This window comes from Phodopus roborovskii, unplaced genomic scaffold (genome assembly GCF_943737965.1).
Source record: "Phodopus roborovskii unplaced genomic scaffold, PHOROB, whole genome shotgun sequence".
NCBI classification, from domain to species: Eukaryota; Metazoa; Chordata; class Mammalia; order Rodentia; family Cricetidae; genus Phodopus; species Phodopus roborovskii.
In genome coordinates, this window is record NW_026126622.1 from 2,865,563 (window position 1) to 2,937,651 (window position 72,089).

At 42.2% G+C, this 72,089-nt stretch overlaps 2 protein-coding genes across 3 annotated transcripts; both read left to right on the forward strand.

Annotated features, from left to right (window-relative positions):
• Positions 1-2,810: 2,810 nt before the first annotated feature.
• On the forward strand, positions 2,811-47,286 carry Tars3 (threonyl-tRNA synthetase 3). Its single transcript, XM_051206451.1, has 19 exons — positions 2,811-3,160; positions 4,204-4,272; positions 5,110-5,300; positions 11,506-11,629; positions 13,757-13,878; positions 15,876-15,993; positions 19,519-19,583; positions 20,546-20,624; positions 22,012-22,158; positions 23,296-23,394; positions 30,493-30,659; positions 31,415-31,577; positions 36,216-36,353; positions 38,925-39,002; positions 39,105-39,205; positions 40,755-40,859; positions 44,501-44,573; positions 45,720-45,834; positions 47,051-47,286. Exons 1-19 carry the CDS (start codon positions 2,891-2,893, stop codon positions 47,197-47,199), a joined length of 2,373 nt encoding a protein of 790 aa, XP_051062408.1. The 5' UTR covers positions 2,811-2,890; the 3' UTR covers positions 47,200-47,286.
• A 1,541-nt stretch (positions 47,287-48,827) lies between these two features.
• Positions 48,828-58,250, forward strand: Tm2d3 (TM2 domain containing 3). Of its 2 annotated transcripts, XM_051206472.1 has the most exons (6): positions 48,828-48,950; positions 49,236-49,328; positions 50,464-50,648; positions 53,842-54,016; positions 55,174-55,249; positions 57,927-58,250. In XM_051206472.1, exons 1-6 carry the CDS (start codon positions 48,860-48,862, stop codon positions 58,090-58,092), a joined length of 786 nt encoding a protein of 261 aa, XP_051062429.1. In that variant the 5' UTR covers positions 48,828-48,859; the 3' UTR covers positions 58,093-58,250. The 2 variants fall into 2 exon arrangements, with proteins under 2 accessions (XP_051062429.1, XP_051062430.1); XM_051206473.1 differs by lacking the exon at positions 49,236-49,328 and having other exon boundaries at positions 48,859-48,950.
• The last annotated feature ends 13,839 nt before the right edge of the window (positions 58,251-72,089 follow it).

The following is a 72,089-nucleotide window of genomic DNA, read 5'->3' on the forward strand; positions in this document are numbered from 1 at the left end:
TTACATTGTGACTAGATATAATTCCTCAGCCCTTTCCCCGCCTCATCAAGCTGTCTTAGCTCACCCTCTATTGCTGACCAAAGGCAACTTTGGGAGGAAAGTGTTTATTTCATCTTACAGCCTATAGTCCATCCTGAGGGTAAGTCGGGGACTCAGCACTGGGACCTGGAGGCAGAGACAGAAGCATAGCCATGGGGTAATTTTCCCTATTGGCTTGCCCAGTTAACCATTTACACAGATTAGAACCATCTGGTAAGGGATGGCACCACCCACAGTTTTTACCCCACCCAGGATCTGTCTAGGATTAGATATTGCCTTTGATTGTCATGACAACGGTTCTCTTTAATTTGGAACTTTTCTGTCTTTTATGATATTTATGTTTTAAAATTAAAATGTTTATTTTTATTTCATGAGGTTGTTTTTCTTGCTGATTTTCCATTTAGTCTTTGACATTGATCTGTGAGCTAAGCTCTGCTTCTCTTTTGGCTTCAAAGAACTATTTGTATGGATATATGAGTAATTCTATTTTTCAGTGGCTTATAATTCATTGTGGTACTTATTTTTATCTTCAGATGGCCCCACTTTGGTTAATCGAAGCACTGTGAGCTGGTTCCTGTCTTCTTGTGACATACTGTTGACAGGTAGTGAGGGGCCCTTCCTTAATCTCCATCAAGGCATGTTCTTTCAGTCTTATCTTTTGTCTACATGACCCAACCTCAACAGAACCCTTCCCCCAGGAACTCTGCTCCTCTACTGTGGAGACATGTAAGAGAGGTCAAGATCTTGATACCAGATGTCCTAACTGCCACTGGGTATCTACTTCTTCACTCGTCTCCTTCTATAGTATCTTTCTTCTACAGTGAGAATGGCAGATCCCCAAGTCAATATGTTCAGTCTTAGTCGGTTGAGCTCATTTGTCCTAAAATAATGCCAGTGTTTCTTCATGGTTCCTCTACTTTTTTCTCTGCCAGGACTGTTTAAAGTCACTCATTCTCTCTTCCTCTCTACTGTCTTCAGTTTGGATAGTGGTAATTGAATTTTGCTTCAATTTGCTCTCAATGTATCTAATGCTTTTTCAGTTTGAAATACATAGACTATTTATAGGCCTTCAAAAGTCAAGACTGCAAAGGACACAGCCAGAGAAGTATGGTTCTCTGGTGTCACTCCCACCCATTTCTTCTCTCTTGGTTCTTTGTAGATAGCCAATTTCATGACTTGCTAGTCCACCCCCCAGTTTCTCTCTACTGTAGATATAGACATGCCCTATTATCTCTTCTTTCTTGTGCAACATGTAACTTGTCACATAAGCTCTTTTGAGCTTAGCTTTTTTTCTTTTTTTCATGTCACAGTACCTCCAGGAAGAGACTCTGTGCCAATTTACAGAGCTCTCCCTAATGCTTTTTGAATAGCTACCCAGTATTCCATCAAGTCTGTGTGTTATAGCTGATGATGCCCTTATAGAATTTTATGACCACAAATAACCCGGAAATGAATTTTTTGTGCAAATGCATTTTTGTGTTCTTAGAAATGTGTCTTCAGAGAAAATTTCCAGCATCGAGATTGCCGGGTTGGAAGACATGTATATAATAGGTCCTCCATTTCTACCCACTCTGCTCTGTAAACCAACAGAGCACAGACTGAAAGTATTTGCACAGAATGGAAGCCGTGCGTCATGCACACTCGACTCTTCTCACTCCTTCCTACACAACACTACAATTTACACCACAGCTACACTGTATTAGCCTGTGTGTGGCTAGCAACGATTTAAGGCATACACGATTGTGTGTATCAGTTAGATGCAAATATTTGGACATTTTATGTAAAAGACTTAAGTATCTATGGGATATCTTTGGGGAGAGGCTCTTCTCCATAAATCAATTACCCATGGACATTGGGGAACAACTAACTATGTGTAGTTTTCTTTGATATTATCATTTTTTAAAATTTTGTTGGCTAGAACTTTTAGTTGATAACTTCCATCATTTTGTTTTTGTCTATGTAGATGTTTGTTATTATATGTTCTCACATCCATGTACTCTTTCTGCTTGTAGTATTTTATTATTCTCATTTTAAATAGTGTGTTGTGCCTAGTCTTGAGTATGCATATGTGTGCACGTGTACATGGAGGCCAAAGGACAAGATTGGTGTGATTCCTCAGGAGTTCACTGTCTCTTGTTGTTTTCGACCCCCCCCCCAACATGGCCGTTTTTTTTTTTTTTTTTTAAACCTGTTTGCACACTGTGGTGATTGCAAGAATTAAAGAGGGGCATAAGAGAACCTCATCAGGCTTTGACAACACTTTGGATGATTTGGTCAAGAGACATCCCTCCTCTGTGCTTCAATTTCTCCAACTCCAGTTTCAACAGAATGAGCACACTTCTAGTAGCACCTGGACACACCTCTGAACGCTTAGAGAAACCTCCAGTGGGCCCACTCCAACTACCTACCTAGGCCAAGGGGTAGTTCTCAAACCTGCATGTCGATGCCTGTGGGCCCCTTCCCCTGCCCATTCTCCTTGCTTCATGAAGTATTGCCCAGCCATCCCATTGCTCTCAGCCGGCCACACCACTTCGCCATTGTAATGTTGCCCTGCCCCGTCACCTCCCACCTCCCCGCCCTTTCACGATGCCGGGCTCAGGCCCCACCCCCACCACCTTATAGGCCCCTCTTCAGAAACCATCGCTCCGCCCCCTGAGTCTTGCAGACATGGCTCCGCCCCATGCAGTGATACCCAGCCTCAGGCCCGCCCCTCTTCCTCCATCGCCCCGCCCCGTGCAGTGATGCTTTCCCATAGACCCCGCCTCCCGAGGCCCATCGGCTCCGCCCCGCCCCGCCGCCGGGTCACGCTAGCTGTGCCCGCTGCGGGCGCGGGTGACTTAGGGAGGCAGCCATGGCGGCCCAGGCCCTGGCGGTTCAGGCCGTGGCCTCGCGCCTGCAGCGACAGGAGGAGGACATCCGCTGGCTGTGCGCGGAGGTGCAGCGCCTGAGGGACGAGCAGCTGCGAGGGCCGGAGCGGGGACAAGCCGAGGGCCCGCGCCTGACGCGCGAGGTGGCACAGCTCCGGGCAGAGAACCGCGACCTGCACCAGCGCCTGTCTGGCCTGCGGCTGCGCCTGGCGGAGCAGCGCGGCCCCGGGGCAAGGCGGGTGGCGACGCAGGAGGTAACCTGGGCGGGCAGGCTTCTGGGGACGCCGCCCAGGAGCACTCAGCGGGTCTCCAACTCTGCACCCCGGTGCAGGCAGGGCTACAACAGGGTGTGCCCCGCCAGTGCCCTGACCGCTGCCTAGGGCCCAGGGAAGCGCTAGGTTTTCACCAACCTCCTAACTCACCGTCCAGCTGGGGTAATTTCTCAGCTCTTGGTTGGATAGACTTGCAACACTTTCCCCTCTAGTGGCAGAAACCACTGAGGTGCACGCCTCGAATCCAGAACTCTGGAGACTGAGGCAGGAGAATGAGAGTTTGAGGCCAGCCTGGGTAAATAGCCAGTACCACCAGATCAGCCAGGGCTATGTGACAAGACACTGTCTCAAATAAAACTTTTTAAAATTTGAAATTCACGGTCTCCTTGGGGGAAGAAGACCAACAATTTCTGTTATCCGCTGGCTGGTTCTGTGCTATTTTTACTGTCTTGTTTTGGTAGTCTACTTTGAAGGCTTATATGTGTTAGCAGGGTTATTTGTTTACAGTATTTTCATGTTTTATAAGATTATTAAATAACACATTATAAGAGAACTTTTCTAAGTTCTGAAGGCTTTCTAAAACTGAGATTTTTTTTTTTTCTTTGCCAAGTGCACTGACAACATCTAATGAATGGTGGACTCTGAAAGTCTGGTGGCAGCCACACATTTCCCAGGGATGTTATTTGTTTAAAGTTTAGAGGGGACAGAGAGGCACGGAGACAGAGAGTATGTAGTCCAGGGTGTGGAAGCCAGGGCTCCTGCATACTGGGCAAGTCTCTACTTCTGTGCTATATCCCAAGCTCTTGATCTGAAGCATTTTAAAGTCAAAATCTGTTTAATGTCCCTGGACAGAAAGTGGTGAACCCTGAAACTTGATCCTTGAGGGTTATAAGTAGGTCTTGGTTCCCAGCAAGGACTCTCAAACCAACCATGGGGATCCTGCCCTGAGCTGCCTGGGTTCCTTCTGTCCTTGGGCTAATGTATTATTGCTGTTACCTATCATTGATGTGCGGTTTGTCTTTCAGCCTCCTGCTCAAAACCAAGAAAGGGACACCAAAAAGAAGAGACCAAAAGAGAGTGAGCCTGACAAGGAGGTAAGTTGTTGCTATAGAAACAACTCAAAATGTTTGCTGTCATTTTAAACATGGGTCTCCAGGACTTGGAGCAAGAATGTAATTACTAATGAAGTTATTGTTTGGGCCACATCAGTAACCTCTTGATGTAGAGTCAAGCTAGCCAGTGGCTGGATTTAAAGTGCCCTCCATTCTTCTTAAGGTGAAATTACAGTTCTGATTTCAAATTACCTACTGACAAAAAAAAAAAAAAAAAAAAAAAAAAAGTTATTAAAACAACCAGCAAGGGTTTATAGAGACTCGCACTTGTTAGGGACAAAGGAGGAGCTCCTACCCTCAAAGGTAGTGGTCTAGCTATGTAGATCAGACAGATGCAGGACAAACAACTAGAGGTGGATTGAGAGGACACAGCCAGTCCCCTGTATGCATGTACATGTTCCCCATTTGTGGATTTGTAGATACAAAAATACTTGGGGAGAATGCTTCTGCACTGACTTTGTTGGACAATACCCCCCAAACAGTACAGTGTAACACCTATTTTCCAAGTGCTGTATTTTGTTTTTTAGTAATCTAGAGGACTAAAGTATATGGGAGGATGTAAGAAGATGTTCCAGTACTATGCGACTATAGTAAGGACTTGAGCATCCATGGAGATCTAAGAATCCAATCGTGAGGGACAAAGGGTTGGATAATAAGAAGTGCTACACTGTATAGCCTTGCCTAAATATACTGTAAATAGTGAGAAAGGGAGATGCCTATGTAGTTGTGAAAGGAGTTAGGTAAGAGGGGAGGGTCTGCTGTAGGGGATGTGGACAGAGGGCTGAGTCATTCACCTTGCTGTATGCTAATGAGTTTCAGGCGAAGCAACCGAATTTTATAAAAGAAAGATTGAAGCTTTTTGAAACATTGAAGATAGATCATCAGCTCTTACCTGCGACTCTGGGAAAAAAGAGCACAAGCAGCGTGATTACAGTAAGAGTGGCTGGTGGGAAAACAGTGCAAGGGGAAAGGTGGAGAACGACACCTTATCAAGTGGCAGCCACGATTAGGTAAGAACCCTCCCAAACACAGACATACATGCATGGCTTGTGTGCACTCACATGCATACACACATACACACACATACACACACACATACCTACATACACACACACACACATATACCCAAACACACACACACATACCTACACACACATACACCCAAACACACACATACCTACATACACACATATCCCAAACACACACACTTACATACCTACACATACACACATATACACCCAAACACACACATACCTACACACACACATATACCCAAACACACACACACATACACACACACACATATACATATACCCCCACATATATATATCCACACACACACCCATACATATACATATATGCACACACATGTATTAAACCCCCACACACATATACCTACATGAAAAGCACACATACACACATACACTCACACCCACATACACACACATACAGCCATGAACACGCACTCCTTGTATATCTATCTGCCTCCCTCCCTATCTGTTGTGAATGTATTTCGGGAGGATATACTATAGCCCACTGAAATATTTTCTTAGACACCACTAAAAATTTTTTTTTCTGCTAGAGTCCAGTTCTGGATGAGGGCAGGGTCTGAAGCAGGGGGATGAAAGGGTGGAGATGGAGAAATCAGGCACGGGACACTTCTTAGTTTCATTTTATGGGAGGTGGATAGAGAGGAAGCACATCTCCGTATGGCTTGACCTACTCTGACAACCTGCATCTCTTACCAACTTTATTTATACACAAAATCATTTCCTCATAGACTTTAGTCATTGATTACAATGTATTTTCATGCCACATACTTTTTCTAAATTCTTCCTTGACTACATAAACATGACAAGGTAAAAGAAGCAAAATGAGCAAACAGCAAATTTCATGAGAACTAAAATCTAACACTATGCTAAAATCAGTTATTTTTAACTCAGTGCCTTTTTCCTTAAAATCAGTGTTGTGAAGCTGTGTGGTAACAAAAGGACTAGACAGGATGTCGCTAACTTTATCTAAGTTAATAGATTAGAAGGTATTTCCCACTCTGTTATACCAAGCTTCTCCTGTGTTATCCTATTAATCAACTGTAATGAATATCTGATCTTTCTATGGAAACCTAATCACTCAGTCCCTTGTTTAATTTTTTTTCCTTCCTTTTTTCTGTTTTATATCTGACATAAGAGCACCATCCTTCCCTTTGGCTTTTGAATACCCTGTTCTGCTCTTTGTTCTTTCTGACAAGGCTGCTCAGGAAGCCAGTAGCTCACTGAGCGTGAACATTCCCTTTAGTTTCTTTGTCATAAACCCTTGTTTCACCATGGTCTCTATCTTTATTACAATCCTGCAGAGTGAAAGAACATTAAGATTCCTAAAACTGCTTCCTTTGCCTTCAGGGGGGTACCAAGGCTTGTCATTAGTTTTATAATCAGAATCTCTTCCTATCCGTGCAGTTCCCATGTTTCTGAGGCAGTACATGAAAACCTAATGATTCACTTATGGTTTGTCGGCTTCTAAGATTTCTCTATGTTTTCTTTAGTGATTTGCTCGAGATCCTCTGTCTCATGCTTCCTAACACCACCTAGGTAATGGGTTGTATAGAAGACTCAACTTCATGCATAGCTGATTCTCCTAGGGAACTACCATAAGTTTTATTCTTGTTAACATCGACTTCTATAAGAATTGTTACATTGTCCCAACTGTAGCCTTGGGCAAGGGGCTCTTAACAGCAAGGAATTCAAACATTAAACATGACAAAGGAACAGGCAAGAGTGTGCAGCCAGTTCCACCAAGGGCAGTGAAGGGCCCATCCAAGTTGTCCATCAGTAGAGCTTTGTCAGGCAGCACCTTTAAGATGCTTGGCATGGCCATTTTTCTTACTTGGCTAGCTAACTAAATTAAGTATGATGGCTATTTCCCTCTGACTCCTAAAAAGACCATGTAATTGAATACAGGATTATGGTCTCTTCCTATGTAAAAGGTCCACATTTTAAAAGTTCTAATTTTATATATATGTATATATACATATATATAAAATTTCTCATATATATGTGTGTGTGTATGTATATATATATATATATATATATATATATATGAAAAAATTTGTACCCTTGACATATCATCCACCCTGATTTTATTCACACATCAAGGAATTTTCATAAATTTTATAGTTTTTCAAGTTGTAACTTAAAGAAACAAGTTGACACTCCTGTCAGTCATAGAACAGTAATCGTCCTTCCTACCAACTGGATACATTATGAAATCTTGATTAATGGAAATTCCTGCTCATTTTATTTGCTTCTTGTTGCCATGAAGAATATGGTTACCAGAAGCAAAAGAAAGAAGCAAGGGTTTATTTGACTTACAGGTTACAGTCCATTGTGAAGGGAAGCCAACCCAGGAACTTGAGGCAGGAACTAATGCAGAGACCATGGAGAAGGTTCTGCTCTTCCTTGGCTTGCTGGCCACCTTTGTTACACAGCCCAGGTCCACCTGCCCACAGTGGACTGGACCCTCCTACAGACATACCACAGGTCAATCTGATGGAGGCAGTACCTCAACTGAGGTCCCCTCTTCTGGGTGTATCAATGTGACAACCAAGATGAGCCACCACACTGGTGTTATTGGAAAGTATTGGAGCCTGATGGACACCTGCCACATTTCCAGATTCTTTTGTCCAAGAGCAAAGCACTGGACCATGACACACATGTTTACTAACAAATAGTACACTTCCAAGGAGGGAGACATGGACAGAGCTGAGAGAAAGGTTAGACACCCAGTGGCAAACACAGTATGGAAACAAGAATAAAACTTTTAAATCCCTGTCACACATAGGCTTTTGGATCATCGAGTCAATGGCCTTTCTCCACTGTCCTTGGTGGTAGTTACTCAGCAGGTTTCCACATGCTAATTCATAGCCTGGCCTTCAGACACCTCACACTCCACCCTACACTCCTGCCTCAGTCACCACCTGAGAGCTGTGGTCCCAGAGATCCCTTTGGGGAAGCTGAAAGAGAATGATTCATTTTCTGTAACTGCTTACACAGTGATTAGGGGCATAGCCCCTGCCTGGAAGAACAGGGAAACTCTCACCCTATTCTAATTTTGCAGAGAATCTAGGATGTAGTGGGGATTTACTGGAACCCCTGCATCCCAAGGAGTCGGGTCTGAAACTGATGTAACCCAGAAGACACACATTTTACAAGGGTGCTACAAACACCTGGCCAAAGAAGAATAACATAGTTGTGCCAAACAATGGTCCCCAAAGGGTAAGAATCACAAAACCATGGCCACAATTGGCCCTAGAGAGCAATCTTGTTCCCAAGGGTGAGATCCCTTGGTTATATATCAACAATGTGGCAACACACACACACACACACACACACACACACACACACACACACACACACAATTTTAAGAGGGAATCCAGTAAAAGAGTAGTGTATCCAGAATGCAGTAAAAGGAAAGTGATGTGAGGGTGTAAGCACTGAGTATGTATTTTCTACTAACAATGGCAAAAGAAGAATGAAAACTACACAAAAGGCTGGTTACAGCTACTGATAGATTTGTACATGGGACTTACCTTTGTATTTAAAAAGGTAAGGCATCCTTGTTTATTTCTCAGAGAATTTCTGTGTTATTCAGGAGTTTGCAGGTAGAAGGTGTTCAAGGTTATCTCGAAGCTGCAGGAACTTGGAAGTTTTATTCTAGAGAATAAATTTGTTTTACTCTGCATGGGGTAGATTTTGTTCCCCTAGAGAAGGTGTCCGGACGTGTCGGAAGATATTTACGTCTTTGAGAAGGTTCACCTACCTGCATTGCTTTGGGTGCTATAAGCTGCAGGCATCTTCAATGACCACATGTTACAGAGTAGCTGGAGAGGCTGGTCATGTTCATGCCATGCTGCATTATCAGACCACATATAGAGTGAGCCTGAGACCCCAATGACAGAAATAAGTCCTTTAGCTTTTGAGTATTTCCATCTATAACTGCATATTGTGCAAGTTCATTTAGTAGGATGTCATGATGATTGTCTGGGGTGTTTTGAGTGCAGCCTTTTACCAAGTCACCTTGGAAAGAAAGCATCAGTCTTCAAGAGCCACCATCCGCATTGATGATAGAGAACCATCCTTCCTTTATAGCAGTGGTTTCTCAACCTTCCTAATGCTGTGACCTTTTAATACAGTTCTTCATGTTGTAGTGAATCCCCCACCATGAAATTATTTTTTGCTATCTCATAATTGTAATGTTGCTACTGTTAGGAGTCATAATGTAAATATCTATGTTTTCCAGTAATCTTAGGTGACCCCTGTGAAAGGGTCATTCTACCCCCAAAGGTGGGTTGCTGTTTTAGAGGGTATAACATTCTCCCCTAAAATGGTTTCCCTATCTTTAGAGGGGCAATGCTCTGTTTCTTAGAACCTTATTGAAGGCCAATACAATTTCCTAGCACCTAGATTGAGAGCAGTGGCAAGGGTCTCTGCTGCCTTGGCTGTTAGGAAAGTTTGGCATTGTAGTCTGACATAAACCATTAACAGTTCATTGCCCTTGACATCACAGTTTTACTTTGAATTTTTTTTCCTGAGAAAAGAATTGGCTACTAGCATATGTGTTCAAGAATGTTCATTACAGCAACAACAAACCAAAACCCACAAAATATAACCAAGATGCCCAGCAACAAGTTCTGGTTCTCATGTAATGATTGGATAATTTGCTTTGGAAGTCTGTCTACAGATGAAGACGGTGCCATGATTTACTGTTAACTATATGAAGTGGGTTACAAAGTAATATAGGTAAAAGGGTAGTATTAAAATTTTACATTGGTGTATGTATAAAAGATTATAGAAGGCTATATATTAATAGTATTTTTAAGAGATATGATTGCAACTATCTCACACTCCCATCCCATGCTTCCCTATCTAGGTTTCTTCTTATAACTTTATTACTCAGTAGTTTTCAAACTATAAATGCTATTTTTTAAAATGGAAGGAAGGAAGGAAAGATGGTCTCTGTGGAAAATAGGTAAAGACATAAACAATTCATTAAAAGTAAAGTTAATCACCAGAGAAATAAAGTACCAGTTCTCAATATCACACTGACAAAGACTTGAAAAATCACTTAGGGTAAGTGTAAGTGTACTCGGCTATATTTATGAGAAATCTTGGGAAGGCGCCTGCCCCAACCCTGGAATTCTATTTCTGTGCACTTATGGGGGCATGAGGAGGTGTGTACTTAGATGGCTGCATGAGTTCCATAAGAGAGCAAAACTGAAAGAAACCAAAGTGTAAGAGCCAGGCGTTCCTCAGTAAACAGAACACTTCAGGATTGCCTGAGAAAATTGTGTTCATAACTAGTTTCTTTTTTAACATGGATGAGAAGCTGATACAGAAAAAGACTAGAGGGATGTATCAAAGTGTTATAAACAGTTACTTCTAGGAATAAGGAGTAAGATTTTAATTTTATTACTTGTGCTTTATTTTTCAAGTTTTAAAAATAGCAAACATATATGTGTAGTTGGTTGTTCTTTTACTCTTTGCTCTTTTGGCTCTTTGGAGGGGGCACCACCCAACTCCCCAACTAATATACAGAGTCTTAGTCTTGCTTACGAATGCCTGGTCTTAGCTTGGCTTGTGTCTAGCCTGCTTTGCTTAAATTATCCGCTTTACCTTTTGTCTCTGGACTTTTACCTTTCTCTATTTCTGCATTTCTTTCTTTACTTCTTATTTGGTGGCTTGCCCCTGAGGTCCTCCTCTCCTTCTCCTTCTTCTCCTTCTCTGCTCTTTGATCTTTTCTTGCCAGATTTCTCCTACTATTTATTCTCTCTGCCCACCAGCCCCACCTATCCTTTTCTCCTGTCTAGCTATTGACCGATCAGCTCTTTATTAGACCAATCAGGTATTTTAGACAGGCAAAGGCACACAGCTTCAAAAAGTTAAACAAATGAAACATGAAAGAATGCAACACATCTTTGCATCACTAAACAATTATTCCTCAGCATAAACAAATGAAACACATCTTAAAATAATATATTCCACAGCATATATGACTTGTATACATAAAATAATTGTTACAAAATAAAAGATCTCTGTCCTGTTAATTCATGTTTATACTTTCTGGCTATTTTTTTTTAAGTCCTGAAAATTATTTTAAGCTTTTCCTATAATGAATCATAATGTAATAAATGTTGACCTCAAATGGCTTTTCTCCTACTAGTCAAGAACTGGCTGAAAATACAGTGATTGCCAAAGTGAATGGTGAATTATGGGACCTGGACCGCCCGTTGGAAGGGGATTCTACTATAGAGCTACTGATGTTTGACAATGAGGAAGCTCAGGCTGTGAGTATTTAAAAATCAATCAGCCAGAGGGGGTCTTTATAAAGTTATGGGGAAAGCCACACATTGAAATCAAAGGTGATGAAACTTTCAGCCTATCAACATTTAAAATCACAACATGACATTTATTGATAGCTAATGAATATTTGTAGAATGTATGCTCAAATAAGTATCCCGTGTTTGTAATCTCTTAAAATAATCACTTCCTTAGGTTAAATGTCTTAGCTGTTAAATCAGTATATATTCAAAATGAATTTCTTGTCAACCCTCAAATGTATGCACCTGTAATTTAATATCCATGGGAGAGTTTAGGGAAATCCTTTAAATACTTGAAAATGAACTTTTTTCATACATTAAGTGCCACATTTTTACATGTCTCTGATATGCATAACACCTTAACTTGTAACCTCCTTTCAACTGGCTTATTGCCTCTGTAAAACGCAGCTATGTTTAACTGAGGCTATATTATTATGCTTTCTGGATGATGAGAATTGTATAATTTCTGATTAAAGTATGCCAAGGTTATTAGTTGTTTTTTGCTACCATGTTAAAACACCTTGACCCAGTGCAGCTTCTGGAAGAGTTTATTTTTAAATAAACTTAGGGATCTAGAGGGGCAGTCCGTTGTGACTGGGAGGCATGACAGCAGGTGGCTGGGACAAGAAGCTGGCCGATTACATTTCCATCCACATGCTGGAAGCAGAGAGAGCAAACTAGAAATTGGGCAAGGCTATAGGCTCTCAAAGTTTGCCCCAGGGATGTACTTCTTCCAGCAAAGCTTCACCTTCTAAAGGTTCGGAAAGCTCCCAAACAGTACTATCAACTGGAGGGATAGTTCTCTCTCAAACTACTACACCAAATATAACCATAAAATTGTTAAGCTGTGTAATATTAATAAAACCGTGTTCAAAAGTGACTCTGAAAAATGCGGTTTGTGTTATGGCTAAGTGGCATCTCCTTGTAAGTGCATTCTTCATTCTAACCACCAAGCTTACACCTTTGCTGTTTGTCCTTCTCAGTGTACTCCACCATGTGCCCAGCTCTCTTGGTTATACATGCTTATTTTCTGTCCCCAGTTCTCGTCTAGTTACTATATCCCTGTATCTATCTCATTGTTTGGCTTAACAAATATCTAGATAAGGGCAGTGCCCCAGAGACAATGCAGGTGATCAGCCAGCTATTTCAGCAGCACATGAGTCCAGGTGCTCTGCTGCAAGGATGGCCCTGTGGCTCTGTCCACAGAGCATGACCAGCCTGTTGCAGTAGACTAGGATTACACATCTCTGCATCTACCTCTTTCTGCTCTGACTTATCGAATGGTAGTTAATGTACTCTTTCCCCTTTATTTAATAAAGGTGAAAGTTCTGACCTGGGCCTCAGTTATCATTCACTTTTGGCATCTATATTTAATTTGGTGATTTGGTTAATTTTAATTCACAAGTAAACTAAAATTAATTCTTTATAAACTAAGCTAATTTGTTTGTCTTAGTTACATTTAAAATAATACTATTTCTTTGGAAATTTGAAACCTAGTCAGCTTTCTGAATTTGTGGGGCTGATAACCTGCCCTTGGACTATGGTAATTTAGCCCAACCTATACTCCTCGGGGGTCTCCAGCTCCCAGCAACATTCCCTGGCTTTATCTTTTCCTTCTTGAGCCATCTTTCCAACTTTCTCAAACTTCCATAGTCGTGTGCTATGGAAACTCTCTGCATGGCAGGAGACTGCTATGCAGATGTGAAATCTCACTGACTCTGGTAATATCCCCAAGTAGCCGCTCTCTGTCTGTGTTGTGTCCAGACGGCTGTCTTGGAGAAACTGAACTGGTACCCTCCCACCCCAAGCCTGCACCATGAGAGGATGGGCTGGTTCTGAACAGTCAAGGGCACAGGAGGAAAGTGGGGAGTAGCTGCACCATGGCTGCAGTGCTCAGCAAAGCAACTCTGAGATAGACCAAGTTCTCCAGGAGTACTGCCAGGATGCAGGGGACATTCCCATCCAAGCAGGCAGTGGAGACTCTATTCTTGGTATTTATCCCCTCAACATCCATCCCTTGCTCCACATGTTATCCTACTCCTGATGTCCCATGAGAGTTTTGGTAGCTAACAGCTTTCCTGTCCACACCTTCAGGTGTACTGGCACTCCAGTGCCCACATACTAGGGGAGGCCATGGAACTTTACTATGGAGGTCATCTGTGCTACGGCCCACCCATTGAGAATGGCTTTTATTACGACATGTTCATTGAAGACAGGTAAGGCTGCCCAGTGCTGGGTTCTGCTTGCATGTGTACATGCCATTGTTTTATGGTTACATGTTATAGCTCAGTCACAGTATATTGTGTAATTATCAAACAAAATTATTTTTCAAATGAGCCTAGATTGGAGAGCAACTTTCAACATACCTACTAGAGCATGACACCAATTCAAACCCAAAACATGTGCTCCATGCCAGAGAGCAGTTGTCTGCTTCTGCTAACAATGGTCGAGGCACTGTCAACTTTGCCGAACATCTTGCACACTTGAGTGCCAGGTGGTGGTGGCTCACAGGGTCTCACACTCAGTAGGTCTGTGTGTAGAATCACAGCATGATGGCCCTGCCCTCGTCCACCACTGCTCTGTATCCCTCACGGTTCCTAGGGACACCACTAGTGAACAAACCAAAACCTTATGTCCTTCTAATTCGTCCGTTCCCCCTAATACCTCCATCTAGTATCCCAGCCCGGTTCAAACTCCCCTATGCTCCTCACTACTCCATCTAGCAGCCCTGTCTAGTTTTCCATTTTTATCTCCTAAACATTTCTACCGTTCTTTCCCCTCTACGCAGACTCACAGCATCTCCTACTTGGGCAAATGAAGAACATCTTGCCTTTGCCTGTCACTCTCATTCTGTGTAATGACGTCTCTCACAGCATATCTGGCATTATGTAGTGGGGGCTTTTGTTTTTAGTTTTTGTTTGTTTATTTGTTTTTGAGATACAGTCTCACTATATAACCCTGACTGGCCTGAAACTTACTATGTAGACCAGGCTTGCTTCCACATGCTGGGATTAAAGGCATGTGTCATCACACCTGGCTTATGTCACTATTTCTCATAGTCATTTCCAGTCTGAACTGTTTTTACCTGTAAGTTTAGAGGGTACTCAGCCTATGGGTTGCATCAAACTGTGGGATGCAATCCCTTTGGGGGTCACATATCAGATATTTACAATACAATTCATAACAATAGCAAAATTACAGTTATGAAGTATCAGTGAAATAATTTTATGGTTGGGGGTCACCACAATGTGAGGAACTTTATTAAAGGGTGGAACCATTAGGAAGGTTTAGAGTATGTTTATTTATAATGCTTGAACCCTAAATATATGAGGTTTTTGTTTATCTTGGTTGTTTTGTTTGGTTTCCTCACATAACAACTGATTCTCTAGCCTTCTGGATACCAACTAGGTGTTAACCCAGACCTTCAGCTCAAGTCTCAGTCCTGTAAGGCTGCCACATTGCTGATGCCAGTCACAAGTGGAAGCTTTCTGTATGTCCGACCCACAACCCACTACTTGGGTTCAGGAGTTGGTAGACTAGCTGATAGAAAACTATTGATTTATTATGGCCATTCCAAGGGGTACAAATGAGCTGCCAGGAAGAATATGGTGTCTCCCATGTCTCTTGGGCTGTACTACCTGCTTGGCAGCTTTTGGAGCCTTGTTGTTCAGTGATTTTTCATGGATGTTTTTGTAACATACACATATTCAGTGAAATCACTGGCCATTGATGATAGACTCTTTCTCCATCCCTTCTTGCTTTCTAGAGTGGGGTTTGGGGCTAACGCCCCCCACCTCTAGTAATCCCTTAGTCTCTGGAGGTCTCCTTCATGCTATTAGTACAGTGAAGGCGTGGTTGCTGATCAAGACACTCTTATCGAAGTAGTATATATAGTGCCCTCTCTTGTTATCATACCCCCAGTTTCATGCAGGCAACAAGAGTTTTCTGGATGTTTACCTGACAGTGACTCTCAACCTTCCTAATGCTGCTCACACATACCTTCCTCTGAGGCTAGCTCCTACCAGCCACACTGAGGGTAAGGATATGGGGAGCCCATCATACAGCTCTCTGAACAAAAGTATGTGCCTAAAGCACTAACACAGTTGAGCAGGTGTGTCGATTAGCAGTGACGGGCACAGGACCAAGGTAGAGGAGGTGGATGGCATCTGGAAGATCATACTTAAGCTCAGGTCTCTTCTTCTTTGGTATTTAGAGTGGTGTCCAGCAGTGAGTTGTCTGCCCTGGAGAACATATGTAAAACTATCATCAAAGAGAAGCAACCCTTTGAAAGAATGGAAGCCAGAAAGGACTCACTCCTGGAAATGTTTAAGGTACTGGGGAGAACAGCATAAAATTCTCTCACTAAGAAGGAATAGTAAAAGCTATTAACATAGACTAGCCTTTTCTTCCCTGTTGATTTTCTGTTGGCTTAGAGGCTGCACCTGAATCTATTGACATTTTAACACTGTCTATGCCCTATAGTCACCCTGCTCAGACTATAGCCTGGCTGGATTTCTGATCCTACTGGCACCACTTTGCAACTAGTCTCTATTATTCTGTTTACCAATAAAGACTTGGCAGCTGTTTGTTGGGGTGAAAACCTGATAGATCAGAGAAACTAAGAAGCAACTAGCTGATCTTTTTTGGCCAGAGACCCAGCAAGAGAAGCATCTCTTCACTCATCCTAAAATCTCTAAGTCCCTCCCTCCCTACTCCTTCCTGTGTCTCTCTATCCATATTCCTGACTCCTCCATCCTCTCCATGGCTAATTCTTATCAACTGTTCTTTGGATCCACCCCCTGATAATTTTATTAACACAGTATCAGAGTTTCACGGTTCGATCAAATATCTCAAAACACTTGACCAGTTGCTGGTTGTACAGTCTGAAGAGCTGTTGTGAGGGTATCAGTAGTCACATGTATGGCCCGCAGAGCTGTTGTGAGAGTGTCAGTGGTCCATGTACAGTCTGCAGAGCTGTTATGAGGGTGTCAGCAGTCACACGTGCAGTCTGCAGAGCTGTTGGAAGTGTGTCAATGTTCACTTGCTCTGCCATTTCCCTCTTGTTTCCTGAGACATTTCAGGCAGGTAAAGACCAGGTGAGTAATTTTCATGTATGTTTATAGGTCTGATCATATTGGAGTATGCCTACTATTGCAATGCTGGAATTACTGATCTTCTTGGAGAATGAAGTGTTGCTTAATTCTAAAGCAGAAAGTATGGCTAATTAACACATGAACTAAAAAATGTGACCACTGCTCTCAAAAATATATATTTATAATCCTCAAAATATATACACAAAATCCTCTTTGTCTTCTTTCACTCCCTCCCTTTGAATTGTTTGTTTATGTGTGTACATGTTGCCTGTGTGTATGTCTGTGTACCATGTGCATGCTATGGCTGTGGCAGCCAGAAGAGGGATTTGGATCCCCTGGAACTGGAGTTACAGACAGTTGTTAGTCTCCATGTGAGCACTGGGAATCAGACCTGGGTCTTCTGCAAGAGCAGAATGCTAAGCTAATATTCCAGAAGCCCCTCTCTGAGCTCTTAATTAACCTTCTTGTTTGTTTTAAATATTTAACGTGGAGTGGCTTGCATAAGACTTTATGGGTGCCTTTTTTATTTTTTTTTTTAACCAATGTACTTTAATAAATTAGATTTTTTTTTTCTTTTTAAATAATACAATATCAAAGAAAATGCATACTTTGAAAATACAGCAATGTCAGTTTAGGGGACTGAATTTAAGAGCTAGGTGGTTTGGGTTAAAGATACAATTATTACTTTTTGTATGGTAAAATATGTGAAAGTAACAGTATTAGGGTTTCTATTGCTGCGAAGAGACACCATGACCATGGCAACTCTTACAAAGGAAAAAATTTAATTGGGGTGGCTTATAGTTTCAGTTGTTTAGTCCATTATCATCATAGTGTGTGACATGATGTCATGCAGTGTCATCTGCAGTCAACAGAAAGTGGTCTAAACTATGTGTAGTTTAGCATGGGAGGCCTTATGGCCAGCCCTCACAGTGACACACCTCCTAATAATGCCACTCCCTATGAGCTTATAGGAGCCACTTACATTCACATTACCACAGTAACATTACAATTTTAACTATTTTTGAATACACAGTTCTGTGTCATTAAGTATATATGAAAACATCAGCTCTATCAACTCACAGGATGATTTCGTCTTCCAGAGTGACAACTCTACCATTGAGGGCCAACTCTCCTTTTCCTCCACAGCCCACCCTGGCATGCAGCCCTCTGCTTACTATTCTGTGAATTTGATAAGAACCTCAGTTCAATGAATCACTTGCTATTTACTTTTGTGACTGGCTTGTTTCACTCACTGTAAGGCCCTCAGGAGTCACTAGTATTGCAGAGTGTGTCAGAATTTTCTTCTTTTTTTCTTAAGGCTAAATAATAACCTCTTCCGTGTGTGTGTGTGTGTGTGTGTGTGTGTGTGTGTGTCTTTGTGTTTGTCATTTCATCTGCCCATAGATACTGGAATTGTTTATATTCTAACAATTGTGTACACACTGATATGAATGTGAACATAAAGATTTGTTTGAAATGCTGATTATGTATAATATTTATATAATATACATATCAGAAATGGAATTGCTGCATCATGGGGTACTTCAGTTTTAATTTTTCAGGACCTTCCACAGCATTTTCCAGGGCAGTCTCACCATTTATAGTCTACCCAGTTTTTCCACATTCTCTCCCATACTAGTTTTCTGGCTTTTGTTTTTAAGGCACCCATTCATTGGGTGTGAAGTAGTGTCTCATTGCACTTTCCTTAGGACATAATGAAGCCGAGCTTCTTATAGTGCACATACTGTGTACCTTCCTTGGAGTCTGCTAAGGCCTGTTAGCTGTCTTTGAATGAGAGTGGACTTAGTTGTGGTTTGGTTTGCTTTATAACAACTTACATGTTCCTGGTGTCAGTCTGTAACCATCAGTCTATTACAGATGTTACTTCCGTTCTGCTAGCTGCCTTGACTTTTCAGCTGCTCCTAAAACTAACCATACCAGCTTTTGTGAAGGAGAATGCCTTGACTTGAACATACTGGGATGAAACAGTTACATTGTACAAATGTGTTTTTTTTTTCTCCCGATAGCTGTTTTTAGTTATTTAATATGAATTAATACTTGATACTGCAATTATTACAATGAAAGCAGAGAAAATTACCCTAGTTTGCTAACTGTAATGATACCATGGCTTTTTAGCAAATGAAGTGATGTGGTATAAACTTTGTAATAATGGAAATGTGCCTTAAGAATTGGATTTACTTTATGTAGTTAAAATGGGATCTTCTAGAAGAATGCTGTCCAATAGAATCTGTGCCAAGTGTATAACCTTGAATCACATGACAGCTACACTTTAAGAGTAAAACAAAGATGGAATTAATTTTAAACACATAGTTGATATAAAAAAAAAATCTGTGGTTCTGTGTGTTTATACTCATGGCATGGTCATATGTGAGAGCTTACCAATCATGTGACTCTAGGGTCTCGTACTGGACTGTGTGCCTCTTTGCTGTGAGCACAGCATGTCCATAGTGTCCAACACCTCAAACAGAGTAGAGTGTCTCTCAGAGCTTCTTAAAAAGAATAGTTTCCAAGGCATTGGTGGTGCACACCTTTAGCCCAAGCACTCAGGAGACAGAGGCAAGTGGATCTCTGTGAGTTCCAGTCCAGCCTGGTCTAAAGAGCTAGTTCCAGGACAGGCTCTAAAGCAATACAGAGAAACCCTGTCTGCAAAAACCACAAGAAAAAAAAAAAAAAAAAAAAAAAAAAAGAATAGTTTCCCCATTAGAAAAATTTTGTAATAATATGTGAACGTTTTCTTTGTAGTACAATAAATTTAAATGCCGGATTCTGAAGGAGAAAGTCAACACTCCAACAACCACTGTCTACAGGTTTGTGTGTACCAGTTTTAAGAGGCTCAGTGGGGTCTTGGAGCTTAGCAGGAACTGCCCTGAACCCTGGTTGGGAACAGAGTGTGACTTTCTGGCTTTATCACAGTGATGGGACAGTTTACAAGGATGTCTCTACATACATAGTGTCTTCAGAAGTTCGTGAGGTGTTTGGATTTGCACAGAGAGAGCGATTTGAGGCTTGATGGGTCCCTCCTCTCACTGACCCTGAGTTAAAGTGTGCCCCACACATGTAAAGAGTAAGTCTTTCCCTAAAACCTGTGTCCTGGCTGCCTTCCTGTGCTGTAATAAAACAGGCCGAGCAAAAGCAGGTGAGTGGAGGAGGTGCTTTATTTGGCTTATCCCTGGTTCAGTGGGTCCCTGAAGAATGTCAAGGCAAGAACCCAAGCAGGCACTTGAAACAGAAACCACGAAGAAGGAAGGCAGAGACAGGCAGAGCTCCATCTTCAAGGCCCATCTGATCTACATAGAGTTCCAGGACACCCAGGACTACATAAAGAGACCTTGTTTCAAAAAACAAACTAACCAACAAAAATGAAAACAAAGGGAGAGGGAAGAAAGGAAAGAAAGGAGAGAGAGAGGGAGGGAAGAAAGAAAGGAGGGAGAGAGATGGGGAAGGGAGGGAGAGAATGAGCAAGGGAGAGACTGAGAGACCCTGCTTCCTGACTTGTTCTTTGCTAGCTTCTTACATGGCTGGTGACCACCTGCCCAGGAAGGTGCTTTCCATGCTGGGCTGGGCCCTGCTGTGTCAATTAAGACAATCAAGACAAGTCCACAGACCAACCTGATAAAAACAATTAGTCAATTGAGACACTGCTTCAGGTGATTCTAGGCTGTGTCAAATTGACAGTTAATGCTAACTGGGACAATATGATAATGTGGTCTATAATGAACAGTCCAAAAATCTTTAACATTCTGGGTATGTCTTAAATCTCTCATTATAGGTGTGGTCCATTAATTGACCTTTGTAAAGGCCCCCATGTAAGACACACTGGAAAAATTAAAGCCATAAAAATTTTCAAGGTAAGGATTTTTTTAAAATTTGTAAATATAACAAACAAGGTAAACTACATAAGGGATTTCACTATGTCTGCTTTAGTCTGAACATGATAGTATTTTAAATTCTTCATTCTTATTTCACTAAAGGAAATGTTTTATAATCTTGATAATTAAAACACTATGTAGCTTTTGATTATTTAATCTTATTCTAAATGTTATAATGCATATCTTTTTATATGGCTGTTTCTTAAAGATTTATCTTTGTTGTGAGTCTGTGTGTGTGTGTGTGTGTGTGTGTGTGTGTGTGTGTGTGTGTGTCTGTGTCCCTGCAGAGACCAGAATTGTCAGATCGCTGAAGTTACTGCCTGATGTCAGGAACTGAACTCAGATCTTCTGTAAGAGCAGCAAATGCTCTTACCTACTGAGCCATCCCTCTAATCCTCTATATAGTTTTTAAATATACTGTTCCTTATTTAGATGTCCTTGTGTTCACAGGTTTCACATTCATGGATTTAATCAACTGACAGATGGAAATATTTGAAAAACAAATTGTGCCTATGTTGAGCATGTATAGACGACTATGCACATGGGGGTTGGGGATGGTGGGGGTGGGGTGGTAGTGATGCCATCATTTCCTAAACAGCACATCAAAATGGATGTATACATAGCATTTATTTTGCATTTGGTACTTTAGAGGTGGCTTAAAGTATACAGCACTTTGCACAGGTTATGTGCAAATGCATCATTTATTTAAGATACTCGTTTGCAGATTGAGGTGTCTGTAGAGGAGGTAGAACTAACCTCTGCAGACACCAAGGACAACTGTGCAGTAGAGTTTCTAGATTGCCCAATGAAGAGAAAATAAGAGCATCTTTCTGCATGTGAGAATAATGCACCACAGGCAGAAAAGAAAGGCAGAAGGGGTGGAACCCTGCCCTAGCAATCATAAGCAGCAGAGCTGACTTTGAGGTCCCAGCCTTTCTGGACCTTGGTTTTCTTTCTGGACCTGGGTCTTAATTATCCACCACCCACTGATGCTTTTCACTTCAAGCCATAGACCAGAGCGGCTGACACTTCATGAACCTCTGGCCTTTTCTGGTTCCAGCTTGGTGATCACAGCTGCTCCCTAGTCGTCCCTCCTTCCTGTTCTCTGTCACTTTCATTCCTAGAAGCCACAGGGGACTTTATGAAATTTGATGATTAGTGCTATAATTTGGATGTAAAATTTTTTTTTATTAGACTCAATTTAAGACTCTTCTGAGCACTACAAAATCTGTATCTGAGGATTGTGTATGCCATAATAGAAAACTGCATTCACATTGTAGAGTGGTGTTACTGTCAAATGTTTGATTAAAAAACAAAACAAACAAACAACAACAAAAATAAAACACAGTATCTTGCTGATGTTTAGAATTCCTCAACATATTGGGAAGGCAATCCTGAGATGGAAACATTGCAGAGGATCTATGGAATATCCTTTCCTGATAGCAAAATGATGAAGGGCTGGGAGAAGTTCCAAGAGGAAGCCAAGAGCCGGGACCACAGGAAAATCGGGAAGGTATACCCACACCATCGTCACCCAGACACGCCTTTGTTGCCCATGACTGTCCCTCACAAACCAAAATCTTAAGAGTAATATTTCTTCTTCTCTCTTTATGGTCTGTTCTGTTGATATTTGTTGCCTGCAGCTGAGTTCTACCATATCCACACTCCAAAAGTCTGCTAACCAGTTCCCATTCTTGTAAGGAGTCAGGTTTTTCCGCCCACCGCCTGGTCTTGTCCCACCGCCGCGCCAACCCCAATTAACACACTGAGACTCTGTATTAGATATAATTCTGTTGGTCCGTTACTTGTTTCGGATAGCTATGTCTTAAGTATTAACCCATTTCTGTTAATCTAATATTTCCACATGGTCTTCTTACCAGGGAAAGGGGCCAGTGTCTCGTCTCCCCAGTCTCTCCATCTTGACTCCTCCTTCCTACTTCCTCTTTCCTCCTTGTCTCCTAGTCCCACCTATCTTGCTTTTCTATTGGCCAACAGTGCTTTATTCATTAACCAGTATGAGAAACATATATACATAATGGCATTTCCCATCACGTCCTCTTATCTTTTGTTAGCATTTTAAAAGCTCTTGTGAGAGTTTATTTTTTCATGATATAAAAATAAAGTAGGGATTTTCATCTCCATCCTTCAAGGATTGAGCTATGTCATGTGATGGGCAAATATTCATTTATGAAGCTATCCACATTTGTTGTGAGGAGTAGTTGACAGGGCTGCTAGGAGACACTCCATGCACAGCGCAGACTCTCAGGGGTTGGCACCATAGGAAGGGTCACATCACTTGAAACCCACCTTCTGCAATGGACCTTTTATCTTATGTTATCCCTACATGAGACCTATGTATAAATGTTGGATGAAAACTTAGTCAATTAGCTACTGATTTATACTAAAAAAAAAAAATGAGTAGTAAATAACAAAAGATAACAGAAAAGCAAATTGAAGCTAAGTAAATATAAGTGATCATTTTACATGTGCTGTTTTATATACATTATATATCTGGATAGATACTGAGGAACTTTGGGATGCCTAGTAATAGATGATGGGAGGGTAAAATGACATTTTATGACTGTCACATCAGGTATGGTAAACATTAAGAAGAGATGAAATTTGAAATGCAATTATTGTTTCAATCTAGGAACAAGAACTTTTCTTCTTCCATGACCTGAGCCCTGGAAGCTGCTTCTTTCTCCCAAGAGGGGCCTTCATTTATAATACACTTACAGATTTCATACGAGTAAGTTAGTTTTGGGAAATATTCTTATTTATCTGCATTCTATATGTTATTATCTTCTCTCATAATTAAGTGTTTCCATTAAATTTTAGTACTATAAGAATTTGTATTACTATCATATATTACTATAAAATGTCAGATTCTGACATGGAGATGGGTTACTTTCTAGAATTTCATAAAATACAGGCGTTGCCCTAGGTCTGTAAGGGTGTGGAACATTAGCGGTCTACTGAGTGTACATCTCCTGTGGCCGAGAATGCTCTGAGGGGCACTGCTTCTCAAAGGTGGCTAATGGGCCTCAATGCATCTGCTCACTACAGTGTGACCACCAGGTGACCAGACATCTCCAGGAGGAGATGAAGTTGTATTGACACCCTGAGGTTGAGCATGCTCTGTGTTGCAGGCTTAGGACTTCGAAGATACTGTTCAGAGATGGGCCATTTGGACTGCTGGAAGTAATTTTCCAGCCTTCCCCTGTTTAGTCTTTTGTGTAACAATTATAGCCTTGTACTGCGGCTTGCTCTTGACATATCTGTGGTGATCCCTTAAGAGTGTTTTGTTTAGAATATAGTGGGCCTTATGGTTGGTTCCTGTTGTTACCTTAGTTTGTGTGAAGGGATTCAGATGTTTCCACAGTCGAACTGTCCTTCAGTGCATTTCTCAGAACATACTGAGCAGTGAGCAGTGAGTGAGGCATGCTCTTCCTAGTTTTACTACCTGATTTCTGTGATTACTGATCACTCTCGGACACCCCCCCCCAAAGACTGCCGTGCTGCCTACAGTTCATTTGCAGAGGCTGCAGTTGACTCAGTAAATTTGTCTTCAGATCTGTTATGAAGACAATACTCCAGTCTTACCTTCATGCTCCATTCTGTGACCTCATGTCCACCTTAGCACCTCCTTCTGTTCTTCTCCATGCTGGCTGCTGTCTTCATGTCTGGGATTCTGAACTCCTGTTCTGAGCATGTCTTCCTCCTGCTTGTTTCTCATTAACTCTCATCCAAGGGATCACTTTCTTCAGGGCCTTTCTGGGGAAAGGTGCATTCATCACATGTGCTGGGCCTCTTCCTTCTCTTCCTTCCCTTCTGGCACTGTGCCTATGGAGACTGAGGTTGACTCTCTGGGGTAGCACTTAGCCTGTGTTCCTTCCAATAAGGACAGTCACTATAAGGCAGTAGATCAGGGGCAAGGGAGTGAGGCCTGAAGGGTTGTTGAGGCGTCTGGAGATTTTGGTGGGTGGCAATGACTACCCACTGCTCCTGTCTTGTGTTCTTTGCTTAGATGTCAGCACAGCCCTGGTACCTGAAGCTCTGGGTTGAGTGTGGACCATGGAGAATAAACACAAAGCCTTTATAGTGGTCTTAAAGGGCTCTCTTATCTTTTATAGATGCAAGACAGACATGGCTGATGATCAGGCCCAAGTCTGATTGTGTGGGTTGCTGCATTGGAAAGCATTTAAATACACAACCCCAGGGGTCTCTAATGTCAAGGTAAGGGCTGAGCCCCTTAAATTCTGATACCCTTGTGTGAAGTAATTGGTCTCAGCATGTATAAAAGAACTTCCAATGAACTCAGCTAATTTTTTATGTTGTTTTTTTTTTTTAACTCTTTTTTTTTTTTTTTTTTAAATGGGATTCATATAGTTCAGGCTAGCCTTGAACTTGCTATATATCCAAGGATGGCTGAATTCCTGATTTTTCCTGCCCCCCTGCCCAAGTGTTGAGGTTACAGGAAGTGCCACTATACCTAGCAACTTCAGATAGTTGTAGCCCTAATTTTCAGTCGTGTGATTTTGATTCTTTCCTCTTCTAATAATTTTTCAATTATGTGTCTTATATAATATATAGAATAACTAGAGAGAATGATGCTGTCTTCCAGTGGGATTTTTCACCCTTTTCCAAGATGGAAAACCACAACTCAATGTCCTGGTTAATTTTGTTCATTTGTTTGTTTGTTTTGACACAAGCTGGATGGAACCTTAATAGAGAAAATGCATCCATCAGATTGGCCTGTAGGCAAGTCTGTGGTTATTTTCTTGATTGATGATTGATGTAGGAAGAAGGTCCAGCTCTCTGTGGGTGATACCATTCCTAGGCAGGTGGTCCTGGGTTGTATAAGAAAGGTAGCTGAGCAAGCTATGGGGAGCAAACATGCAACACCCCTTCATAGCCTCTGCATCAGTTTATGCCTCCAAGTTCCTGCCTTTAGTTCCTGCCCTGACTTCCCTAGGTGATGGAATATGACCTGAGAGTTTTAAGCTGAAATAAAGCCTTTCCTCCCCAAGCTGCTTTTGGCATGAGACCCATGTGGTTTACTTTCATTCTGTTGGAAGGACATGGTTCAATGTGTCTCTATTTGACATGCTAACAGGCTCCAAATGTCAGCTCTGCCCCTCTCCTGTGTTCTGCTACTGAGGAACAAACTATTCCAGTCTCATCTGGTTGATACACCACTGAATGTCCAATAAGATCTGGTTTGAGTACAGATGAGGTTCTTTAGTAGCAAGTACCTTCCCTCTCTATCTTTAGACCTTTGAATGGGAGATATAAGGCACCTCTTGGCTACCTCCCTCCATCCTCACATTATATAAAGATGCTGGAGGGAAAGGATACAGTAGACAGTTCACTTCAGAGATGGCTGGATGGCTGGGGAGGGGAGGATGGTAACAAGGCTGTAGAAATTCTAATGTCTACCAGTTGTCCCTGGGCCCACCTGGTCTTCCCTGTGCTGACATCTGTCAACACAGATTAGCTTTGTCTGGTCTTAAACTTCATGCAAGTGGGATCACACAGTACTTGTTTTATCTTGATGCTTCTTTTGTTCAACTTTGTTTCTGAGAGTCAACCAAGAGGTGGTAGTATGATAGGGGTTGGCAGCGTTATTCAGGTATCCCATTTTGTGGGTGCAATACATGATATTCCACTATCCTGTAGGTATTTAGTTCCCCTCCAGTTTAGAGCTACTATACCCAGTCTACTGTGAACATTATTTTCTTCCAGTGCATACAACTGCTCACTTCTGGTAATTGAAATCACAGGACAGTTGTTTGGACCAAGCTTCTATGCTGGACTAACAAGGCAAAATGGAGTCAACCATGCTAAGGTTTATCACCAAGCAAAGGGCCTGCTGCTTACCTCACCTTCAGAGAGACCTGGGTCAGAGAGGGACTAGCCATACTCCTTCAACAGGCCGTTTTCTGTTGGCATGAGAGTGACATTTCCCTCTGTGTTCATTCTTAAATGAAGTAATGTAGAATATCCAAAGCTACCACATCAGCTTTTTTCTTGTTTTCTGTCTCCTGTTCCCTTCTGACAAGGAAAATAACTTTGAGATGAGTGGTTCACTTTTGGCTTTTATTTCCTTCTTAAGTCTTCCTCTGTCCTTGAAACCAGATGCCTTTCTTGAGTTTTCAGAGCATTTGCCCTTCTTTAAGGAATGAAATGTAGCTCAGTTCTAGAGCAGAGAGTAGAGCCATTTAAGATACTAAATTGTAATTTTGTCCTTTAGTGTTCTCTTTAAAAGGATTGCTAGGTCATGGGGTATTTTTATTTTATTGTAGACTGATTTTGAGTCACAGTCTTATTATATCCACATTAGCCTCCTCTTGCAATCCTCTTGCCTCCGCCTCCCATTTCTAGATATTAAAGATGCATACCACCACATCCAAGCAAAACTTGCTTTTCTTCCATATTTTCCTCTTTTATGTGCTGGGGTGGATAGTAGAGATTGAATACAGTACTCAATTTTATTTTGAGACAAGGTCCATTTAGGTTGACTTTGGATTTGTAATGAAAAAATCTCCATGTTCATGTATTGATAGAGTTAATATTGTGAACATGACTGTCTTACCAAAATGAATCTGTACATTCAGTTCAATCCCAGTCAAAACCTCATTCTTCACAGAAATAGAAAAAAAATTAATTCACATGGATACACAAAATATACCAGATAGCCAGATCAGTCCTGAGCAAAAAGAATAATGATGCTAAGGTACTTCCATACCTGATTTCAATTTATACTACAAAGCCACAGTAATGATAATAAGAAAAGCATTGGTCACTAAGTATGATGGCACTTGCCTTTAATCTCAGCACTTGGGAAGCAGAGGCAGGTAGATCCCTGTGAATTCCATGTCATCCTGGTCTACATTGAGACCCTGTCTCAGACAAACAAAACAGAATACCTAGCATGGTACTGTCATAAACATAGATACAAAGATCACAGAATAGAAAAAAAAAGTCCATGTGAAGATGCCATCAAGATTCTGTAGGAGACCAGATGGAGGGGCATGCTGCTGGTTTGTGGGCAAGGCTGGTGTGGTGGCTAGTTTTATGTCAACTTGACATTCAGGCTGTCTTCTGAGAGGAGGGGACCTCTAAATTAAGAAAATGCTTCCATAAGAAGGGGCTGTAGGCAAGCCTGTAAGGCATTTTCTTAATGCTTGATGGGGGAGGAGAACCCCATTGTGGGTGGTGCCATCCCTGAGCATGTGGACCTGAGTTCTATAAGAAAGCAGGTTGAGCAAGTCATGGGAAGTGAGCCATCTTGAACAAACCAGTGGGCAGCACCCCTCCATGGACTCTGCATCAGCTCCTGCCTCCAGGATCCTGTGCTGTTTGAGTTCCTGTTCTGACTTCCTTCAATGATGGACTATGATATGGAAGAGTAACCAAATAAACCTTTTCCCTCCCAAGTACTGTTGGTGCTGTTGTCACAGCAATAAAAACTCCAACTTAGACAGCTGGGTCATGGGCACTGCTAGGTCCAGAAGCTTGCTCTTTCTCATGATTGCCTTTCTTTGCTCTTGAAAAATTGACAGCACAGTGTCAGACAATAGTTTCACTCAACTTTTTCTGTTGAAAAGTTCAAATCTGTAGAAAAAGGTGCAATGAGCATGCATTGATTTCATTGGGATGTATCAGTTGGTAGCATTTTGCATTCATGCTATCCTATATGTGATTACATATTATATGTGTGTTATAGAGAGATACATATTACCTATGTGTGTATATTTTATATTAAAAATGAAGTATCTCTTGACTTCCAGACATGATGGGATATGCCTGAGAGGCCAAGGCAAGGAAGCTTATAAGTGTGAGGGCCAACCTGGGCTAATGGTGAAACTCTGTCTAAACAACAACAAAAGATTCATCTGTAAATAAACATGGTATCTACTGATACTTTGCTTCATAGAAAACTGTCTTATTTGGTTCTGTATGCCATAGCAAATTTCTAGAGATTTAGTGGCATATATATATATATATATATATATATATATATATATATATATATATATAATAAAAAGTTATTTTTTTACAGTCGAAGGATTAGAACTCAAGTCGGGGTCCCAACAAAGTGAGGTAAGTCTGTTGAGGGCCTGCTCTGGGTTACAGACAGCTGCCTTTTTGGTAGTTTCATGAGATGCCCAGGGGTCCCTTTGATAGGGGTACTAATCCTTCATTACCTTTATGGCCCAATCAGCTGCCTGAGGTCTCACCTGCTATTGTCATCTTTTAGGGTTAAGTTTTCAACAAATGGATTTGAGGAGAGAATACAAAACTTTATTCAAGAATAGTTTGGCATGATTTTTAAACACCTTGATAAAACATTGATATCTAATGTGGGTAATTTTTTTTGAACATCTCCTTAGTTCTGCCTTAGAAGAGGTCTCTAATAAACACAATATACACTTACATGTGCACATACACATAGACCCTTGGTTTCCAAGATTATCTTTATTTGAATGTATAGAAGTATCTGTTATAATTACCAAATAATTGCCACTATTCATGTAACATATAACTTTGTTGAGGGTTTCTAAACTAGACAAACATGCAGGGTAGTTAAGTGTCCTGCTAGGTAGCTGAGGACCAGTATGTCTGCCATTGTACTGTGAGTTGTGCTTTGCTGGAAAACACCAGGGATAGCTCTTTCCACCATAAAAGTATGCTTTTTTTTTTTTTATATGTGAGAAATATATTTTAAATTGTTTGAAGTATGGTGATCTAAATTTGTGTTATGTGTTTATTAAGTTATTTACAAATGACTTAAGTGTTTCTAAGAAAATATCAACCAAATTAATATGTTGAATTAAAGATAGAAATAAAATTTTAAAACTTCTCAGGGGGGGTGGGTATTTCTCCTTTCTTAGTCTCATGGAGTTAATGAAGGTGCTAATAGGTGGGAGAAGCTGCTGTGGCTTCATAGACACCAACTACTCAGTTTTTTTGTACTTAAAACTGGATGGGCCAGTACTATAACATGGAACATGCCATCCAGACTTACAAATTATAAAATTATTAGGTCTTCTAAATCATAGGGTAAAGGTGTTATCGTTTACTAAGAACACAGGACTTTGAAGTTTTTAGTTATAGTTAAATAAGATACTATGCATGTAGAATTTCATTTACTAAGTTTGAAAGGACTGAAACATGTGTGTCTATACTTTTGCATCTGTTTGAATTTATGTTCTGTAAGATACCCGAACAGTTTAAAAGAGGAAGAATTCATTTTGGCCCCCAGCATCAGAGAGTCCATTGTTGGCTGGCTCTGCCATCTGGGGACTGTGCTGAGGCAGGGTAGAAGGGCTGGAGAAGCAAAGCAACTCACCTCCTGACAGCCAGGAACACAGGAAACCAGATTCAGAAGATGTAGACCCTAGGCAGACATCCAGGGATGAATGTCCTCCAAACAGGCCCTGCCTCTGAAAGTTTCCATCACTGCCCAATAATATCATCAAATTTGGAATCCAAGAGTGAGTTAATCGACTGATGAAGTCAGAGTTCTCACAGCTCAGCCCTCTCTCAAGGCTGGAGTGCAGCTGTGGACCGGTCCTTCAGCACATGAGCCTTCTAGGGCATACTTCATTTCCAAATGGCAGTACTGTGGTGTGCTGTGAAATAAATACACTTTGAATATGCAAACTTCTTGTTCATAATCCACAAAACTGCCACTCTTAAACCTGCCACACCCAAACCTGAGGAAACAGTATTTAATAGAAGATGACATGATCTTGAGTAAAAACAAGTTGCTCATAGTATTGCTCTGCTTGGAGTTGTGCTGTAACTTGGTAGATTTTAACATCAACCATTTATCTTCAAGGAGGAATATCACAAGCGTAACTTCACTGAAGTGATCTCTCCTAACATGTACAACAGTAAACTCTGGGAAACCTCGGGCCACTGGCAGCATTACAGTAGCAACATGTTCACCTTTGATATTGAAAAGGACACTTTTGCCCTCAAACCCATGAACTGTCCAGGGCACTGGTGAGTACCGGACACGAAGGGGAGCCTGCATGTGCACATAGCACCTCATCAGAGTTAGCTTTACATATTGTTGCTTTGCATTTTTAAGTGATTTCCTGTAATGGGAAGAGTGGAGGCAGTTGATCATCTTACCTCATCATTTCATTCTAGAGAATGAAACTTCTGTTTAAAATGTGCCTGGTCTTTGGCAGGCAAGGAATGTTAGCTGGGAACTCTCATTTTCTACATTTCTCAGAGAGTAATAGTTTGCATTGATTTTATAGATCATTGTATTTGTCTTCCTAATTATAATATACTTCAAATATGCATGTTCATCAGTTATTTAATTCACATACTATTTGGGTGATTGCAATAAGATCCACAAAGTCCTGATCAGTGGATGATTCTGCGGGTGGGCGGGGGGTGGGGTGGAGGAGGTGGGTGGTGGATGTGGAGAGGCAGCATTTCAGGAAGCGGATAGCATAGACAGGATTCTTTCTCAGTGCTGTGGTGATGGCAGCTCACAGTTGGTCTTCCTAGAAGAGGGCTAGAGCTATCAGTCACTTTTATGGCACATTGTTAGTATGTGAGGCATAGGGTTCAATCTCAGGGCCCAAACAATAAATAAAAAATAATAATAGGAGAAAAAAAGAATTGCCTGTTGATTGAAGACCCAGCACAAGGCATTTGTACATCTTGAGATTTAGTTTCAGAGTGTTAGATGTTCACTTTTCTCTCCATCATGTAAAGTATGTTCAATCTCGTATTTTTTCTAGTTTAATGTTTGCCCATCGCCCACGATCCTGGAGGGAAATGCCCGTTCGATTTGCTGATTTTGGAGTTCTTCACAGAAATGAACTGTCAGGAACTTTAAGTGGCTTAACCAGAGTTAGGCGCTTCCAGCAGGATGATGCTCACATCTTCTGCATGGTGGAGCAGGTAAGCAACGATATTGGGGAGGACTGGCTCTGCAGACCTACAGCTCAGTGTCTTCTAGCTGCTGTGCAGTATGAGGTGTGCCCTTGCCTCTGCACATTCACAAAGAGAAACCTTTCCTGGTCCTCTGGTTTAGAGTTAAGAGGCCAATCATTTCCTGGCATTGTGTTTATTGTTTTCCTCACTTACTTTATTAACTCAAGTTCCACAAGTGGGATATTTTAAGGGGAATTGGGGTATTGTTTTCAGTGTATTGCCTGGAACTTAGTTTTACCTTTTCAAATTAAAATTGCCATGCAAGGGTCTCCATCAAACACTGCTAGACAGTTTGATCTGGCATAGAACAACAGCATGTGGATAGTTTGCCAAGAGATGCTGCACTATATGACATGTCTCAGGAAACTTAAAGGATTCGATAAATATAATGTTTCCTGACCATTGAAATCACTGTAAAAAACAATATTAGAAATCTGTTTGGAAACTAAACAACACTCTTTTAAATGACCCATAGATCAAAGGAAAAATACAAACTAAAATGAGAAAATATGATCTATGCAATAAAAATAAAAACACATCATAAATTATGGGATGTCATTAAAATGATGTCCATAGGTACATTTTTATCACCCCAGCTTCTACTTAAACCAAGAAAAGACAAAGAGCCAGTAATATCCAGTGTAAGACAAAGAAAGAAAATAAAGTAATAATAAGTGTGCTGTCTAGTTTTTATGGCAACTTGATGCAAACCAAGCTTAGTTTGGATGAAGGAACCTCAATTGAAGAAATACCACCACCAGATTGCTTGTTGACAAGCTCATGGTGAATTTTCTTAATTGATGTTTGATATGGTAGGGCCCAGCTCACTGGGGCAATGCCACTCCTGGGATGATGGTTCTGAATTCTATAAGAAATTGAGCATGCCATGAGGAGAAAGCCAGTAAGCAGAACCCCTCCATGTCCTCTACTTTAGTTCCTGCCATGGCTTCTCTCAGTTATGGACTGTGATATGGAAGTGTAAGCAAAAGAAACCCTTTCCTCCCCAAGTTTATTTTGGTCATGATGTCTCATCACAGCAATTGAAACCTTATCTAAGACAATGGGCAAACAAGAGACTTATTTGGTTCTTAAATTCCCCCCTCAAGTTTGTTACTGAAGGCATGGCCCCTAGCTGGTGGTGCTCCTGGGAGGTAGTGGAAACCTTAGAAAGTGAGCCTTATCAGAAGAAGTCATGGGAGTACCATGAAAGGATCTTGAGTCTCAGCCCTGTCCAAGGGTCATGAGGTGAAGCAGCCTTGCCCTACTTCAGGCTCCTTGCCAGGATGCAAGTACCAGAAACAACAGAGTCAACTGAAAACAGAAAAATAAGAGAGGACACCAACAAAACCCAAAAGCGGGTTCTCTGACAGGATCAACAAAATTCCTAAGCTTAAGAAAAATGTTAGAAATAGGGTGTCATTGGTAGAGACTCCTCAGATACTCAGGGGGTAAGGCATATGTTTTTATCATTGCAAAAAGACTTTTTTAGACCAACAAATAAATAGACTAAGTTTAAATATTTGATTAGAAAGCCGCCAAAGTCACATGCTTCAGACATGTTTATGAATAACATTATGTTAATAAATTTGGCAACTTGGATAAAGTAGACAGATGTTTAAAAACTGCAAACTAAAAGCCTTTACTCAAGTAGAATTCAATGAGTAGCCTTGTGGCCATCACAGAAATTGAATTGACAATGCATGTTGGTTTCACTGACTCTAAACACTGAAGAAAATTCTAGACTGAATGTTAAAGAAAACTGAAGCAGAAGAAGTCATTATCAACTCATCCTAGGAGGATTCCAGTGCTCTGAAACAAAACATGACAAAGATATTTCTAGAAAAGACTGATCTGAATGTGATACACAAAGGGCACTGTGTCTTAACCAAGAGGAGTCTATCCCAGAAATGGAAGATGTATAATGTTAGATACTGGTTTAATATTACAAAATGAAGCATTGCAATTTACAGTATTCTCCAACTGAAAGAAAAGAAAATGTATCTTGAAGCTGAAGAGATTGCTCAGTGATCAAGAACACATGCAATTATTGTTCATGCTGAGAGCCCCAAGTTTGGTCCCCAGTATCTACATGATGTACAGACATTCATGCAGGCAAAACACTCATACACATAAAAACAATTTTAAAAAAGAAGAAGGAACATCTCAATAATTATCCTATCAGTGGATGCTGGAAAAGCATCAGACAAAATCCAACATTTGTTTCCCACTGAAAACTCTTAAGAAAGAAGGAAGAGGAGATAACTTCCTCAACCTAATGACAGATACCTCTGAAAAACCTAAGTAGAAGCAAAATAAGATATCACCTCTCATTGGTTCCATTACTAATTATTGTCCCGGGGAATTTTTGTTCCAGGGAATCTCTTAATGAAAGAGAGATATATAAACAAATAAGCAAGAGAGAAATAAACAAGCATCCAGGTTAGAAAGAAAATGGAAATGTTTTACTTGTAGATTGTTTGGCCATGTTGAGGCCATGTACTTTCTGCTCTGGAGTCAGAGCTACCCAGCTGTTGAGCAGCAAGAATGAGCCCTTTCACCCTTGGGAGTCTTGAAGAAAATTCCACTCCCACCTGGGAGTAACCAGTCTGGAACAGTATTAGTAAGAAAAACCAAAACAATTTTCTGATCCAGAATCTCATCCTAAATGCCCAGGACTCAGAAACTAAAAACACTCATTGTGCCAATAATCAGGAGCACCTCACCTTGAGTGAGAAAGGACAGCCAACCCTTGAACAGCAGCACTATTCAGCACTGTTACCTCTCTTGCATCACAGGATTCCTTGGGATAATAATTACTATTAGAACCAATGAGAGGTGACATCTTTATCTTGCTCCTACTTAGGTTTTTCAGAAGTGCCTGCCATTAGGTCGAAGAAGTTCTCTTCCTTCTTTCTTAAGAGATGACTGCCATGTTGACATTATCGGATGAAGGTTTTCAAGATTTGTTCGTGTGTGTGTGTGTGTGTGTGTGTGTGTGTGTGTGTGTGTGTGTGTGTGTGTGTTATATTCAGACACCCACAGAGGCCAATAGAGGGCATCAAAATCCCTGCTTGAGTCACAGGCTTCCTAATGTGGGTGTTGGGAATCTGACTTGAGCTATCTCTCCAGCTCTATGACAAAGATATTAAAGCAGCCATCATAATGTTTTTGGAGACAGTTACAAAACCATTTCAAACCAATAAGAACCATTCCAAGACTCAGAAACGGGAAAATTCCAAGGAAGAAATAAAGATCACAGTGAAGAACTAAGTAGAAATTTAATGGAATGTGTAATTAAAAGCCCAAATAAAAACTCAGTAATTGGATCCATGAGCAGAACATAGGAGACAGGAAAATCTATAGATATAAAAATAGAATCTGAAAGGCAGGAAATGAAACTGGGGAAGGGACTGGCCACACATGACTTCCACCTGACCTCCATGTCCTCACCCTCTGCAGGGACATGGGAGGGGATGATGATGACTGAGAACTTTTAAAATCCATTAAAAGACCAAACCTCCAGAGTCAGGAAGTCAAGTGCTCCGAACAGAACACACCCAGAAAAATCTATACTAAAATGTGAGTTAAATGTGAAAACAAAAAAAAGAAGAGGAAGAGGAAGAAGAAGAAGAAAAATAATAATAATAAGAAGGAGGAGGAGGAGAAGAAGGAGAAGAAGAAGGGCAGAGCAAAGGAAATGAAGAGTTAGAAGAGAAAAACATCCCAATTTGAATGATAGCTTTTCACATGGTGGTCAGCAGTGGATCCGCCTTTTTCAAGGACTAAAAGAACTGTTGTCCTAGAATTCCCAGTCTAGAGAAAATATCCTTCAGGAGTGATGGAGAGATAAAGATACCAGCCATGCCACAGAAGGATGGCTATGAGTAGAGAGTGAGGCAGAGGATCGGAACATGAGGGACTTTAAAATTGTGAAAGTAAAAATAGGTAAACATTCTGTTTTCCTTCTGAGTTTTCTAAGTTATGCCCAGTGGTTGAAGCAAAAAATATATCCTTGCCTGATATGGTCCTGAATAAACAGAGAGGAAATGCTTAAGCAAATGATGCTATTAAATGGAGGAGGGTAAAAGGAAGTGGAGTTTCTACATTCATTTGAACTTGTAACTCATGACACCTGTAGGTTACAATGCTATACAGAACCCAGAGAAAACTAAAATCATATATGCAGAGATACACTAAGATGCCCGTGTATAGGTCTCAAAAGAAATTTTAGTCAGTGTTAGCAATGGAAGGTGCCATCTGCATGGTGTTAAAGCCAAGCTTTGTGGGGTTGGAGGGATGCCTTGTTGGTGAACACTGCTGCTCTTGCAGAGGACCCGGACTCAGTCCCCAGCATCTACATCAGAGCTTACAACCATCTATAATTCCTTTTCTAAGGGATCTGATACCTGCTTCTGGCCTCTGCAGGCACAGGCATACATGTGGGGCACATACATACAGGCAAACATACTCACATAAAAATTCTTAAAAGCTTTTTTAAAAATCAGTTTTAGTGACTATTTGACACAAATAATTTGTTGTTTAAAATGCCATGAGTGAATTTTAAGTTGGTGTTCCATTTGAGTGTTTCAACTGCTTTAATTTCAGATTGAAGAAGAAATAAAGGGGTGCTTGCACTTTTTGCAGTCTGTTTACTCAACGTTTGGCTTCTCCTTTCAATTAAACCTGTCAACACGGCCTGAGCACTTCCTAGGAGAGACTGAGATGTGGGATGAGGCTGAAAGGGTAAGCACTGTGACAAATGTCACACGCCTGAGAAACTGCCCTTCCCTGGGGTTGTAAACTGAGGAGTCGGGGAGTGAGTATGCACACTGTGGAGTATGGCTGGCCAGTTCTCACCACCTCAGCAACCATCTGTTTTACACTCTGAAGCTGATGTGAGATTTCATTAATTGTCTTCAGTGCTGGTCCACCTTCTCTAGAACACTCACAGACAGGAGTGAGAAGAATGGGGGCCACTGTATGGAGAGTGTAACAGTTACGTTCACTTAGGGAGTAGATGGGGGCTGGGCAGAGGTGCAGACTCGGGCTTGAGCTGTGATAGGGTCTCCTCCTCACACACACCCCTGCCCTGTGCCCAAACTATACTCTTCTTCCCTGCCTACTGAATGGAGGACCAAAGTCCATTGAGACCTCCCCTAGGAAGGATGCTGACTCCAAAAGCTCTGTGGGGAACTACATCTCACTGAGGATCAGGACTGAAAAGAGATGTAATGGTGGTGGCTGTGCCAGGGTGACAACACCTACTGCATGAGGCTGTGCTCAGGAACGTAAATGAATTCATGTGTAGGAGCTAATAATGGGCCTAGTGCCGGGCAGATGTGCAGTTGGTCTGTGTGTCGTCATCACCATCAGTCTCACTCAAACCATTTAGAATGGATGGGCATGGCATGGGGATAATGGGCAAGAAGTCTTGACATTTTTGCTTTTTGATTGATGTGGCTAAAGTTTCGCAGACAAGCCTGACGTCTCCCAGGAATATGGCATTACAGGGTAGACCTTCCTCTCTTATGGTGGCTTTCTTCCACAGTGGTCACCTTTGATCATCTGGGAGTTAGGGAGATGAATGTTTAAGGGGTTTTATTTTATTGTTTCTGCACTGTTGTCCTCGTCGCTTTCTTCCCAAGTCACTGTGATGGCTTGGAAACAATCAAAGCTTTCTTAGCCCTCTGTAGTCAGCTCTGCTCCCATTGCACTCCCTCACCCTGTCCACAGAGGCCTGATAACAATTTGGTGACCCCTGCTTTATAGTCTTCTCCAAACCTTGGCCTATCTTTGGATTTTTAATACGTTGGGAGCTCCAAGACCCTCCAATTGCTGTCATGGGACATCAGTTTCTCTGTCTAGTAGACATTCTCCTTCAGAAACAGTACAGTTGAGGAGGAGACCCCTCACCCCACAAGCCTGGAAAGCACTTCTATGCAGGTGTATTTTCTTGGTCCTAAGAGAGGGGTGGCTGCTCCTATAGAGCTAAGCCCACTAGGGATGTTGGTGGCTTCTCAGGAATAAAATTCTCTCTGTTAAGAACACACCCTGACTGGGACCCTGGAAAAGCCCACCAAGACCCCAGGAATCAGTTTTGTGGTAATTCCAGCTGCAATGCAGAAGTACCACCTCCCAAAAGACCCCCTGCCTACCAAGTGTCAAACCTTTCTTTGGCCACAGTGTATGGGGTTGTGACAGAAACCTGGGTGGAGTTTCACATATTGTATCTTGTGCTCTCCAGGGAAGCTGGCCCAGGGTTTCTTCTATTAGTATTCACCTGGACATTCACTCACTATAAGTAAGTGCCAAGCATCTTCACCATAAAGCCTGAGCTGGCTAAAGCTGAACATGAAAGTGAGGTTCCATCTCTATACCAGTAAGACATAAGGGTTGCCCCCCAACTGAAGCCAAGTCAAAGAAATACAAAGAGAAGTAGTGCAGTTCTGTCTTTGTCTTCCCTCCCACCACACACAGTGAGAAAGGGAATCAGGACCAAGGCTGTCAGCCATCATCATGTGTGGAAGCCCCACCTACAAAGAGATATAGTTGTCAGACACATCACCAGGGGACACATTGTTCTGCTTTGTTTTTGCCAGCTTGTCACAAACCTAGACATATCTGGGAAGGGAAAATCTCAATTGAGGATTACCTCCATCAGATTGGCCTGCAGGCATGTCTCATGTCTGTGGGACATTTTCTTGATTGCTGATTGATGTGGGAGGGCCCAGTTCACTGAAAGTGCTGTCCTTGGGCAGGAGGCCCTGAAAGGTACAAGAATAAATAAATAAATAAACAAACAAACAAATAAATAAAGCCAAATATGAGCGTGTTCCCTTGTGGTCCCTTCTTCAGTCCTGCCCCTTGGCTCCTGCCCTGACTTTGCTCTGTGATGACTGTGACCTGGGCCTTGTAAGATGAAATAAACTGTCCTTTCTCAAGTTAGTTTTGGTCATGGTCTTATCACAGCAACAGAGAAGCAAACCAGGAGACACCTGCTGTCAGTGTGTAAGACAAAGAGGGCCTTCACTGGAAGGAAGGCCTTTTCTAGAATCCCTTAGAACAATTTAGGAAACAGTGCATTTCCCCCAGTTGAAATGTACATACACTTCAGAGTCAGAATCATGTGATCATCCTTGCATTGTCCTCACTCAGCAGTTTATTGAAGGCAAAAGACACTTGATAAACATGCATTGAATGAAGGTAGGATGTAATTAATATGTATAGATACTGATGAGCTATATGGGCAAAAGGATGAGTATGTAATAAAGAAGACATTTTTAATGATCTTTTTTTTTTTTTTTAAACAAAAAGCAACTGCAGAATAGCTTGATGGAATTTGGAAAACCATGGAAAATGAGCCCAGGAGATGGAGCATTCTATGGCCCTAAAGTAAGTAGAGCATATACCTGAGAAACAAGAAAAGAAAAAGAAAGAGAAGGTTAGAAAAAATATATAAAGACTGTCTCTAAGCAAATATTGCTTAATTTACAGATTGACATAAAAATTAAAGATGCTATTGGCAGATACCATCAGTGTGCTACAATTCAGCTGGACTTCCAACTGCCTATTAGGTTTAACCTCACATATGTTAGGTGAGTGATTCTAATATCTTCATTATTTGTCCTAAGATCATGGGCAATACAAACATAAGCACCATTGAGTTCTAGTGTCTAGGTTGTGTACTAACACTTGTGGACTTATATATAATCTGGGGATTGTCCTCATGCAATTATACAGCTAGGTCAAAATTCTTAAGACTGGCTACTTTATAAAGCAACTTAATTTATTTGACTAAAATTCTGGCAGCACTAAAGTCCAAACAGCATGACAATGGCATCTGGCTCTCATGTCTAAAAATTCCTCAGTTCAAAAGGACAGAACTCAGAGTTAATAACTCTGGAGTGGAGTGTCCTGTCTGCCTTCCTACAAGTCAGTAGTCACCTGCTTGGGGGAAAAAAAAAAAAACAAGACAAAAGGATTTCAGAAGCAGTGACACAGTGCAGAGTGACAAGGAGTGAACCTAAGAAATAGAGGGTGTGATATTTGTATGGTGTGTGCATCAGGAGATTGTATCAAAGGCAAAACAGTAACTTAAGCGAAGGTTCAATCCACATTCTTGGAATGGGAAGAATCAATATGGGAATCATTGGTTCTTGTCTAATTTACATAGGAAGTCTAATCCTCTGGAATTGTTTGTAGGGCCTGGGCATTCATTCTGAGATTTGTTGGATAATAGAAGTATGTACGAGTAGCTTTTGGTCAATAGTTGAATGAAATGACGATGAAACAGAAAATGTTGGACGCACAGAGGCTATCCTACCTTCATTTCCCACACGAAACAGCAAAGAACATTTAGGAATATTCCATATTGTTCCACCTGTGGAGCAGGTGACATCTGCATAGGTCCATGTAGGAACAAGATCATGATGCTCTTGAGTACCTTCCCCCATCCCCTCCCTGCCAAGCTCCCTGGGATCTACCAGACTTCTGCCAGAATCTGCAGTGACCATCAGCGGCAGTGTTCAGCATCCAGTTTTAACACACGTGCATTAGGTTTGTTTTGTTTGTCTCGGGTGAGACTGTCTTCCATGTCATGGGTTACATGTGCTGAGTAACCAAGCTTTACCGTCTGAGAGTGTACACAGGTCTTGGTGCGTCTTGCTTCATTGAAGTTGGCAGTTACAGTTGGCTTCATCGTTTTCTCCTATAGAGAAATGATGAACTGTAAATTATGTGTCTTGGCAGTGTGTGGTCTGAGAGGTAAATTTTACTGGTAGACTCTAAAATGAATGTCAGAAGTATTTTGGAAAAATAAAGCTTACAATGGAGCAGTGGATGAGGCAAGAATTGGATTAAATAAGACTAGCTGTGAGTGGACATTTGTGAAGCTCAGAAAGGGTTCGTGGAGTTCACTATACCCTTCAGCTTTTGTGTATTAAAGTGTTCTCTGATAAAGTGATTTACAAATAAATGATTAGTGAGAAAGGCAAAGTCTCAGGAAAGCTGCCAATAAAAACAATTTCCTGATGAAGATACCAAAAAGAAATTAATAATAATAACAAGCAACACTGAATATAGGGCAAGGGGTAAACCTATAGCCAGTCTTAAGGAAATACCTAACATGAGTTTCCATGTTTTCAGTAAAGATGGGGATGACAAGAGCAGGCCCGTGATCATTCACCGTGCCATTCTGGGATCCGTGGAAAGGATGCTAGCCATTCTCTCAGAGAACTACAGCGGGAAGTGGTAAGTGACGTGCAAGCAAGGCTGAGTGACTCCTTCAAAGTTAAGTCTGAGCAGATTAAATTTCTGCCTCATAGTTAGCAAGTGTCCATGCAGCAAATGGAGAATTCTTGTTCCATTTGCCGGGTTGGGAAACAGGAATACAGGCAGAGTGGCATCAAACTGTAACTCTATGTTGAAGAGTTACCTTTTCACCTTTTTCCAGCCCACCAGAGTTTCAGCTGTTGTCTGGAAAACATGTCCTCTCCTATGGTTTCATGCCTTATCACTGCCTTCCCTTTCAACTTTGATTGTTACCCTGGGGGAATCCCTGTGGCTTGTGACCACAGAGGACAACACATGCATCTGACTCACGTATGACACACACAGTATCCAGCACCAGCGTAGAGAAGCTGCCCCAGCAGTACAGGCCCAGTAAGGAAAGGCAATATTGTGTGCTGCAGCTTGGGGTCGAAGGAAGACTGGCCACAGGTGTGGTGAGTGATCGCAAGGCCAAATATGGAGAAGTAATCAGAATGAAAAAAATAGATGACAGGATTGGGAAAAAGGGATAATGGTCATATCATCCATGGGACTTCTGCTGGATGGTCTTGTGTCAACTTGACATGTCATCTGAGAGGAGGGAACCTCAATTGAGAAAATGCCTCTCTATGGGATCTGGTTGTAAGATTGTTTTTTTTTTTAATTATTTATTTTTTACATTCCAATCCCAGTTTCCCCTCCCTCCTTTCCTCCCACTCCCCCCTCATCTGCTCCATGGAGAGGATAAAGCCTCTCCTAGGAAGTCTACTAAGTCTGTACCATCATCTCTCTGAGGCAAGGACCAAGGCACCTCTCCACCCCCATACCCCAGTGTCTAGGCTAAGCAAGGTATCTCTCCATATAGAATGGACTCCACTAAGTTAGTTTGTGCATTAGTGTTAAATCTTGGACCCACTGCCAGTGATCTCAAATATTGTCCCAGACACACCATTGTCACCTATATTAAGGGAGTCTAGTTCAGTCTTATGCAGGATCCCCATTTGTCAGACCTGAGCCAGTGATCTCTCACTAGCTTGGGTCAACTGTTTCTGTGGGTTTGCCCATCATGGTCTTGACTCCTTTGTTCATATTATCACTCCTCCCTTGCTTCGATTGTACTCCAGGAGTTTGTGGATTTTTGCAGTAAGATGTTTTTGTAAGTAGTGATTGGTGGGGGAGAGCCCAGCCCATTGAGGGTGGTCCTATCCCTGGGCTGGTGGTCCTGGGTTCTATAAGAAAGCAGGCTGAGCAGGCATGGGGAGCAAGACAGTAAGCAGCACCCCTCCATGGCCTCCGCATCAGTTCCTGCTTCCAGATTCCTGCCCTGCTTGAGTTCCTGTCCTGGCTTCCTTTGGTGATGGACAATAGTGTGGAAGTGTATGCAGTATAAACCCTTTATCCCAAGTTGCTTTAGTCACAGTTTTTTATCATAGCAATAGAAACTAAGACAGCTATTATGGTGGCATTACCCAGCAAAAGGCCCTCACTGTTGAGTTTTTGAATATTCAAGAGAACTCAATCAGTGGTTCACAAACTGGGGCCAACAGGGGCTATTCATGGACTCCACCACATGAATGTGATCTCATTTGGTTCCACATTGCTAAAACTTTTCTGAGAACTCAATTCTCATCAGTAAAGACCAGTCCTTATCCATGGGAACAGCCAGCTAGTTTGGGGCAGTTGACTGTTTTAGGTCTCTTTCATTATTCAAGACAGATGCCAGAAGCTAGTGATTTCCTTAGAAAAGATGGAAACCCTGGATGTTGTTTTGTTCTGCTCTGCCAGCAGTACCATGTAGCACTTTCTTAGCAGAGAAGTGAGGAGGTGAGCCATCATCACTGGACTCACCAACAGCATGGTAACAGCTGGTACTAAGGTAACACACCCTAGGATACTGATGCTGCAAGCCAACAGCCACCAGTGGAACAATAGCTCCTGTCTGCTAATAGAGCTTAGTTCTGTCTCCAGAGCTATTGTCCCTACAAAAAATCCTTGCAGCTCCCATAGTAGACTTTGGGTACCACTGCCAGGGCCACTTCCTCATTTTCCTTTGAAAGTTCTGTGTAATGGAATCAGTCTTGCCAGGTGATGCTGCCTTCTTGGTGACACTGTCCCGCAGCAGCATGCTGTGCTCATCTGTCTGAGCAGTGAAAGTAAGGTGGGAAATTTCTGAATTGAGCATCTTGCAAAGACCCTGCATTGCTAGCAAGTCTGTGTGTGTCCCAAATAACTCACCTAGAGCCATGCACTGTGGTCTCACAGAGTTTCGATCTACAGAGGCCAAAAATGCATGCTGCTGTGTATGAGTTAGCATGTTTATATCTCTGAACAGTTGGCTCTGGTTTAAATAGGTAGAAGTAGGTGAGGTGAAATGGGTAGAAATAGGTGTCTTGTGCTGGGATGGAGTAGGGAAGTGGGCCAAAACCTAAGGGAAACTGGTGGGATGGGGACATGCAGAAGGGGGCAAAAGGTGATCCTGTGTGGAGGGACCAGTCTCTCTTCAGGGACTCGGCCATTCTCCCTGCCAGACTTTTGATGAAAATGTCTCCAAAATTGAGGGTCCCTGGGGGGAAACAGCATGTGGGTAGGATGAGACCAGAGTATAGACAGAAACATTTACTTTTAGCTTTATACACGGTGCTTATGAGTTTTGCCATTGTTTGATTATGTTTGTTTTATGTGTTATTTTATTTCTGTCATTTAAGAAAAAGTATGTGAATATGGACATTCATAAGGTAGCAGCTGAGAATAGTCCCATTGTACTCCATTCCACCTTTAACTAAGTTCTCACCACAATGAAGGAAAAGGTCAATGTGTCTCACATCAAACATTGCCCTCTATATTCATTAAAAGCAGCATTGTATTTGACACAATCCTAGGTTCACATGTAGTTGTGAGAAGTAATACAGAGAGCTGTATAATTTGCCCACTTTCCCTCAGTGATAACATGTTGTAGAATTACATAGATGTTGCCATTTCACATGTGCTCAATTCTATGCACGGGTGTGTTTAGTTCCATATGTATCACTGGAAACATGAAGTGATCACCACCAGTCGTAGTACTGAAAAATGCCATCATTTGTAACAACTGCTCATGCCACACATGCACAATCCCTCTGCTATCTACCAATCCCGCAACCGCACACCTATTTTTTTTTCTCCATGATTTTGTCACTTCAAGAATGTCACATAAATGAGTCACATAGAATTCCCTTGAACGCCATCTTTATTCTATCAGTTCACTGTGATTGCTCTTGGTGTTCCAAAGTGTGATTGACCATTTTGGACTGTTCACCCACTGAAGCACAATTGGGTGTTTTCCGTCTGGAGCTGCTCTAAGTAAAGCCACTGTGGATAGCAGTGTGGAGGTGCTGTGTAGACACAAGACTTCTGGAATAGATGCCCAGGAGTGCAATAATGTGTCCTCTCTCTTTTCCTCTCAGATTCCAGGCCTCCTTTTCTGTCTGCTCTGATGCTTCCAACATAAAGTTCCATTTGCTTCTGTGCCATTGTACCAATACCACTGTCTTGTAAAACTTGCCCCGAGAAAGCGTTGCTACTTTTAATCACACAAGTGCTCATTTGAAATGACTCTGAACATACATATTTTACATATTTTCCAGGCCTCTCTGGCTGTCTCCTCGACAGGTAATGGTCATCCCTGTGGGTCCAACTTGTGAAAATTATGCACTTCAGGTAAAATAACAGACATTTGAAGTATACAATAACTTGCCATGTATTTTGTGTCGGATACCATGCATGTATTTTGTGTAGCATACCATGCATGCTTTAAGATAATGCCCAATGGTGGTGGTGCATGCCACACCTTTAATCCCAGCACTTGAGAGGCAGAGGCAGCCAGATCTCTGTGAGTTGGAGGCCAGCCTGGTCTACAGCATGAGTTCTAGGACTGTAGTTCCTTATAAGCATGTTGACAACCTGTGCTTTCAGTCAATGGGAGCAATACGTGAATTGTGTCTGTGGGGCTGCATCAGAACTGCTTCCTTAATGTTTTGGAGAAATGAGTGTTTTTGAGCACTTCACACTTACTCTTTCCCATGTATCTTTACTGGGGTAGAATATCTTATTATCTGCAGCTTATAACATCTGATATTTATTGTCTTACTTTCAGGGGAAGAGGTTAGGAGTCTGGAAGCAGCTTAGCTTGTTGATTTCTATTTTTAAATTTTTTAAAATTTTTGTTTATTTATATATTTGGGATTTTTTTTTTTTTTTAAAGACAGGACCTGTCTTCAAATGACTGTAGCCCTGGCTGTCCTGGAACATAAATAAGGCTGCCTCCTGAATGTGGGATTAAAGGTGTGCATCATTATACCTGGCTCATTTATCTTCTCTGTATGAGTGCTTTCCTGCCTGTCTGTCTGTGCCTGGTGCCTGAAGAGTTTAGAAGAGGGTACCAGATCCCCCGGAACTATGAGGGTGGAGTGTTGAGCCATTATGAGTGTGCTGGGAACCAAAACTGGGTCCTCTGCAAGAGCAATACTTGATCTTAACTGCTGAGCCATCTTTTTAGCCCCCTAGCTGGTTGGTTCTAGCATGGCCTCTTGTAAGCATGCAGCTAAGGACATGAGTACCATGCCCATGTGTGAGCTTCTTCTCAGGCTGTTGGAATGCCCTCCAGAGCAAGGGAGGCTTTGACAACCTAGATTTAATAGTAATACACCCTCCCTTCCGTGTCTTTCTGTGACTCACACAGACCAAGTCTGAATGAAGTGCCAATCACTACACAGGGTGTTAGTACAAGGAGCTGGGAAACCAGGCTTCTGTGGAGCCTGGCTACCATCAATGACATAATGTCAGGCATATCCCTCTGTCTTCTAGGTGTCCAAGGAATGTTTTCAAGAAGGCTTTATGGCTGATGTGGACTTAGATGAGAGCTGTACACTAAATAAGAAGATACGGCATGCACAGCTATTGCAGTATAATTTTATTTTGGGTAATTTAATCTCATACACTTCTTCAATTGCTTGGCTTGGGAATTAAAGAAAATAAAAAGGAGGAAGATGGAGTAACTACTTATTACAAGTCAAGTCGACTGTTGAGTTGTAGCACACGAGGAGTCCGTGCTGCAGCATCACTAGCAGCAGCTAACATTTAAGCCCAAATGGAGACAGACACCAAGATCATTTCTTGGAATTGCACACTTCTGCCCCACCCTGATGCAAGGCCCAGATGCTCCTCTTCGATTTTCTGGTTTATTAGAAATTGGGTCATTAAACTATGTGTAGAAAAGATTCTAAATTTTAAATGATTCAAAGAAAGATGAATAAGTAACATTCTCAGAGATATATAATTGGGTACAAAGTCTAAAAATGTGGCTTTTAAAAAAGAAACAAGTGAAAATTACAATAAAATCAAGAGAAACTGATATTGACATGCCTGAAGTATGGTATGGGTATGTCCTGTAAGTTAAAAGATTCTGTAGCAGAAAGAAAAAATAAAAATAAAAAAAACCCAGACTTGTTCTATCGACAGTTGTTCACTGGTAATGTTTGCCTTGTAGAAAGAATTGGATGTTTCCATCAGGTTCTCGTTGTGTTATAAATCTCATATTATTTTACTGGAAGGGTGCCAGAGTGACTGATGCCAGAAAGAAAAATCAATAGCCAAGGTATTGAAAAAGTAACCAGGAACTCAGCCCTCACTAGGACAGTGTCTCTCCATTTCTAGTTCCTGTTTTGTTCTGACCCTTTATACTTTTGAATAGCCTCTAAATCCCTCTTCACAATTTCTTCTTTCTGTGTGGAAAGGAACATGGATGCACATTCCTGCATCTTCTCACAGCATGGATTACTAGAGAGAACAGGCTTTCCCCCACATCTTAGAAAATTCTGGTTGGCTTGCCTGGATCCAGCCACATATTTCCTTGGAGTCATCAAATAGGATAGAAAGAATCAGATGGCTGTAAAAATTCCCTTCCCATTTGTGTTCCAACACCACAACAGTGTATTCCGAAATAGACAGGAAAGAGGCACAGACACCATCCCTCCCCTCAAGACACTTAACTATTGAGGGGGGAATCTAATGCTCGATAGACTGAAGTTTAGTAAGTAATATTGAGGGGCAATTCAGGCATGTGCTAAATGACTGTTAACTTCATGATTGGTAAATCATTAATATTAAACATGTTTATTTCACTTTCTTTTCTACAGTGGTTGGTGAAAAGGAAAAGGTAAATAATGCAGTAAATGTTCGAACAAGAGACAACAAAATTCATGGAGAAATTCCAATAGCTTCTGTCATTGAAAAATTGAAGAACTTAAAAAATTCACGCACTCTGAATGCTGAGGAAGACTTTTGAAGTCTGCTCCTTGTACTTCTACATTTTCTTGAGAACTTAAGATATTAGTACTTCTAAGAACCTTTGGGCCACTGATAGGCCACTAATGAGTTCATCTAAAACGAAAATGATTATTTGATATATACAGATTATTTGATATATACAGATTTCATTGTGTTCTGAGACTAAACAGGAGAAGCTGGAGAAAGTGACAACACATCAAGACTTCAGAGGGCTCACTGGTAAAATGGTGAGAATGTTATCAAACAGTATGCTGCCTTCTTCCTCCATAGTCTTGCTTCCAGCCTGGGGGCTGTCAGTTTGTGACTACAGCTCTGCCTTGCACATACGAGGCCCTGGGATCCATTCCCAGCGAATGCCACCTCTCAACAAACAACAAAAATAGACTTTAAATAAAAGCCCATGGTCTTTTTGAACATAGGTGTGTGTGTCTTCTTTTCTAATACACATGCCTCAGATATATCTATGGCTGTTTTACTAAAGGCCACTCAGAATGTTCGTGTCCAAAGTTGGAATCATTACATCACTTAGCCCGCAATGGTAAGAGAAGTACTAATATTGTGTTAGTGGCAAAGGACTATGAACCTCAAAGAAATTTTGTGTAATCTGTTATTTGCATTGTAGGTTACAAGTTGCAGTTTTAATGCTTCTAAACCACAATTCCTTATTTATTAAAAAAAAATTTCCAAATAAAATGCACCACATGGCATTTCTAGAACCTCTGCAATGTATATGCCATGCCACATTGCTTTTCTAGGGATGAATTACTGGGGTGTTCCACTTATTTGCTGAATCAAGTGTTCAAGTGTATTTCTGACTTTTTTGTTTTTTTTTTTTTTTTTTTTTGTTTTTTGTTTTTTGTTTTTTTAATGAGACAGGATCTCAAGTATGTAGACCTGGATGGCCTGGAATTCACGGAGATTTGCCTGTCTGTGCCTGTGGGCTGTATTTCTGAAAATTTAAAATTATTTTGTGTGTATGGTTGTTTCGTCTGCCTGTATATCTGTGCACTATAGGTGCCTGCAAAGGCCAGAAGAGGTCACTAGATCCCTGGAACTGTACTTATGGATGGTTGTGAGCTAACATGTGGGCCAGGGGTTCCCGAGATAGGTGTGATGGAAACAGTGCAGTTCGCTGAGAGCAGCTCCCCTCCTCAAGGTTGGTCGTCTCTCTCGGTGAGGCAGGGCTGGGATTCTTCCGTGGAAAATCCCACACACTAGGCTCTTACCCAAGGCCCCTGAGGCCTGACCTGCTTTTCCCAGTCTCAGAGGAACTGTAAGAACCGCGTGCCCTCCCCACAAAGTTAGACTGTGGTGAAACCTAAAGCAAAAGTCCTGGGTCCTGGCACCTGGGACCCCGGCCAGCCACCTGTCCCTCTAGGACTACATCCCTAGCTGCATGGGTCAACGTAAATAAATGGGTAACTTCATCACCGCCCTCTCCCAGGCTCCCAGTGGAAAGAGAGGTACACCTCTTCAAAGGGCATGATGTCGATTCAAGTCCGAGCCAGCTCGGGCTGCTGGCCTCGGTGCTGGGAACCGGCGGTGCCGGTGGCGGAGCCCAGCAGCAGTGCGCCTGCGGGCCGCGCCCGGACACGCCCACTTCGTCGCGCCCCACAGCCCCGCCTCCTGGCCCGGAAGTGCGCGTGCGCACCGGCAAGATGGCGGCTGCGGCAGAGCCGCTGCTGTCTGTCCGCCGTCTGTCCCGCGTGCTGCTCTTCCTCTCCCAGTGCTACATTCTGTCCGGCGATGGTGAGTTCAAGGCCGGGGACCGCACCGGGCGAGCTAGTGGCACGAGGGCCCCAGGACCCGCGGGATGCCGACCGATGACCGGGCGCCGCAGCCCTCCGGGCCGAGGCCGCGGCGCGCTCCAGCCGGGCCGGAAAGCCCCGCGTTCCCCGGCGGCGGTAGCCCAGAACCCGAGTCCACACGGTCGTTTCCGTTTCACGAACCATGTCTGCCCTGCGCAGCCCCTACCTGTGTAGCACACAAACCAAGGGTGCCATATCCCAGGATAACGTGTTTCTCTAATTGTAGGATCCTTAAATTTAGAGCATTCGCAGCCGCTGGCTCAGTCAATAAAGGATCCGGGCCCAACACGCACATTCACAGTAGTTCCCAGGGCAGCAGGTACTAGACATTTTCTATTCTGTAAATGTGCATATTTCTATCGAGCAGGTTTTCCCTCTCTCTGTTTTCGATAAACATTTCTTTAGTGTAAGAAGTCACGTTTTTATTTCGGCTACTTGATGTTATTTAGATATGCAGATAAGGGCAGACAGACATATTCAGTAAGACCGCTTGATATTTGATTTCTTTTTGAAATCTATGATTCACCTCTTTATCCAGCCCCACACTCCTCATTTCTGTTTTATTGTTTTCTACTGCCTCCCAGTACCTTAACCACTGCTATTTTCCCTTGAATTAAAACTACAAAATGTCTATAGTGCATCCCTAATTCTGTGCAAAGGGCAGGATGAATACCTGAAGAACCCCGGTGGGGTTCTGCTATTGAGAGCTTGAGGAAATTACCCCTGTGGGGCCTTTATTTCCTCAATATTTCTGGCCACTGTAGTTAGCCTGACCTGGCCATTTCAAGTTTTGAGATTTGAACTGTCCAGCCTCAGGTCTCACAGAGATCGTAATTGGGGGGGGGGGGATGTTTTATAGAGTTGACCACTTTAGGCCAGTTTTCTAAGTAGTCCTGTTTTTGCTAAATGGATGCTGGCTCTGTGGGTTCATCTCTTTGGAGTTCCATTATTTCAGGGACTTGAACTTGAAACTGGCAGAGGTATTTCACAGATTGTAATTTGGCATGCATACTAATAACAGTTATTTTCTAGAATTGGGTGTCAGTGGCCTCATTTTTCTACCAGTAAAAAGACATTGGATTGGATTTGGAGAGATGTATGTTCTGGTTCCAATTCTGCCAAACACTCCCTCTGGGATTTTGCAGACTTTTCCTTGCCCAAGCTTTAGTTTTTAACCTGTGCCTGTAGCTGTTGGGTCTTGTACTTGAACCCAGCACTTTCCCTGCATTGTCTGTCAGTGAGTCTGTCAGATTTCATAGCCACTTGGGAGGCAGGGATGACATGCCTTTTACTAATGTCACACTGGTTACCTGGTCCTAGCTAGCTGGTGACAGAACCCCTCTTAGTACATGTGTCATAGCTAATAGTTGATCTTTCCACCTTAGAGAATTGTCATTCATGGCTAATGATGTCTCTCCACTGTCTTTCACTGTTCTTCTGATCACTATCCATAGAGAATAAGCTGCTCTCCCACCTCACAGAAAGTACTGAAATCCCCCCTTACATGATGAAGTGTCCAAGCAATGGTTTGTGTAGCCGCCTTCCTGCAGACTGTGTAGAGTGTGCGACCAATTTCTCCTGTACTTATGGGAAGCCTGTCACTTTTGACTGTACAGTGAAACCTTCTGTTACCTGCATTGTAAGTATTGCAGTTTTCTCATTCCAACTGCATGGAGTATAGCGTTAGTAATGTAGCTTACACTGGTTAGAACCAGGCATGTGTCAGGATATATCTGGAAATAATTTGATATTGGTCTTTTATGACCACACTGCAAAATATTTTTTAACTATTACATTTGGTTCTAGGAGTTTATCTCAGTGGTAGAACACATACTTCGTATAGCCATTCCCCCCCCAAAAAAAATGGAAGTCTTGGGCTGAGAAGATAGCTCACTTGGTAAGATACTTGCTATGCAAGGACAAAGACTGGAGTTTGGACCCCCAGCACCAGTGTAAAACTCTAGTCATGGCTGTGTGCACCTATAATCCCAGCACTGGAGACGCAGACACAAGAGGACTAGCCAGACAATCTAGCAGAATCTAGGACTGGCTGATGGCTTAGTCAGTAAAGCGATTGCTGTGCAAGCCTGAGGACCTGAATTTGGAACTCAAAGTTCAGTAGAGAACTATCAGGGAAGAGACTGCATGTCAGTCTCTGTCTTCTACAAGCAGGTACACAAATGGACACACACAAGAACACATACATATGACACACACTAAAATAAACATTGCTATAAATAAAATCTTCCACCTCCTTCCATACCAAGTTATTCCTGTTTCAGTTATAATGTTAAAAACAGGCTGCTTGTTATTGGGTGGCAATGTTGCTTTGTGGGATTGGAAGGTGTTAGTGTACTAGCCTAAGTCCTTCATGAGTGTCTGCATTCTTAGTAGTGAGAACTGGGGCACAGAGGGACGGTAATGTCCTTTTACTGCAGTGAATTTGCAAAGGGTTCAGTCTTGTCAGTGGTGGGAGGCAGCATAACTCTGTGGCCAGTATTCTGTCAGGGACCTCTCACTTAGATAAAGCCATGTCCATGGCTAGGCCACAGAGAAGAGTTCTACACCAAGTCAGAGTAGAGCAAAGGTTATTGAAGTACAGATATGTGGTGTGCGCACTCTAGACTTGAGAATGGGTGTTGAAAGAGAGAGTGTGTGTTAAGAAAAGGGTACTGTGTACTCCAAGACAAAGTTGCTGTTTTCTTCAAAGTTATACTTGGTGTCTTTACAGTAGCTCTATATATGATCCTATAACTTTCAAGGTTATACTCTTTAAAGGCTGTAATTTATAGCAAGATTCAAAGAATCTGGCTTAAAATTTAAATGAAAAGTATGGCCTGGTTTATTTAGTTTTCCTAAAGCATAGCCTTTGAAATGAAATTGTACAGTGGTTCCATGGAATGTGCTGGGGATGAAGAGGAACCATGATACAGGTACAGACAAGACTCCAGACTTTCTGGCCTTGAGTGAATGCTTGGTCTTACCTTAGGGAAGGAAGCTTTGCTCCTGGACAGTTTGGGTTTTATGGGTTGGTGTGAGATTTTTAACTGTCAGCATGCAGGAAACACAAACTAGACCTCAGAGCAAGGGGCTTCATTCCCTTCCCATGTTCCCATAAACTTTTCTTCTTTCTATCCTGTCTCATTCCTAGTGGTGTAAAGATGGGTTGAGTAGATGCAAGGGATACCTGGTAGCTCTCTGGGAAAATAAGGAAGTGAACCTATCCGGTAGGTGGAAAGGTCAGGTGATTGCCTTTGTTGAGAGACACTGAGCTCTGGCCCCAATTTGATCCTTAATGTGAGCATAGCACATGGCCTCCCCTCAGTTCTAAATTGTGTTTACCCTTGCCTGACTGTGAGCACTTGACACATCAGCCACATGACGGCAGTAACTCAAAGCTCTACCTGTCACATGTTTCTTCTGAGCCCTGAGGTGTTGAAGTGAGATAGAAAACACATCTCCCCATCCTGCTCTTTGTTTCTTTCTTCATTTTCTTTTTCAGTGTATGAATGTTTTGCATATCTTTGCAGCCATCTGCCTCTGGTGCCCTCGGAGGCCAGAAGAGGACATCAGATCCTCCAGAACTGGAATTAGAGATGGTTGTGAACCACTATGTGGGTGCTGGGAATGAACCTGGGTTTTCTGGAAAAAAAAACTTTTGTTTTTTGTGTGTTTGATTTTGAGGGGGACCTTCTTTTTTAATTAAAAAAGCTTTCTTACAGTATATTCTGATCATGCTTTTCCCCTCTCCCATTTCCTTCCCACCTTTGTACTCATCCAACCCCACACACTTTCTTCTCTCTCTTTAAAACCAAGCAAATAGAAACCCAAGAAACACACACACACATATACTCTTTCTCTCTCTCTCTCTCTCTCTCTCTCTCTCTCTCTCTCTCTCTCTCTCTCTCTCTCTCACACACACACACACACACACACAATTGGAAACCAAAATATACAAGCAAAAGACCAATAAGATGAAAAATGTCCAAACAAAGCTATTTGAGACAAAAAGTCTACAAAAATACCATTGAGTTCGTTTTGTGGTTTTGTGTTGGCCACCATCTTGTCCCAGGCATGGCACCTACCCTGAAATGTAGCAATATACCCAAGGAGACACCATTGGAGAGGAGTAATTTTTCCCATGAAAGTGGGTACCAGTTGCAGACAGTTTCTTGGTTGGGGTGGGAGCCCCTTACCCACTCTCAGCCTAGGATCCTATCTGCAGTTATTCCTAACCACTGAGCCATCTTCCCAGCCTCTTTGAATATTATACAAATATGAATATACACTATTTAAAAGTTAACGAAAGTGACAAAATACCATTCTGAAACAATAGGGTTTCTCTGTGTAGCCATAGCTTTCCAACAGCTTACTACATAGGAAAAGCTGGCCTTAAACTGAGAGACCCACCTGCCTCTGCCTCTGCCTCTGAGGTGTTGGGATTAAAGGAGTGTACCACCACTACCCTTTTTCCTTTTTCTTTCTCTCTTTCCTTCTTTCTTCCTTCCTTCCTTCCTTTCTGTCTGACTTTATTTATTTTAAGAAGGGGTCTCATTATGTAATTCTGGCTCTCCTGGAACTTACTCTGTAGATCAGACTGGCCTTGAACTTAAAGCAATCCACCATGCACCACCACACCCAGTCCATAGCCTTTTTTCTGTAGGTAAACTATATAGATTTTCCCCCCTTGATGCTACTTATGAACCTGCTTCCCTTACTTACTGCCAGGTCCTAAATATACCTTTTAGGGAGTTAATGTCATGTGACTGATCTATAGATGTTGTAACAAGCTGCCATATTATAACTGATTTACTTTGTGCTTTGGTCCTTAGGATCAAGACCTCAACCCCCAGAGGAACTTCATCATCAACATGACTTGCAGGTTTTGCTGGCAGCTTCCTGAAACAGACTATGAGTGTACCAATTCCACAAGCTGTATGACAGTGGCCTGTCCTCGGCAGCGCTATCTTGCCAACTGCACAGTACGAGACCACATTCATTGCTTGGGTAAGGAACAGAGTTTGAGGGAGCAGTAAGCAAACTATCTCAGGTCTAAAACAGATTGAATGTCACCAGGATTAGCTACCAGTCAGTACCAATAGCATGTTATCTGCCTGAGGACATTGCTTGTGTTTGTCCTCTTGCTGTGTCTTCACAGAGGTGACTCATCATCTGAACTTTAGTCCCTGCTTCCTTTCAGGAGAGTGTCTGCCCTTTGTCTTCCAGAATGGCTGCCTTTATTAACATTCCCAGTAATGGACATAGTTTACACTGCTTAATAACTCAACTCTTCTCTAGTACTTCCTATCTTCTATTGACAGTTGCTAGAGTTTATTACGTTGTTTGTAACAACCTTCCATAGCCCTAAGGTTCTTTCCCAGGTTGTGAACTCCATTTTCCTTGGAAGATCTTTGATGATGAACAGAATGGTGTGTGTGTGTGTGTGTGTTGGGCTGGGGGGGGTGCATATGGAGGCCTGGAATTGGTGTTGAGTGCCTTCCTTGATTACTCTCTACTCTATTGAGGGGGAATCCCTTATTGAGCCCAGAGCACACCAGTTCCAGCTCTGGCTAGTCAGCTGGTCTGGGGGCTTTCCTGTCCCTGCCTCCTCTGTGCTAGGATTACGTGCCTGCTCAGCTTTTCTGTTAGATCTGGAGATGCAAACTCTGATTCTCAGGCTTGCATGCATGAACTCTGTCCCTGGGGCCACCTCTACAGCTGTCACGGACAGAGCTTCTAAAATGTACTTGGGGTCAGAGGTTAAGTTACTTTTGGAATCAGCCCCTTTATCATGTGTTTTTATTGGGTTCCTAGTCTGGGTTTATAAAGATAGAAGGCATTTTCTTTTAAAAAATGCAATGTGGCTTTTCATATTTAGGTTTCTAACCCTTCTGGAATTCATTTTGTACATGGTATAAGGTAGATTCAGTTTTATATTTCTCTCCACATGGTTACCCCAAGTTAACTAACGTAGGCACTGCACCTGTCCATTAAATGGCAAGGATTTTGTTTCATGCTGTTCGACATAGTAAATGTTTTTGTAAAGGAACTTCAACTTCTTTCAAATTCTAGATTACAAGACCATTGTTCATAAGTAAGTCTCTGTGAGAGTAGTATTTTACGTGCCCATGTTTCAGAAGTATTTCCTTTTTTGTGTGTGTAAGGTAACCGGACTTTCCCAAAACTGCAGTATTGCAACTGGACTGGAGGCTATAAGTGGTCAACTGCTCTGGCTCTGAGGTAAGCTTTGGTCCTGCTGACTTTAAATGTTCCTGGGATTTCTTTGGGCTCCATGGGATCTTCCAGGCATTATACTCTACCAGGCTCATCTTCTCCTGAGCCTCCCACTTAGTGTAGGTAGATGCCAAGAGACAGCAATGGGAGATTAGAAGGACCTCTGTGGAACTGAGTGGCATTAGCTACCCTCCCACCCTACCTCCAAGATGTGACTTGCTGTAACTACTGTTACACACTGTCAGAGACAACCAGATACCCACCCGAATCACTAAAATACTGTGCACTGTTTGAAACAGGTCTCTATTGTATATTGTAACTAGTTTCTGTAGAGAGAATCCATGTGTTCAAACTGAAAACTAGAAAAAAAGAAAAAAAATTTTAAACATTTGTGTGTATGTGTGTGTGCGCGCGCCTGTGCGTGCACATGTGCATGTGTGCACAGCACACATGTGGAAGCCAGAGGGCAATCCAGTGGAGTTGGTTCTTTCCTTCCACTACTGCTTGGGTTCTGGGGATCACACCTGGGTCGCCAGGCTTTTAATACAAGTACCTAAACCTACTGAGCCATCTCACTGGCCCACAAAAACCAGTTTAAATTACCTATAGTTTTTCTTCTAGACAATTGTATACCTATAACTCTTACATAAACGTGAGTGAGTATTGGGTGGAGATGGATGATTCAGTTTGTTGAGTGCTTGCTGACAAGCATGAAAACCCACTGCAGCAGTGCATGCTGGGTCCCACTGGTTCCCAGGGGCTGGGTGAGCTTCAGGGGCAGTCAGGTGATAATAGAGCAAGGCAGCCCCAGTTAGCCTCTGCATACATATATACCATATACTATATGCACAGAAGGGAAGAAAATACACTTGTGTATTATTAAACTTTTCGGCTGTGTCTAAAAGAATTGTACCAGCTCTTCCCACACAAGGAGAAAGCGGGAGGGACTTCAAGGATTGATTGATGGGAAGTTAGGCCCTTCTTCACATCTGAAGTCTTAGATCAGGCCCAGACCTTAAGGCCTGCAGTGTGTGATGCTGGACGGTATTCCACATCTGTCTACTGTTGGTCTTGGGGCTGCTCTGTGCCTACTGGAATGCCTGCTGGCATGCTAACCTAACTACTAATTGCCAGGACACCCTAGTTTTGTTAATCAGAATCTCTGAAGGCATTGCTGAAGGTCCCCTTGGTGGCGACAGTGCCTCTGTATTAGGATCTAGGCTGAGGAAAGAGAAGGACCCTGTCTGGGGGAAGGGGTAATTGAAAACTAAAAGAGGAATTCACAGTGAAAACTCGGAAGCACAAATCCCATCAGGCTGTCTGTGGGCTTTGTCTGTAGTGGCTGAAATTCAGACTCATGACTGACTTTCAGATTGCTCTGTTTGGTTTTTTTTTTTGTTGTTGTTGTTGTTTTTGAGATAGTTTCTTTTTTGTAGGGGGAGGGAGCAGTTCAAGACAGGGTTTCTCTGTATAGGTTTGGAGCCTGTCCTAGACCAGGCTGGCCTCGAACTCACAGAGATCCACCTGCCTCTGCCTCCCGAGTGCTGGCATTAAAGGTGTGCACCACCAACACCCAGCTTTGAGATGGGTTCTTGCTGTGCAGTTCTCTCTGGCCTGGAACTTACTATGTTGTCCAGATAGGCCTCACCCTCACAACATTCCTATCTCAACCTCTAAGCACTGGGGTTACAGGTGTGAGCCACCAGGCTGGGTGAAACAACAAACGAGACCTCTTAATTTAAAATAATTTAGTCTGACAGAAAAATTGCAAAGGTGATCTAGAGTTCCCATGTCACTCCTTGCCTGGGATCCCTAAGTGTGTGAACATTTTACATCACATGCTACACTGAGCAAGTTACTGAAGTTTTGAAAGCTTTTTTGTCACAGCTCAACGTGGATTATTCAGAACATTCACTGTAAGGAGATGTCTGCGGGTTTGCTCCAAAATGCCACTTATTCCATGGCACCCTCAGATACCAAAACCTTTTATCAAATAGTGTAGTGCTTGCACAGACCCGTGTACATCCCATGCCTTCACCTTCCATCCTGAGATGGCTTATGCTGTCCAGTGTACATGCTTGTCTTTTGTTGTTTAGGGTTAACAACAAGGAAAAGGCTGTGTTCAGTATAGATAGATGCAGGGTTTTTCTCTTAGTATTTCCTTTCAGTTGGCTCAGATACAGAACCTTCCAGTGGATACAGACTGCTCTGCACTGGGGATGGGGTAGGACACCAGCAGAGTTGGCCATGGGTGGGTACCTGTTGGAGCTGGTTGGCACGCACCTCTCCTCTGCACTGTTAGGAATGTTTGGAGCTTTCCTGTTATAGGCAAGCTTTGTTGGATCCTAGAATTTAAAGGAAATTTAAGAATCACTCAGCGCTAAATCTTTAGGGAGAAGTAACTAAGATTAGATGACTTGACTTGAGTTTGCCAGGTGTGTCAGGTGCCTCAAAGACTCAGTTCCCAACTCCATACCAGCACTTTGCAGGCTGGGTCCCTGCAATGAGAAAACATTGGATTTCAGTAGAGTGTTTCCTAATTTTCCCCTGGCACATGCTGGAATCGTTGTTCACCATTGGCAGCCTTCTTGTCATGGGAGTTAGATCCTCCAGGACCCTTCCCTGCCACGGCAGTAACTGCCTGACTGCACTTACAGAGTTGGGGCCATTCTCTCTTTTGCAGCATCACCCTTGGGGGATTTGGAGCAGATCGCTTCTACCTGGGCCAGTGGCGCGAAGGCCTTGGCAAGCTCTTCAGCTTTGGTGGCCTAGGAATATGGACACTAATCGATGTCTTGCTGATTGGAGTTGGCTATGTGGGACCAGCGGATGGCTCTTTGTACATTTAACTGTAGTTATGTGCCTCAGAGAGCGGTGTGTAGAACAAGTCCTTTGTATGGAAATGGAAGTACTGTGAGGGGTGTATTTATGTTTTTAATGTACAGCATCTGTACTTGGCCTGCCTTGATGAAGGTAAAATAAAGAAATGGAACACTGAACCACACAACCTAGTTATTTGTTTGTTTGTTTTTGCCTAGAATCCTTGTTTTTTTTTTTTTCTATGTGAAAAAAGTTCATCTTAAAGCTAAAAAACAAGATGGCGGAAAGTCCACTGTTGAAAGTCCTGCCTGAGTCCCTTCCGCTTCAGTCATCAGGGAATGGGCTGGAGTTATCCTGCCAGCTAAATTATTACCGTAGACTTCCACCATCTGTAAGTCATGAATGTACCATCATAGTATGATCTATCTGTAAAGAAATAGTTCTGGGTTGAGTTGCCATGTTGGATTCTGTTGACGACACACAGTTGCTGAAAATGAATAAATTACAGGCCACATTAAATCCAAAACAGTTCTTTGTATGTTTCCCATGCTGAAATGTCTTGAATAATGATCATAGCTTACTGATAAACGTAAAACATCGATTTTTTTCAGCACATCCCTGTGTTCTAACAGGTAGTTTCTCAGTTATCTGGATTATCAACACAATGGAAATGTTTTTAAAAATGTACTTCTATGTGACAAGTATTTTTGAGTGGTTACAGACCTATTGTAGGCCTTTCACAAAAGAGAAAATGGCAATTTAGTCCAGAAGGAGCTTTGAAACATTACTTCTATGCTTCATATCTGCACAAGACTGTTAGCCAACATGCCAGATCGAGAAGACATAAACCATCTCTGGGAATTATCTCTACAAATCTCGTGGGCAGCCTGTCATCCTGGCACTTGGAAGTCTGAGGCAGGGAATAACTATATTGAGGGAGTTTGAGATAGCCAGCTGCAGTTCCAGTTCTGGCCACTAGGAGGTGCATTCCCCCTTATGTTTATGTTCCAGCTCTGTTTGCCAACATTGCCAAGCTTTGAGTTTTCGCCCAGGAGCTTGCTTAGCCTGTGAGAACATAGCAGTACATGCAGCTGTGTGGCCTTTTCTTTCTAAGGTTCAGAGGTTACTTCTCTCTGTGAGACTTGGTTGAGCAGGTATTTCTGTAAAGAAGCCCTTTTGCTAGTTATCTCTTCCTCCCCTCCTTTACCTCTATGAAAAGACTGTAAGGTTCTCCTTTTGAGGTGGAGCAAGGAAAGTGACTTTGGGATGAGACCAACCTAAACAGGATCGTGAAGGAAGTAATTAGCAACCTGCTGGACAGTTGACCATCCTTGTGGCCTCTGGATCTCAGATGACAAAGCAGCAGTTTTAAAGGTAAAAATGCAAACATCCAGAATCCATAAATAGAGTCCTGAGTGAACTTAGGCCCCAAATTGTACACAGTTTGCCAGAAGGGATAGCTTTTGGCACCAGTAGGACATTAGCCTGTAGTACACTGAGGCTTATTCGATGAGTTCTGAGACGAGTTCTTCCAAATAGGTTAAATAAATTCACAAAGAATGGGAGTCTTGAAACAGCGCTGAACTGATACTTGGCCCCTAAAGGAACCCACAGAAAGAGCCACACTTGCAGAGCCTACCAGAGAAGGAACCATCTGTCGCAGAGCCCGTGGGCTGTTCTCATCAAAGGTATAGCTAGCTTGCTCATAGTTTGTTCAGTTGGAGGTCTTGGTGGTCCAAGATCAAAGTGCTGGCAGATGGAGCGATACTGGGGTCCCATGTGTCTTCTAGGCTTTGCCCTTCTAAGTCTCCACATTGTACTCATACACAGGGACCTTCTGGTCTCCTCTAATCGAGGGGTCAACACCATTGCCTAGTCACTTCCTAAAGTCACCTTGGATGTTAAGGTTTAACAGGAGTGGAGGTGGGAAGACTCAGGCATTTATACCCTAGAGTGTGTGCCGTGTGTATGAGGAAGCCATGCGAGCCAGTTCGTCTCTCCTGAGGCAGGAGCGGTCACCGCGGCAGCATCTGTCAGTCATCCATCCCCACAAGTGCTTTGTCAGCACTTGTGTTTTTATCCCATAATTCTTCCCGGGATGGTATCGTGTTATTTATTCCTAACACCCGCTTTATTCAAAGCACAACATCTTGTACTCAGGCCCTTCATACTATCTGCTGAGTGAGTTCTGTGAGTGCCTTGAAACCCTCATCCAGCATTTAAAGCACTGGCGGTTGAGATGCCTGCTGGGAGATAAATATGTCAGTGATACCATGTTAATCTTTCTCCCTTTCTTTCTGTTCTCCCTCCCTCTTCCTCCCCCCCTCCTCTCTCCCTTGCTCCCTCCCTCCAGCCGTCCTTCTTTCTTCCTCTTTTTCCACACAGCTTCCCACATTGCCCAAGGCCTCTTCCTGGGGGACCTCTGTTCGGCCTATGTTAATCTTTTTTCTGCAAATTGCTGGGGGAAATTCTGGTTTATTGTTCTTGTAAAAGAGATTTTTTTTTTTAAGATTTTTTTAAATGTACAGACATTTAAATCTTGGCTGCGTTGTACCACTTTTGAGGACTAGGCCTCTCTCCTATGTTGTGCCATAATTGAATTATATTGGAGCAGCAGCACATCAGTTGCTAAGGAATCTGCAGATGGTTTGAATTAAGAAGCAACAAGTGGAAAATGAGCCATGTCTGCTGGCATTTTCCAAATATGGGGGGAGAACTCAGTGAATATCCATCCGTCATGGCATATCCAGTTAAGATACTCTGGGTGTGGTGGTCTGAAAGAAAATGCTCCCCATAGGGTGTGGCACTGTTGGGGGTGGGCTCTGAGGTCTCCTGTGCTCAAGCTAACTCAGTTGCTTCTGCAGCCTGTGAATCAAGATGTAGAACTCTCAGGTCCTTCACCACCAAGTCTGCCTGGGTGCCACCATGACGATAATGAACTAAACCTCCAAAACCAACCTCAATTAAATGTTTTCCTTTGTAAGAGTTGCTTTGTTCACGTTGTCTCTTCACGGTAATAGAAACGTTACCAAAGACACAGGTTAAGTATGATGGACCATGTGAATGTAGGAGAGATGATTTGGCTGTTAAGAGCACTTGCTGCAATTCCAAAGATCCAGGGTTTGGCTCCCAACATGCACATGGCTGCTCACAACCACCTGTAACTCCAGCACCAGGGAAGCCCTTTTGTTACTCTGTGGGTAACCATACCCCACGTACACACATACACACACATTAAAAAGTAAATATTTTTAGCTGTATAAGGAAATTATATATTAAAGTGATTTTTTTCTTATCATATTTGCGTGAATGCACTCAACTACTGAGTCATATCCCCAGTCCTTAAAGTTTTAAAAATTGCATATGCTGATAACATACATTGTACTATGATATAGAGAAGCCAAGAAAATTAGCATGACTATCATCCCACACAGTTACCTTTATTTTTTTTTTTTTTTTTTTTGTGGTAAAGCCACTTAAAATCTACTCCATAAGTTTCTAGTCTAGAACACAGTAACTAGTTCCCATATATACTGGATACATAAATTCTTTTCTTTCTGGTGGTGCTAGGTGTTGAACTCAGGGCTGTAAGGAGTATGGTTTTTCTGCCCACCGCTGGTCTTGTCCCACCGGCGGTCTTGTCCCACCGCCGCGCCAGCCCAAATTAACACACGGAGACTCTGTATTTGATATAATGCTGTTGGCCAGGTACTAGTTTCTTATCGGCTAGCTCTGCCTTAGTTATTAACCCATTTCTATGTATTTCCATGTGGTCTTACTGGAGAGCAGGGGCCGGCGGTTCTATTCTCTCCCTTCTCTCCATGCTGACTCCTTACTCCTTCCTCTTTCCTCCTTGTCTCCTAGTCCCTCCTATCTTCCTGGCCTGTGCGACCAAACATCTGACAGATGATTGATAAGAGGTATATTTTAGCTCATGGTTTCAAAGAGGTTTCAGCCTTTCAAGATGGAGGAGGCAGAGACACAGCACCACCCTTTGCAGTGGGAGCATGATGGTATACTCAGGGAGAAGAAAGTTGGATTCAAGGGTAGGCATAACCTTGAATTGACCACACCTAATGACTGATTTTTTTTTTTTTTTTTTTTTTTTTTTTTTTTTACTCTCCAGGTCCCACAAAGATTCCCCCAGCTTCAAAATAGCACCTTAAAGTGGGAGTGAGCATTCAAAACTTGTGGGGAACATTTCACTGTAACACTGCACCTTGGGCCTCTGAAGGTTTATAGTCATCTTATAATGCAAAGTATATTTAGTCCAACTTCACAAGTTGCAGTTATATCATAACATGATTCAAAAGTCTAAAACCTCAGGACCAGCAAGATGGCTCAGCAGGTAAAGGTGCTTGATTCCAAGCCTGACAATCTAGGGACCCACATGGAAGAAGGAGAGAGTAGACTCCCTCAAGTTGTCATCTGCTTTCCACATGCACTCCATGGCACATACATGTGTACCACACACACACACACACACACGCACACATGAACACATACATACATATATTCACCAAACACAAATAATAAAATGTAATTTAAAAATTAAGCTCAAAATCTCTTCTGAGACTCAGACAAACCCCTGTACCAAAAGACAAGTTATATCCTTCCAATCTACAATGATGCACATTAAACATTCCCATTCTGAAAGGGAGACATTGGGTCACAGATAGGAAAGATTGAACCAAAGCGAGACCAGCATTTATCTTCATTGGGATGAGGACATGGAGCACATAGTGGCGTCACCTATGCTCCAGCAGGGTTGGGTGGCTCTGTCTCTATGGTCCTACTTTCTGCAGCACACATGGGCTCTCTCTTAGGGTATGTACATTCAGTCAGTGCCTATAGCTTTTCTAAGCACACATTCCAATTATCGGTATCTCCAACATCCTGGGGTATCTGTTCCAACTTAGGCTTCACCTTGGAGTTCCACACTTAGGTCACCAGAGCTTCTTGCCTGAGGTGTGACCCTTCCACACATTGCCTGATGTCACCAGCTTTTCTCGGGATATTAATACAAGCCTCCTCTATCCCATCATTATTTTATTCTATGTCTAAAAATCTTCTGTTAGGTTGAAATGTAGCCATGGTTTCCTGTACCAAAGCTGCATTGGTCTCTGACTGCCTGGGCAACTGACATGGGAAAATACTCCCCTGTGTGGCCCTTTTCCTACGGCATTCTCTGGAACTTTCAGGTGAATTTGCATTTTTATACCATAGAGCAGTGATTTTCAACTTGTATGTTGTGACCTTTCTTGGGGAGGGTGTCTCACAGGGGCCACCCAAGACCATCAGAAAACATACAGATACTCATGTTATTATTCATAACAGTAGCAAAATTACAGTTAAGAAGTAGCAACAAAAATAAGTTTATGGTTAGAGTTACCACAACATGAAGAACTATATTGAACAGTCATAGAATGAGGAAGGCTGAGAACCACTGGCCTAGAACTTCCGTGGGAGGAGGCTCATCCTCAGGGTGCCTTTCCTGTTGCCTAGGGTAAAGCACACTGGTTTCCTTTTACCAATTACTGAAGCTTTGTCCAGACTTGCTTTGTCCACAACTTCAAACACATTCCTTTACCTTTTTTTTTTTTTTTTTTTTGCCAAACTTCATGTTTTTCACATCTTTCTACTGTTCATCTAAAAGCATCTAAAAGTACCCACCATTAACGAGACTATGCCATCTTTGTAGTTTTCTTCTCCAAATAAGTTAGCTCATTATTTCTAATTCAGCTTCACTCTAATTTTCAGGACACATAAGCATAGCAATATCTGTTTTGTTAGAATGTAATGTAACTGGCCTCTAGCCACATTCCCAGTTGAGTTTTTATTCCCATCTAAAACATCATGAGCACATTGTTCACTGGCTGTATTTTGATTAGCCTTCTGGTTTACCTATAATTGCCCACTAAGTGGGTCTTATAGCATTCAAAATTCTCTCTACCTCACAGAAACACACTCTTCTAAGTTTCTCCTGCAAACAAATTCCAAAGGCCAATCATATGGTTAGGTCATCAAACCAGTAGCCCAATTTCTCCTGTACCAATTTTCTACAACAGTTACTTTTATTCTTACTGTGACTGAACACCCAACAGCAGCAACTTTGAGAGGGAAAGACATGTTTTGGCTCCTGGTTCCACATAAGTTTCAGTCCACCAGAAAGATGTAGCATCTGGAGTAGCTACATGCACAGATGCAGGAACATGAAACAGTGGCTATTTATAGGGTACAAACAAGAAGCAGAGAACATAGCCTAAAACCAGAGCTAGGTATGTCCTTCAAAGACTGATCCCTAGTCCCCTACTATTGCCAGCTAGGTTTCAGCCTAAAATCTATGCAGCCTTCAAAACAGTGCCACAAATTAGGAAATGAGTATTTTAAAACATGAGCCTCTGAGGGACAGTTCAGATTCAATCCAGAACACTTTGCATATTGACTTGATAATCTACAGAAGTTTAGCACACATTCTTGAATTGGAGGTATTGAAATTATCTTCTATAAGCAGTGTTTGCTTACAAAATAATGAAGTGTTGCTTATAACATAGGAGCATAACTTATGCCAACAAGTAAAATAAATTATGTTCCACGAGAACAGTAAGACCAGTTCTTGGCTAAAGCTCACATGAAGAAGGCACCTAATGTGAGACACATGATGGATAACTGATGAGTGAACAATTGGGCATGTCTGAGAGTAAACTGAATACCTACAAGTATTGCTAAAATTTTTGAAAAGGTGATAGAGGGGCTAGAGAGATGGTTCAGCAGTTAGTGCACACTGCTGTTGCAGAGATTCTGAGCAAGGTTCCCAGCATCCATGTTGGGTAGCCCAGAACTGCCTATGACTTTTAGCTCTCTGACACTCTCTTCTGGACTCAACAGGCACCCACATACATAGGCACATAACATGTGTTCATAGATATAATTAAAGTTAAATCTTTTTTTTAAAGGATTTTTAGACAATGATAGAGAACAGAACACTGTAAAAAAATTAAATTAAAATGAAAAGAGAAAAATAGCAGGAACCAGCACATCACTCCCCAAAACATGCAAAGACCAGCAAACAAGAAAAAGACAACAAAAAGACAAAAAAGAAAGGGGGGGTGAAGAGGGGAAGCAATGATCAGGAATATAAAACTACTATAAGTGGTGCTGGTCAGCAAAATGCAGGGTCTCCTACTGGCAGGGAAGGATAGATTGATTTTCAGAAGGGGTCAATGTCTTTATCTTTTCTCTCTTCCTGCTGAGAAGAGGCCAGAGGGAAGGCTGGTGAGCATCAGGATGGAGACTGATGAATATGGAGTCTCCATGAGAAATCAGAGGCAGAAGCATAGCCTGGAGAGAACAGTATAGTCACGAACTCCCCTCCCCACACAAGTGAGTTATAAAATCCAAGTAGGTGAGCTAGGGTTCATGCATTATAGTAAAGATACTACTTTGGCTCTCCATGTCACCTGGAGCTGTTAGTGCACAGGATGCTCAGAGGGGGTGGGGTGGGGAATTAATTCATACAACACCAAGAACAAGGATAATTATCATAAAAAGAAAAATGAGCATTAGTGAAAATGTGGTTAGAAAATGAGTCAGCCATCTTGGAAAACAGCATGGTGGTTCTTAGGTGTGTTAAATAGAATGACCACATGATTGAGGAATTATACTTTGAAATGCAAGTCCAAGAGAAATGAAACTACACATACACTTAAACCCTATTTACCATGACATTATTCCTAATGGCAGCAAGAAACAACCCAAATGTCCAGTTGATGAATAGTTCATACACTTAAGTCTCAGCTCTAGCTGAATAGTTATTGGCCCTTGATTGTTTCTGAGAAAGGGGAAGTTAGTTTTCTTCAATGGAGTGATACTTGGTATATCAACCACTCTAGGGCAGAGTCCATACCCAAGAGTAGTCAGCCAATGCTACCCTCACCTGTATACATCAGACTCCAGGGATCTAAGTTAGGGTTTCTATTGCTGTGAAGAGACACCACAACCTTGGCAACTCTTACAAAGCACAATATTTAATTAGGGCTGGCTTATAGTTTCAGAGGTTTAGTTCATTATCATCATGGTAGAACATGGTGGTGTGTAGGCAAATATGGTGCTGGAGAAGGAGCTGAGAGTTTTACCTCTTTATCCATGTCCAGCATAAGGACACTGTGTGTCACACTGGATATACCTTGAGCATCTGAAACCTCAAAGCCATCCACCCCACAGTGACACACTTCCTCCAACAAGGCCATACCTATTCCAACAAGGCCATACCTCCTAAAAGTGCTACTCCCTATGGGCCAAACATTCAAACACATGAGTCTATGGGGTCTGTTTCTATTCAAACTACCACACCAGGCTCTTGAGCCTTTGCGCCAGCGCCTCCCCACGGGATTTCTAGGCCTTCGGCCTTGAAGTAGAGGGCGTCATTGGTCTCTCTCATGAGTCTTCCGTCCCCATGAACCAAGGATACCTGGTTTCCCTTGCTTCCTACCCACACAGGGCCACTGGAAGAGCATTCCACCTCTGATGATGTAAGCCAGTCTATTCAATCTCTCATCACTGTCTATCTGCCTGTCTGTCTGTCTGTCTGTCTATCTGTCTATCTATCTATCTATCTATCTATCTATCTATCTATCTATCATTTTTCTAGAGGTTCTTTAGAGGACTTTAATTAATCCAAATACTGTCCGCCTATCTATCTATCTATCTATCTATCTATCTATCTATCTATCTATCTATCTATCATTTTTCTAGTGGTTCTTTAAAGGACTCTAATTAATCCAAATACTCTGTCCATCCATCCATCTGTCTGTTTGTCCATCCATCCATCCATCCATCACTTAATCCAAATACTCTGTCTGCCTATCTATCTATCTATCTATCTATCTATCTATCTATCTATCATTTTTCTAGTGGTTCTTTAGAGGACTCTAAATACTATGTCTGTCTGTCTCTAATTAATCCAAATATTATGTCTGTCTATCTGTCCGTCCATCCGTTCATCCATCCATCATTTTCTAGTGGTTCTTTAGAGGACTATAATTAATCCAAATACTCTGCCTGCCTGCCTGCCTGCCTATCTATCTACCTACCTACCTACCTACCTACCTACCTACCTACCTATCTATCTATCTATCTATCTATCTATCATTTTCTAATGGTTCTTAGAGGTCTCTAATCCAAATAGTTTCTACACTCCCCACTCACATTATTTGGAGGGCCCTTCTGCTAGCAACATTCTTTCTGTTTGACAAAAAAAAAAAAAAAAAAAAAAAAAAAATCATCTGAGCATGTTCTGTTTTGGAGTAGAAAAACACTTCTTCAATTTCCTTTACCTGACAACACCTTTATTTTACCTTCATCCCTGAAGATGGTTTTGTTGACTACATTATCCTGGGGTGCTGGGCTTTTTTATGTGGGCACCTTTGCTTTCTGGGTGAGGTGTGCCTTTCCTTTGACAGCCATCAAGTTTTAGTCTTTGTAAGTAAGGGTGCTGTGAAACCACTGGACTGGACAGCTCCATGGGCGGGGAAATTTATTGTAAATATGAAACTGCTGTGTGGCTGTCTCTCAGGTTGGAGAGAGAGACAGAGAGAGAATAGCCAGAGACATTTGGAGGATTCCAAAGCTGCCATGGCTACTGCTTGGGAAGCAGAGAGAAGTGAAGGCAAGCCTTAGGGGGTAGAATGGTAGGGTGGGGTGGGTTGCCAGTTATAAAAAGAATAGGGTGGGGGCAGCTGCAGCAAGGGAAATGTGCAAGCCAGAAGAGTCTGCCGCTTCCAGCACACGCATCCACATATTTGTCAAAGTTGTTTTATAATCCCTGTCTGGTTGTTCAGACTCCCTGGGCCTGGAGTTCATTTCTGTAACTTACCCCATCTTAAGACAATCTCCTACTTTTTTCTTAAATTGCATTCTTTGATCAAAGGCCCAGACATCATTTGTATGAACTGACTATTAACAGATCAGCAAACACTCGTGCTGTTTCTAACACACTTTTAGGGCAAGGTGAAGCTAGCCTTGCTAGCAGTTGAGGTAGGTTTGGCTTTTGGCGTTGCTAACTGCGTCCTTCAGCTGTCACAGCTTCACAGTTCTCTGCCTGGGGGAAGCGTCTTCTTTGTGCTTAGACGGGGACTAGACAGGAAGATGGTTTTCCCAGCGTTCCACATGTGTGTCGCAGAGGGCTGTTTTTGTGCTCTTACCTCTTCAGGGTAGAATGTGTACTTGTCAATGCTAGCCTTAAGGCAACTGTGGTTTTCTCTGCTGTTCTGTTACAGCCTTACTCTCAGATCCTAAACCTCAATGTGTGGCTTTCAAGGTTTTGCTTTCTCCCCCTCCCAGGGCAGTTAACTTGTGCCTTGGATCTGCAGTAGCTCTTTCTTGGACAGGTATTTTCCCATCTCTACCCACTGGCAGCATGCCTCTACTTGGGATTGGTTTAAGATCCTGGTAAGTGGCTTCCTGTCTTCTGAAGTGAGCCGTGTTTGTGTTTGGTCCTCTCGTTGTAGCCTCTTTCCCTGTATGCTTGGGGCTTGAGGCTGCTTCTGCCTCTTCCAGAGACAAATGGGTTTGCTTTGAGTTTTCTTCATAAGGGAAACATTTTTCCAGTGTGAGGTTTTTGCAGCATAGACTCGGGAAGGGCTAGATTTGATGGACCTGCATACTCAATGCTTGTGAGATTGGGAACACCATAGTCTTCTCTGAGCTGCAGACCCTTCCCACGAGTAATGCCGGAGTGAATACTGTCTCCTCTAGGCCGGCTTCTGCCCTGCTCCAAACTTGCATCCCAGCCCACACTTGACTCAGATTTCCTGCTAAGATTTACCTAATTCTCTCACACATAATGGTAGCCACATGAGTCTCCCATGCCCTGCCAAAGGGTGGAATAAAAAGGCTGCTTGAATCCAGTTTCCCAGTAGGGCCAGATCCACCTGGAGTTCACCTCATCTCAGAGATCCTCAGATCTCTGCTAGATCAAAACAACAGCAACACAAGTATAATTTTGGTGTATTCTTTGTGTTTTTTAAACCATTCTCTGCAGACCCCCTTCTACATGGATGGGAGCACAAAGGAAAGGTTGTACATAAAATTATTTTTGTTTCTAAAAATTACATTAATTTTGCTACTGTTAGGAATGTAAGCAATGTATCTGTGTTGTCTGATGGTCTTAGGTGACCTTGCGAAAGGGTCTTTCCACCTTCAATGGGGTTGAAACCCACAGGTTGAGAACACTGTTGTAGATTGAGACAATGTATTTTACAGTTTTTTGGATTTTTTTTATAAGCTGTGCATGATCTGTTTTTCTTCTCATCTTGCAAACTAGGTTGTCAGAAAGAGCCAGGGGCAAAGATTATCCCTCTAAGAGAAATTTCAGGGTTGACACATGATTGGAAAGCTACTTCACTTCTCTTTGCTTTGGGAATTCTCAAGTTGTCTCATTTAAACTTAAGTAGGTCTCTGTAACCAACCAAGGCAGCATGACCCACAGGTTCTTAAGAGAACATGAATCATGCTGTCTTTGGTTTTTAAAGAATATTTATGTGTACACTAGCTCTGTCTATATGACCTCACTTGCATTAGAGTGTGAGCATAAAAACAGACATTCTTGTGATTACCTAATGTTTCAACTTCTATGGGTATGTAAGAAATTACCTCAAGTCTTATTGGTTTAAAACAGCCCTTTATGTTCCAAGATTCCTGTGGACTGGGCATTTGGATAGGTACAGCAAGAGCCATAATCGGACCTGGTAGGCTTGTGCCTGCAGGCTCCTCTGCATTGGTCTTTTCTTGTGGGTGTGGTTCGGCTTAGCCCCAGTATGCATTTTGGCCTCCTAAAGGTTTGTGTGTTGGAAGCTTGACCACAGCGTGCAGATGTTAGGAGGTGGTGAGGTTTTCAGGAGGTAGAATCTAGTGGGATTTGTTTAGGTTATGGGGGATTGGTATTGTCCTTGGAGGAATTGAGGTAGTTTCCATGGGGTTCTGAATCAGTTCTTGCAGCAGTGAGTTATTATAAAAGAATGAGCCAGATTCCTGTGTCACTCCTCCGACTTTTTTTTTTTTAAATCACCATGACCTCTCCTTTGCCTATGTGCCCAGGATGCCATCCTCCACAATGTCCTCATCAGAGTCAAGCCAACAGCAGTGCTGTGTTCTTAGACTTTTCAGAACATGGCTCCCTCCTTTCGTAGTACTCACCTCAGATAGTTCTGTCATAATAGGAAGCAGGCTACTGCTGTTGGAAGTCACACATCAGTGGTCATTCAACAGGCCATTGATTGATCCAGCTACAAAGCTCCACCTGCATTTAGGGGAAACAGACAAACTCTAGCTCTAAATGAGGGAAATAAAAAGATCCAAAAAACCACTATAAAACTAGAGCTATGGTGGTGGCCATTTTCAGAAAATATAATTTGCTATAACCAGTCTTTAAAAGATGGAGAAGGTGAAAGTAAGCTGACTATAGTTGCCTAGGAGCCCATTCAGAATCCCTTAGAATTTTCTATCCCCCCTCCCCCCCACACACAATGATTTGTTGTTGTGAGACTTTTTCTGGAAGACATGAAAAAAAGTCTATTTAGCCCATATAAGGACTGACAAGAGACTAAAGTAACGATTCCTCCCAAGTCTACCTTAGTGAACCAGAGTGTGGATAACTTACAGGTAGCTGGATCACTGAAAAGCCAACCGTGAGTGATGATGACTCATGAAGGCTACAACTCTTGAGCTCCCTGATCATTTCCTAGTCAGATTGGCAGGTCAGATAGTCTCTTCTCCGCAGCAGTCCTTACTGGGGAGGGATCGTGGATCCTGTATACTTCAGGAACTTCCTGAGACTTGTGAATGGTTTATTCCCTGAATCTTAAAAGCCCTCCATAGCCAGGCAAAGTGGCAAATGCCTTTAATCCCAGCACTCAAGAGGAACAGGGATAGGCTGTTCTCTGTGAGTTTGGAGCCAACCTGGCCTACAAAGTGAGTTCCCAGAAGTCCTCCATGATGGAATGCACTTAGATGATGCATGAATTTCCAGTTACTCTTTTGTTTGCAACAGCCAGTGACCCTGTTATGAGTTCCTAGTTCATTTTTTGTTTCCAAGCGTTTGTTAATCCTGTGTTGTATTCTGAGTCCTATCAGTTAACCAGCTTTTGTCAAAGTTGTGTGGATGAAGTCAGAAAGGATGTGCTTGCCTGGCATAATTCCTTCCCATCACAGAAACTTTTCTTTATTGACTGAGATTTAGAAAACCTTTTCAGCAAATAATGTTAGAATCTGAACTGAGTTTAGAAGTTTTCTTATATCAAGAGAATAGACCAGTATATTGTCCAAATTTCTTCTTTCTGTTTGTTTTTAAGATATGGCCCCCAATAATAATACTATCTATATCAAGAATTATCCAAAGTGGACACTGCAACTTTGAATTATCCATGGTGAAGTGTAATATCCCTAGTGAAATACAGCCAGTCTTCCTTCCACGTCCACATCTAGAGATCCAACCAACTGCAAATTGAAAATATTTTAAAAACACAAACAAACAAACAAAAGACAACGCCTTTGTCTGTACCAAGTATGCACAGGCTTTCCCTCCTTTTCCATCATTCTCTAAGCCACCATTTACAAAGCATTTATATAATACATCATGCTGGGTATCATAAGCAATCTAGAAATGAATTCAAATAAATAGGAGGATGTGATGGATTATATGCAGACATGACATCACTTTTGTAAGTGACTTGATAGCCAGTGACTTTTGATGTGTAGGGGAGGGGGGATATTCCTAGAGTCAGTCCCTCAAGGCTGACTGTAACACCATTCACTTGAGTTAGAATCAGTTTGTAAAAGTATGGGGCAAGCTAGCATTCTGCCCAAAAGAAGCCCTGGCTTGAACCAAGGCCAAACCCTGAGAACGCCAGTGGTTGGTAAGAAGAGAAAGTCAGAAACCATCCTGTTACAAGTTTGGGCGTAAGAACTCCTCCTCTTCTCCATCTGCTTTCCCTGTCTGCAGGGCTACCTAGAAGAGGCCGTTTATAGA

Bases quoted from the DNA above. Each gene is read 5' to 3' on its own strand.
- Tars3 (XM_051206451.1), top strand. From the start codon at position 2,891: ATGGCGGCCCAGGCCCTGGCGGTTCAGGCCGTGGCCTCGCGCCTGCAG. The intron at 5,301-11,505 runs GTAAGAACCCTC...TTCTCCTACTAG, and splicing joins CAAGTGGCAGCCACGATTAG to TCAAGAACTGGCTGAAAATA. The intron at 40,860-44,500 runs GTAAGTGACGTG...CATATTTTCCAG, and splicing joins GAGAACTACAGCGGGAAGTG to GCCTCTCTGGCTGTCTCCTC.
- Tm2d3 (XM_051206472.1), top strand. From the start codon at position 48,860: ATGGCGGCTGCGGCAGAGCCGCTGCTGTCTGTCCGCCGTCTGTCCCGC. The intron at 48,951-49,235 runs GTGAGTTCAAGG...CTCTAATTGTAG, and splicing joins CTACATTCTGTCCGGCGATG to GATCCTTAAATTTAGAGCAT. The intron at 55,250-57,926 runs GTAAGCTTTGGT...TCTCTTTTGCAG, and splicing joins TCAACTGCTCTGGCTCTGAG to CATCACCCTTGGGGGATTTG.